General features: G+C 46.6%; 6 protein-coding genes across 6 annotated transcripts; 3 read left to right on the forward strand and 3 right to left on the reverse strand.

Moving 5' to 3' along the window:
* Positions 1-6315: 6315 nt before the first annotated feature.
* PtA15_5A854 (uncharacterized protein) lies at positions 6316-6600 on the forward strand (the record flags this gene model as incomplete). The annotated part of the gene is made up of 2 exons (XM_053169659.1): positions 6316-6385; positions 6461-6600. The coding sequence occupies 2 exons, from the start codon at positions 6316-6318 to the stop codon at positions 6598-6600; spliced, it is 210 nt and encodes a 69-aa protein (XP_053020834.1).
* Positions 6601-11762: 5162 nt separating this feature from the next.
* PtA15_5A855 (uncharacterized protein) lies at positions 11763-12587 on the reverse strand (the record flags this gene model as incomplete). The annotated part of the gene is made up of 5 exons (XM_053169660.1): positions 11763-11771; positions 11832-11981; positions 12042-12183; positions 12262-12437; positions 12486-12587. The coding sequence occupies 5 exons, from the start codon at positions 12585-12587 to the stop codon at positions 11763-11765; spliced, it is 579 nt and encodes a 192-aa protein (XP_053020835.1).
* Positions 12588-15688: 3101 nt separating this feature from the next.
* On the reverse strand, positions 15689-23757 carry PtA15_5A856 (uncharacterized protein; the record flags this gene model as incomplete). The annotated part of the gene is made up of 2 exons (XM_053169661.1): positions 15689-15922; positions 23359-23757. 2 exons carry the CDS (start codon positions 23755-23757, stop codon positions 15689-15691), a joined length of 633 nt encoding a protein of 210 aa, XP_053020836.1.
* Positions 23758-29876: 6119 nt separating this feature from the next.
* On the reverse strand, positions 29877-34863 carry PtA15_5A857 (uncharacterized protein; the record flags this gene model as incomplete). The annotated part of the gene is made up of 5 exons (XM_053169662.1): positions 29877-30177; positions 32140-32346; positions 34333-34522; positions 34644-34663; positions 34766-34863. 5 exons carry the CDS (start codon positions 34861-34863, stop codon positions 29877-29879), a joined length of 816 nt encoding a protein of 271 aa, XP_053020837.1.
* A 4366-nt stretch (positions 34864-39229) lies between these two features.
* PtA15_5A858 (uncharacterized protein) lies at positions 39230-40823 on the forward strand (the record flags this gene model as incomplete). The annotated part of the gene is made up of 2 exons (XM_053169663.1): positions 39230-39367; positions 40545-40823. The coding sequence occupies 2 exons, from the start codon at positions 39230-39232 to the stop codon at positions 40821-40823; spliced, it is 417 nt and encodes a 138-aa protein (XP_053020838.1).
* Positions 40824-43586: 2763 nt separating this feature from the next.
* On the forward strand, positions 43587-43793 carry PtA15_5A859 (uncharacterized protein; the record flags this gene model as incomplete). Its single annotated transcript, XM_053169664.1, has 1 exon — positions 43587-43793. The coding sequence occupies one exon, from the start codon at positions 43587-43589 to the stop codon at positions 43791-43793; it is 207 nt and encodes a 68-aa protein (XP_053020839.1).
* Between the last annotated feature and the right edge of the window lie 17155 nt (positions 43794-60948).

The raw sequence follows: 60948 nt of genomic DNA on the forward strand, positions 1-60948 counted from the left end.
TCCGGTCATCAAGGACCTCAATGACCTCAATGACCGGAGCTGGCCGGTCATCTGGATACCACACCTCAATGACCGTTCTCGATGACCGTCTCAATTGAACGGTCATCGAGGTGTATGCGTTGAAGACCGGTCGGCTCCAGTCATCAAGGTACCTAAATATGTACCTCAAGGGCCAGCCAGCTGGCCGGTCATCGCGGTGTATCGATGACCAGAGCTGACAGTTCATCAACGCATACACCTCGATCACCGGAGCTGACCGGTCATCGAGGTGTGGTATCCAGATGTCCAGCTGGCTCCGGTCATTGAGGTCCTTGATGACCAGAGCCAACCGGTCATCAAGGAATAAACCTCAATGACCGTCCCATTGAGACGGTCATCGAGGTGTGGTATTCAGATGACTGGCCGGCTCCGGTCATTGAGGTCCTTGATGACCGGAGCCGAACGGCCATCAAGGCATACACCTTGATGACCGTTCAATTGAGACGGTCATCGAGGTGTGGTATCCAGATGACCGGCCGGCTCCGGTAATTGAGGTCATTGAGGTCCTTGATGACCAGAGCCGACCGGTCATCAAGGACCTCAATGACCGGAGCCGGCCAGTCATCTGGTTACCACACCTCGATGACCGTTCAATTGAGATGGTCATTGAAGTATACAGATGACCAGCCGGCTCCGGTCATCGAGGTTTATGCCTTGATGATTGGTCGGCTCCAGTCTTCAAGGTACTATGTACCTCAATGACCAGCCAGCTGGCCGGTCATCAAGGTTTATGTATACCTCGATGACCATTCAGATGGTCATTGAGGTACATTTATACAACCTCAATGACCAGCCAGCTCGCCGGTCATTGAGATTTATGCTGATGACCGGTCGGCCCCATAAGGACCCCGAATGATATGCAGCTAGGGGGTCTGGGGGCCGCACGGGTTTTTGGGGGGCCGCGCGAGTTCCGCAGGAAAACCACTGGGTGTGGCTGCGGAGAAAACCACACCCGTTTGCGGGTGGTGCAATAAGCTAAAGACATGATACCAATTCTCTCTTTATTTCAATAATCTCAACCCCCTTTACAAAAAGCCCCATATCAAAAAAGTTACGTTACCAAAAAAATAAAAAATCAGGCTGGAAAAAAAGTTACTTTACTATACTTTACTGCCCAAATTTTGTAAGTTACCAAAATGGCCAATTTGGATAACTAAAAAGATGTTACGTTATCCAATTTCACTGCCGTAACGTAATGTAAGTTACCTGCCCACCGCTGCTAATTTGGTAGTTTCTTGGTGTTTCTGCCACTATATCTCAGCGCAGCATGGGAGTTCTTCCATGATATTGGTACCAAAATGATCACATGCCCCTAAAGATTCATTGTGTACCTTGGATGACCACAAAACCCCAAAATGTAGCAGCTACAATGTGATCAGTTGCCAAATATCACTAATTTGGTAGTTTCTTGGTGTTTCTGCCACTATATCTCAGCGCAGGGTTAGAGTTCTTCCATGATATTGGTACCAAAATGATCACATGCCCCTTAAGATTCATTGTGTACCTTGGATGACCACAGAACCCCCAAATGTAGCAGCTACAATGTGATCAGTTGCCAAATATCACTAATTTGGTAGTTTCTTGGTGTTTCTGCCACTATATCTCAGTGCAGGGTGGGAGTTCTTCCATGATATTGGTACCAAAATGATCCCATGCCCCTGAAGATTCATTTTGTACCTTGGATGACCACAAAACCCCAAATGTAGCAGCTACAATGTGATCAGTTGCCAAATATCACTAATTTGGTAGTTTCTTGGTGTTTCTGCCACTATATCTCAGCCCAGCATGGGAGTTCTTCCATGATATTGGTATCAAAGTAATCACATGCCCCTGAAGAATCATTGTGTACCTTGAATGACCACAAAACCCCCAAATGTAGCAGCTACAATGTGATCAGTTGCCAAATATCACTAATTTGGTAGTTTCTTGGTGTTTCTGCCAGTATATCTCAGCGCAGCATGGGAGTTCTTCCATGATATTGTTACCAAAATGATCGCATGCCCCTTATAATTTATTGTGTACCTTGGATGACCACAGAACCCCCAAATGTAGCAGCTACAATGTGATCAGTTGCCAAATATCACTAATTTGGTAGTTTCTTGGTGTTTCTGCCACCATATCTCAGCACAGCATGGGGGTTCTTCCATGATATTGGTTCCAAAATGATCTCATGCCCTCAAAGATTCATTATGTACCCTGACTGACCACAAAACCCCCAAATGTAGCAGCTACAATGTGATCAGTCGCCAAATATCACTAATTTGGTAGTTTCTTGGTGTTTCTGCCACTATATCTCAGCACAGCATGGGAGTTCTTCCATGATAAATGATCACATGCCCTCAAAGATTCATTATATACCTTGAATGACCACAAAATCCCCAAATGTAGCAGCTACAATGTGATCAGTTGCCAAATATCACTAATTTGGTAGTTTCTTGGTGTTTCTGCCCCTATATCTCTGTCCAGCATGGGAGTTCTTCCATGATATTGGTACAGAAATGATCACATGCCCTCAAAGATTCATTGTATACCTTGAATGACCACAAAACCCCCAAATGTAGCAGCCACAATGTGATCAGTTGCCAAATATCACTAATTTGGTAGTTTCTTGGTGTTTCTGCCACTATATCTCAGCGCAGGGTGGGAGTACTCCCATGATATTGGTACCAAAATGATCGCATGCCCCTGGAATTCATTGTGTACCTTGGATGACCACAGAACCCCCAAATGTAGCAGCTACAATGTGATCAGTTGCCAAATATCACTAATTTGGTAGTTTCTTGGTGTTTCTGCCACTATATCTCAGCCCAGCATGGGATTTCTTCCATGATATTGGAACCAAAATGATCAAATGCCCTCAAAGATTCATTACGTACCTTGGATGACCACAAAACCCCCAAATGTAGCAGCTACGATGTGATCAGTTGCCAAATATCACTAATTTGGTAGTTTCTTGGTGTTTCTGCCACTATATCTCAGCCCAGCATGGGAGTTCTTCCATGATATTGGTATCAAAGTAATCACATGCCCCTGAAGAATCATTGTGTACCTTGAATGACCACAAAACCCCCAAATGTAGCAGCTACAATGTGATCAGTTGCCAAATATCACTAATTTGGTAGTTTCTTGGTGTTTCTGCCAGTATATCTCAGCGCAGCATGGGAGTTCTTCCATGATATTGGTACCAAAATGATCGCATGCCCCTTATAATTTATTGTGTACCTTGGATGACCACAGAACCCCCAAATGTAGCAGCTACAATGTGATCAGTTGCCAAATATCACTAATTTGGTAGTTTCTTGGTGTTTCTGCCACTATATCTCAGCGCAGGGTGGGAGTTCTTCCATGATATTGGTACCAAAATGATCCCATGCCCCTGAAGATTCATTGTGTACCTTGGATGACCACAAAACCCCCAAATGTAGCAGCTACAATGTGATCAGTTGCCAAATATCACTAATTTGGTAGTTTCTTGGTGGTTCTGCCACTATATCTGAGCGCAGCATGGGAGTTCTTCCATGAAATTGGTACCAAATTGAAAAATGCCCCTGAATATTCATTGCGTACCTTGATCAATGACCACAAAACCCCCAAAAGTAGCAGGTACAATGTGATTAGTTACAAAATATCACTAATTTGGTCATTTATTGGTGTTTCTGCCACTATATCTCAGCGCAGCATGGGAGTTCTTCCATGATATTGGTACCGAAATGATCAAACTCCCTCAAAGATTAATGATGTACCTTGAACGACCACAAAACCCCCAAATGTAGCAGCCACAATGTGATCAGTTTTGAAATATCACTAATTTGGTATTTTCTTGGTGTTTCTGCCACTATATCTCAGCGCAGAATGGGAGTTCTTCCATGATATTGGTTCCAAAATGATCACATGCCCTCAAAGGTTCATTATGTACCTTGAATGACCACAAAACCCCCAAATGTAGCAGCTAGGATGTGATCAGTTGCCAAATATCACTAATTTGGTAGTTTCTTGGTGTTTCTGCCACTATATCTCAGCGCAGCATGGGAGTTCTTCCATGATATTGGTACCAAAATGATCCCATGCCACTGAAGATTCATTGTGTACCTTGAATGACCACAAAACTGCCAAATGTAGCAGCCACACTGTGATCAGTTGCCAAATATCACTAATTTGGTAGTTTTTTGGTGGTTCTGCCACTATATCTGAGCGCAGCATGGGAGTTCTTCCATGATATTGGTAACAAATTGAAAAATGCCCCTGAATATTCATTGCGTACCTTGAATGACCACAAAACCCCCAAAAGTAGCAGGTACAATGTGATTAGTTACAAAATATCACTAATTTGGTCATTGATTGGTGTTTCTGCCACTATATCTCAGCGCAGCATGGGAGTTCTTCCATGATATCGGTACCAAAATCATCAAACTCCCTCAAAGATTGATTGAATACCTCAAATGACCACAAAAACCCCAAGTGTAGCAGCCAAAATGTGATCAGTTGCCAAATTAGTAATATTTGGCAACCATTCACATTGTAGCTGCTTCATTTGGGTTTTTTGTGGTCATTCAAGGTACACAATTCATGTTTGAGGGCATTTAATCATTTTGGTACCAATATCATGGAAGAACTCCCACGCTGTGCTGAGATATAGTGGCAGAACCACCAAGAAACTACCAAATTAGTGATATTTGGCAACTGATCACAGTGTCGCTGCTACATTTTGGGGTATTGTGGTCATTCAATGTACACAATGAATCTTCAGGGGCATTTGATCATTTGGTACCAATATCATGGAAGAACTTCCAGGCTGCTTTGAGATATAGTGGCAGAAACACCTAGAACCTACGGAATTAGTGAGATTTGGCAACTGATCACATTGTAGCTGCTACATTTGGGGGTTTTGTGGTCATTCAAGGTACGCAATGAATATTCAGGGTCACTTGTCAATTTGGTACCAATATCATGGAAGAACTCCCATGCTGTGTTGAGATATAGTGGCAAAAAACACCAAGAAACTACCAAATTAGTGATATTTGGCAACTGATCAGGTCGTAGGGGCTACATTAAGGAGTTTCGTGGTCATTTAAGGTACACAATGAATCCTTGGGGACTATTGATCATTTTGAAACCAATATCATGGAAGAACTCCGAGATATAGTGGCAGAAACACCAAGAAACTACCAAATTAGTGATATTTGGCCACTGATCAGATTGTAGCAGCTACATTTGGGGATTTGTGGTCATTCAAGGTACACAATGAATCTATGGGGGCTTTTAAACATTTTGGTACCAATTTTATGGCAAAATTCCCAGGCTGTGTTGAGATATAGTTGCAGAAATACCAAGAAACTAACAAAGTATTGAGATTTGGCCACTGATCAGATTGTAGCTGCTGCATAATGGATGTGACCCCAAATACATTATTTCTGGGTTTTATATGCAGAAAAATTGTCCAATGAAATTTTATTTGGAAATGTTCCTCATTAATCCGTGGTTGATAACAAAAGTAGATAAAAAGAAGAACCTGACAAAAATAGGCTAAACCATGGTAAACTAATTTTAAAAAGGCCTCCTATGCATGTAGCACTTCAAGTATGATATGCAATATCTTGAGCAAGTAGAAGAATAAAAATAAAATAAAAAATTGATCAATATACGCTATATTGATCAATATACGACATCGCAAATTCATCCATCTTGGTAGTGGTATGTACACGGCGGGGGTGCTTCCTGGCCCGCCCGTTTGTGGAGACGACGGGATCACCGGCTCTGTGAAACTCCACGTGGATTTCACTGCTCCCCCCGTCGTCTCCACCCTCCCATGGAAAATGCGTGGAGACGGCGGGCTTTCCCGTCGTCTCCACCTGCCCGGGATTTCCACTTCAAGAATGAGGAGGATTCCATGGCCGCCTGCGGGATCGCGGTGGATCCCGCGAGAAAATTGATGGGAATTCCCGCTTCCTTTAACGAGGAATCCACGGCATGACGAGGCAAATGGTGAGCATTAGGGCTATTTTGGTGACAGCCGCTGCGGTTCAGAACTCCGGCCCGCCTTGTTGATGCTGATGACCCAGGGCAACAGGGGACTTGGTCCCTGAGATCCCACCGCTTCGACCATCCCATCTACAGCCAACAGCAACTCCACCTCCCATATTTGATAGCTGATGATGATGGCGACAGCTTCTCACCACTACCCTCAAACAACACCACCAGCACTTCCCTCCCGCCCGTCCAGGCCTTGCTAGCAGTCCCCTCCGCACCCTGACCAGCACATTGTCTTTGCGGAACACGATGTCTGCCCCGCTTACGCTGACTACCATCAACGGCACGCCTGGCGCCTCCAAGGCTATTGGCCCGTATTGTGAGACTCTTTCTGGGCAACAGCTGCTTGGTTGCATTATCTGATAAAGCGCTCCTCCTTGTCTGATCCTCATAGCCCAGGCTGTTGTCACCTCAAACGGCCTCATTTACTCTAGCGTCTCGATCCCGTTGGACCCGAGCACGATGAAAGTCATCCATCCAACCAATTTTGAGCTCCAGACCGTCAGTGTCCATCCCGCTCCCCCTCCCCTCTAACCGCCACCCAGGACCTGACTGCAAAAAAATGCCCCTCTCCCGATTCTCTCCTGCAGGTCGCGCGTTTGCCTTTGTTGCGGTATCCCTCCCCTCAGAGGAAGAGGTGGAGGCAACAATGCTGAGCAGAGCCCAGGAGGCCCCCGAGGACAAAGAGAAAAAGTGTCGTCGCAGACACCTTCTGAATCTGCTGGTTTTTTGATTAGTTTTATTATTATATTTATGTTTATGATTTAGCTTCGATGGCCACTTGCATGCAATGCATCATGTGGTACCACATTCTGCAATATTTTAGCTGCTGATTTGATCCGCTCCGCCCCCCCCTGGGTTACCTCCCCGGAGCACAGGACCACGGTTGGTGGTCCCCAGGGGAAGCTGAGGCACATGGTGTACACGTCATCAGCTCAAGATGGCATCCTGTGGGCTCGAACCGCCCGTGGGTATGGTAGCTTACAGGAGCGTAGCGGATGTGGGCCGGTCCATGGAGTGGCGACCAGCGAGCCCCAACATGCGCGCCTGCAGGCGACGCAGCGCAACCAGGGAGGTGTTGCGGCTGCGGGCGAAGAACCACGGCGTGGCTATCAGCGCCAAGGTCCCGGCAGCTGAACCTAGAAGATCTAGGACCCAGCGCCGAGGACTCATCGCTGGATCAGCATCTTTTCGCCGTCGCCAAACCGCAAAGAGAAAAATTTGCCCAATGGCCAACCGACTATCCAGCCTCGCGAACCTCGCCAGATCCTCGATGAACGGAAACCAACAACCACTGGAGCCAGAAGGGGGACCGACCCAAACGCAAGACGAAGACCATGAAGCCCAGCAACCACCTATCCTTCAAGAAGGCAAAGAAGCAAGGCAGGCCAAGGCCCCTAAGAAGGCCATCCCTCCAATGGACCGTGCGACGAGGTCATCCTCCAAGACACCGACGGGATTGAACACACCCCGAGACAATCATACCATCCAGGAGGAAGGTCCGTTGACCGACGGCGCCCCCCCAGTAGCAGCGCTCTACCAAGACCTGCTGGGGGATAAGTCACAGAAATCCCAGGCGAAAGGAACCGCAAAAGGTAAGCATCCAAATGGCTTAGGTCAATCCAGCGGAATAACTGAGCGCACATTGCTACCACAACCTAGCTGCCCATCTTGTCAACCACGAAGAGATCGAATTGTTGAACCCACCACAGCCCCTTACCCAGGGAGCCAAGGTGCAAGCAAAGGTTTCCCTCATGGTTGATCAAGCGCTGGCAGCGGAGGCAGCAGGGAAGGCCAAATTAGCTCTGATGTTCTTCAAGATCAGCAAGAACCTCGGGAGGGCCAAACCCAAACCAGACCGTCAACAGGCACCTCTGACCGACCCAGTCAAGCGCTTGTCAGAGAAGGTCTGCGCAATATCCAGCAGCAACAGGCCATTCACCATGATTCCCACGCTGTGGTGGCCCATTTGGTTGACAGCTAGTCAGAAGCAGTTCCCTCGCCACCAGCAAGATCAGCTCTACTCTCAAGACCCTCAAGATTTCAAGATCATCAAGACTTCATTCTTCAAGATCCTCAATATTCAACCTTCTTCAAGACTTCAAGATCTTCCCCTCCCTTCAAATTCTCTTCCCTATTCCCTTTTTCCATTCCCTCTCTCACCTATCCTTTTTCACCTTTCTTGGTCCTAACACAGCATTTGCTGTGGGTTTGTTGTTGGTTTTTTTTTCTTTGTTTTTCCTTTTATCCCCTGTTTCCTCCTTTCTTTCCTCCATTCTCACTTGTATGGTTTTTGTTGCTGCTCTGTGATCTTTCATTTCTTGGTGCTCTGTTCTTCTCTTTCATCTCTCAGTCAGGCTCAGGGTTTTTCTTCTTGTTCTTGTTTGTTCTTTTCTTGTTTTCTTCCTTCTTCTCTGTGTTGTGTGGTTTTGTTGCGCGCGCTTGCGCGCGCGGATGATGTGATGAAATGTATGTGACATGTCACCCTGAGTCCAAGTTCAGCTCGAACTTGGATGATGGGTGGCCATGGCATTCTGATCCGCCATCAAGAGTCTATTGATCATCACGAGTCCGGCATTCCGACGAATCCAACCTTCATCAAGAATCCCCAGAATCCCTCAAACAAACCGCCGTCGAGAATCAAACCCTCGACAAAACCACTCAAAACCACTTCCAACGCTATCACCTTGAATCCCTTTGACTCATCTTTTTGGACCGATCCACGAGGGCAGCCACCAGGCATCCATCCCCTCCCAGCGCTGTCGCCGGCCTAGCACCGGTCGAAGCTCCATAACGCCCAATCCACGGACACCTAAACACACTACCAAGATGGATGAATTTGCGATGTTGTATATTGATCAATATAGTGTATATTGATCAAGTTATATTGGTCTTTTTTTTTATTCCTCTTGATACCTTTGTCTGTGTTCCATGTCTCCTTAATAATCTTTTATAATCTCTCTCCTTCCCCCTGTGTTAGCTTCAAGCCACAGGATTTTTTTTTTGCCTGATAACATTCATAAATTTCTACATAAACCATTCAATTCTTCATGAAAAAAAGACATTGCAAGCTTTAGGATTAATCCAGGGTGGCTGAGGGGGCTCAATTTTTTTTTCTTTTTTTTTTACTTCAACAATTGATGTTATCAGAAGTCTCCAAATCTACTTTTTTTCAAAAAAGGAAAAACATTGACTCCTGACCTCTCTCATGATACCATCCTGCACACATTTTTAATTTGGTTGGTTGAAATTCCTGAAGATATTGCACATCATACTTGAAGTGCTACACGCAAAGAAGGCCTTTTTGAAATTAGTTTACCATGGTTTAGCATATTTTTTGTCAGGTTCTTTTTTTTATCTACTTTTGTTATCAGCCACAGATTAATGAGGAATATTGCCACATAAAATTTCACCGAACAGTTGTTCTGCGTATAAAACCCAGAAATATTGTGTTTGGGGTCACATCCATTATGCAGCAGCTACAATCTGATCAGTTGCCAAATATCACTACTTTGGTAGTTTCTTGGTGTTTCTGCCACTATATCTCATCCCAGTGTGGCAATTCTTCTGTGATATCATTACCAAAATGTTGGAAAGACACCAAAGTTTCATTATGTACCTTTACTGACCACAAAACCCCCAAATGTAGCAGCTACAGTCTGATCAGTTTCCAAATATCACTACTTTGGTATCTTCTTGGTGTTTCTGCCACTATATCTCATCCCAGCGTGGGAATCCTTCTTCCATATGGTTACCAAAATGTTTAACAGCCCCCAAAGTTTCATTATTTACCTTTACTGACCACAAAACCCCCAAATGCAGCAGCTACAGTCTGATCAGTTTCCAAATATCACTACTTTAGTATCTTCTTGGTGTTTCTGCCACTATATCTCATCCCAGCGTGGGAATCCTTCTGCCGTATGGTTACCAAAATTTTGACAAGCCCCCAAAGTTTCATTATGTACCTTTAATGACCACAAAACCCCCAAATGTAGCAGCTACAGTCTGATCGGTTCCCAAATATCACTACTTGGGTAGCTTCTTGGTGTTTCTGCCACTATATCTCATCCCAGCGTGGGAATCCTTCTTCCATATGGTTACCAAAATGTTGAACAGCCCCCAAATTTTCATTATTTACCTTTACTGACCACAAAACCCCAAATGTAGCAGCTACAGTCTGATCAGTTCCCAAATATCACTATTTTGGTAGTTTCTTGGTATTTCTGCCAGTATATCTCATCCCAGCATGGGAATCCTTCTGCCATGTGGTTACCAAAATGCTTACAGGCCACCAAAGTTTTATTATGTACCTTTACTGACCACAAAACCCCCAAATGTAGCAGGTACAGTCTGATCAGTTCCCAAATATCACTACTTTGGTAGTTTCTTGGTGTTTTTTCCACAATATCTCATCCCAGTGTGGGAATACTTCTGCGATATGGTTAACGAAATGTTTAAAAGCCCCCAAAGTTTCATCATGTACCTTTACTGACCACAAAACCCCCAAATGTAGCAGCTACAGTCTGATCAGTTCCCAAATATCCCTACTTTGACAGTTTCTTGGTGTTTCTGCCACTATATCTGTCAGCCTTAGAGTCATCTCAGCTGACCTTCAGTCTGCCTTTTTCTACTTTTTACACATGAACTACTTCATATCTTTTTCATCTTAAGAGATAACCTTGTTTTGACTTCATATTCTGTTTCCTCATGCAATTTTAACCCTAGTTACAATTTACCAATTCCGTGTAACTATACTCCTTCCCTGAGTTATTCAGTTGTGACGCGCATGAGCAGTTGTGACGTGTCAGCGCTACCAGGCACGCCAAACCACATGTACGTATGTAAATTACATAAGCAAACTGTGAAACTTTTTGGAGTCAGTATCCCCCTTGCCTGAGGCGGATCTACAGACTTCAGCACCCCAGAACCACACCCCAGATAACCCCAGGATCACCACCAAAGAGTTTACAACACTCCCAGCATACCTACCAAGGGTGGGCAGTTACGTTACGGAGGACTAATTGGATACCATAACTTTTTTTTAGTTATCCAAATTAGCCATTTGGGTAACGTAACATTTTTTTGAGTAACGTAACGTAAAGTAACTTTTTTTATTTTTGAGTTTTGGAGGTTTTGGATAGCGTAAATTTTTTGGGGTGGAAATTTTTTGTTCAATATTTTCCAAAAAATTGCTCATTTGAATAATGAACTAGAGGCCAAGGCGGCTGCGCCGCTGCAGAGTCCAAAGAACACGGTAAATGTAAAAGTGTTCCCCATTTGAATAAAATTAAGAATGCAAATGCAACACCCATAACACAAATAACTGAAGGTCGAATTATTAAGAATTCAAATAAGCAGATTGAGTTGTAACCTTCCAGGTCATTCGAGCCCACTATCCCGTTGACATTCCCCAACAAAGACAAAACCGCTCCGAGCGGGGGATTCACACCTCCGCAGCCGTTTCACGGCGCGGAGCTAGACGCTGCTGGGGAGGCCACCCCCCCTGACCGCTAGCGGATTGCACTGCACGGTACCAACAAAACAATGGAAACTTCGTCATCCCCAATCAGCTATACACAAGTAGTCGTGAATTCCAATTCAGAAAGACAAGTGAAACAAATCAACAAAAAAGATCAAATGGTGATGAGTTGAATGCCAAGACCGCCCACTCATCCCAACCGCAAGCACCAAACATCTCACCACGCCTAACAAATCAATGTGTCAGCATTATAACCTCCATGTTCACACTGAACATTCAGGCTCACCTTGACTTTGATTAGTCCACCGTCGCCGGACCCCTCTATATGTGTCCCCGCAAAGGAAACACGAGATCCTGGTATGAAAGACTCAACAATATCCGCTGGCAAGTCTTCTTGCTTCACAACAACCCCCACGTCGAGCCGAAATCCATATTCCTATGTGGAGGTTGTTGGTATCAACATTTGATTGATTGATTGGTGAGAAGATGTACTCACGTCGACATGATGTGTAACTACCACTTCGTGGTGTACAATAGTATCCGTCTCGTCGTCCCAGATATTCTCCACGGATTTTAGTCCGCCGCAGCCCGTCACAATTAACGGCTTCGGCGAGAACGACAATTGTAATTGACCGGTCCTTTGCGCAAGAAGAGGGTTGAAAACCCATTCAGTATCACCGTTGAAACCCCGTCCTATTTTTCCCCTGATAAAATACCAGTCCCCCGAATTCAAATCATGCCCCAAAGCCGATAAATTCGGTGCTTTGATAACGACGGGGGTCCCGTCTGACCTTGCGTTGAAGAGTGCTTCATTGCCGATACCCAAACGCCGCTTGTTCCCCGGAAGGATATAATGGTTGAACACCGCGCCGTCATCGTCTGTGCATTCGAACTGAGTTGGAAGTCAGCAAACGGCAAGAGAAGAACTATCGGAACCTACTTTTTTGCCGAGTTTAACTCCCACGTCAAATTGAAGGTTATCACATCCTTCTGGAGTAGCGACGCCGAAACCGTAGCCTTTTGTCTCTTGAGCAAAGTTCATAGTTTCAGTTGGTAAGTGATCTGGAGGAAAACGGGATAATCTGCTCCCATCAATCGAACTATCCCACCCCGTTTTATGGGGGACCCAACAAGACCGCGATCCATCGTCAGGCAAAGCCCACACTTGGAACTATTAAGTTGACCGGCCCGGTTACGCTTCGTGGGCCCTGAACGAAAGAACTCACCAAATGACAAGTGTAACTGCCTTGCTACATGATTGAGCTTGACCGGCCTGTGCCTTGCAAGAGTGGCGCCGCGCGGGGCTGTCAAGCGTCAGTTGCGACCATTGACACAATTGATCAACTCAAGCCTTCCCCAACACCACCCCCAACCATCCACCAGTTTAGGCGGCCCAACATGACAGTATTCTAATGCTCCAGAAACCCAATTGACCGCACATGAAAGCTTATATATTATAAAAGCGTGAAATTTATTTATTTTCTACTCGACTTGTGAGTGTTGAACCTCAGCAAAGGTTGTTGCCGGAAAAGTCAAAAGATGTGGTTTGGCAATGTGTACAAAAAAATCTTACCCAAGTGGAAGCATATGAGCATTGAGTGTGGCCATTAACGCTAATCTCCACGATTACTCAACACGGGCTGTGCTTTGAGCAATGCCGATGGTTCTCCATTGTAATGCATTGTTTAATCAAGGAACAATCTCGTACTTGGAGGAGCACCCATTCGAAACACCCGTTCGACTTTTGATTCTTGTTGCCCACAACAAGACATGCGGGTAGTCGACGAGTAACTCTTTTCCGTTAGCCAACAGGAAGCGGATGTTTACCGAGCTAAATAAAAGTTCGGCAAACAAGGAATGTCAGTTATAGATTCGCCGGAAGATGTTGGTTGGTCATATTCACGGCCAAATAGTTATATCCGCAAGTGAAAACTTCCCCTCCCCCTCGCCCGCCAGGAACAACCTTCTAGCTCCTCCATTCAGACCAGATAAATGACCTTCCATGCAACTATAGCAGTCCTTGATCTTTTGCATCAGGTGAGCCTCCAATGGAGGACACTTTTCTTTTGCATAACCTAGCGAGCGTCATATTCAATTATGCTGATCCATTCATGCACCCGTCTCTCGAAACAAACAGTACTTACGACAGATATCAATTAACTCGTGAGTCATGGTGACCAATTCGGCGTTACCCCACTCCATCCATTGGTACATATCTGATAGTTCAAGGGGGCCCTCAAATTGGAAAACAGAACCGCGGTCAACATGTTGACACAAGTACTGTCAGGCACATTGTCAGTAATTTAATTTGATCTGCCATTATTATAAGATGCTTAGTTGTAGCCTCACAATCAATATAGCTCCGCTATCCATAACGGTGAATGGAAATGACCTGGTGTTGATGGCGTCGAAGTTGTTGTCAAGGAGGACGGGTATCTTTCCTAAGACGGAAGACATCAGATATGTTAAGGGTAATAATACTGAGTTGCAAAGAAACACACCATTGATGTTTAATTGCAAAAATTTGTCCCTTTTTTGAATTCCTGATCTCACATCGCAGTATTCAACCAAACAGGTAAAGTCGTACTTGAGCTTGAGTTCTTCGACTAATATTTGAACGCCTTGGCATGCTGGCGTATTCATCGTGATGAGCCTCAAGGGGCGTCGACTTTGTGGCTCCATCAAGACTGGTGATTGGTCATAGGCTGTGATACAAAAAAATTGGGTTCCCGTATCAACATGACATTGCTTTGCCTGTTTGTTCGTTCGGGGTCTCGGGTTTGCCCCGGTTTCCAGTAAGGTCGTGCAGCACAAAATGCTTACTCAACCACTGGATATGTCGCAACTTGATTAATGTTTCGTGAATCGTCCACTCGTCATTTCCCCATGTTCTATGATACAATTTCAACATGTCTTGTATATCTGGGGACATGTTAAATCAAGGTGTCAACGCGTGAGGCGTGGTTTAAATCAAGCTGATGGTGTGCACAGTCACATTAGGGGCAGGCTAAATGCACTACCATATTTTACTACATGTACTCCAAAACATTGGAGTGAACATCAGTCTACTCCAAAGAATTTGGAGTAGACTGATGTTCACTCCAATAAATTTGGAGTAAACCAATGTCTACTCCAAAAACAAGGTTTTTTTGGAGTAGCCCATCCGTGTACTCCAACAATTTGGAGTGCATAACTTGTGCACTCCAATTTCTTTGGAGTGCACAAAGCATGCACTCCAAAGTTGATTCTGTGCACTCCAAGTGTGGAGTTCACAACTGTGCACTACAAAATCTTTGGAGTACAAAACTGTGCACTCCAATATATTTGGAGTGCACCACTTTGCACCTCAAGAAATTGGATTTCATCAAGTGAGAGCCTGAAAATCATGTGAATAAATTTCTTAGCCAACAAAACCAAGAACTGAAACAAGAAAATAAACAGAAAAAGTTTTTATAGGTATAAGGAAACCAAGTGGGCAAATGAGAAAAAAAACATGCAATCAAGAGATTTGAGACTCCAAATCCTTATAGAGAGCCATGCCCTTTTGAAACAAGTTCAACCAACCCTTAACGGTCTTGGAAGTTGACTTTGAACCCAGTATAGGTGGGATTGGCATGACCCCATCCATCCCCCCCACATTTGCCAAGACCCAGTGATTACCATTAATGTGGAGCAGATAAACTGGGTCAGGGAAACTGGAGATCGGGGGGTTTGGAATTGTAGGAAGATAGGAATGACAGCCTGAGATTGAAAGGAAAACTACCGGCCTCGCATAAGTGTTTGAGATAATTTGTCCATGGGACAATTTGTTGAGCCACTTCGACGGAGTGGCCTTAATTCTTTTGTTCAGCTTGAGGCCATTGATGATCTTTGTGATTTCTGAATCGCCGCCCTGTAATTTTGAATAAGAAGACCTGTTTTTCAAGGTCTCTTCAACCATCTCGTTACGGACCCGCCACCACCCAGTCCCTTCTTCTGGGTAGCCAAGTGATTTTGCCAGGCAATGAAACCCGCAATTCCCATCTGCGCGTGGATCCCAAAGTCCTCGGACCGCGTCTTCCAGGTGTGTTGGAATCTGGGAAAGATATTTGAGCTAAACAGGAAAGTCAGATTGGCTCCTATGACACCATGAATGGAACATCTTCATACCTTCATAGCTTCCTGACTTGGAGACGGATCCGAGCTTGGGCTAGCTTCATTTTCTTTGAAAGCCGCAGTGTCCTCGATAGCCGGGGCATCCTCGATAGCTGGGGCATCCTCGATAGCCGGGGAATCCTCGATAGCCGGGGCATCCTCGATAGCCGGGGCGTCGTCCTCACAATCTGAGGCGTCCTCACTAGCTGGGGCGTCCTCAATATCCGGGGCGTCCTTGGACTCCTAAATACCGAGAATATTACTTTCAAGCAAACCATCCAAAAAATCGTCATCTGATTGTTTGGACTTGATGTAGTTGTTGCGGTGATAAACTGGAACAGCAGAATGTGATGATGATGTTCGTGGAAGGATAATCATTGCATGAGAAAAGGAAAACAAGGAGAGAGAAGAGAGAAAAGAAAAGACAAAGAGACACTCACCTGGAACAGCAGAATGTGATGATGATGTTCGTGGAAGGATGAGGAAAGGTCCTTCCACGTCTGCTGCTCCAGGTGACTACAAAGGTGAAATGTCACGAGCTGTGATATGTACACGAAAGGATTGAAGCACAAGAACTTGAGAAAAAGGAAAGAAATGACTACACAACCTCAACACCCCCCCTTGCTGAAAACCTGAGAGAAAAGAAAAAGGAAAGAAAGAGAAAGGAACAACAATGATAGTGAGAGAAAGAAAAGAATTAGAGAACTCCAAAGCGCGCACGATGTTCTTCCAGTAGGGTACGACCAAGAGGCTTAGTGAGCATGTCGGCGAGCATATCCTTCGTGGAGACATGCAGGACCGAAATTTTTCCCAGTTTGACACATTCGCGGGAGAAATGATAACGTGCATCGATGTGTTTGGTGCGCGCGTGATGTTCAGGGTTCTTGGCGAGAGCTTCAGCACCAGCGTTGTCGACGTGTAATGGGATCGCAGTCTTTGGTCGGAGTTTGAGTTCAGTCAGAACGTAGCGGAGCCAAAGACCCTCTTTGCAGGAGTCAGAAAGAGCCTTATACTCCGCTTTGGTGCTCGACAGTGACACTGTTGCCTGCTTTCGAGATTTCCAGGATATCGCCCCGTCGCCTAGTCGAAATGTGTATGCGGAGGTGGAGCGTCTGTCGTGGCGATCTTCAGCCCAATCAGAATCCGAGTAGCCAGAACAAGTTAAGGAGCCTCCCAGACGGAGGCGGAGGTGTTTAGTGGAGATGAGATAGTTGAGAACGCGGACGGCAGCTCTCCAGTGAGATTCGGAAGGATCACGGAGAAATTGAGACAATCGATTCACCGCAAATGCAATATCCGGGCGGGTACATTGGGACGCCCAGAGAAGTGCGCCAATGAGCTGCGGGTAAGGACCGGAGGAAGTTTGTTCTGTCTGTTTCCGTGGCACAAGATCCTTGAATAACAGATCGGTGGGCGTTTTTACCGAGACGTGAGAGTTACCGAGGAACCGTTGTTGTATATCATCTATGTAGTGAGGTTGAGATAGGTGGATGGTATTGTCTTCCAGGTTCCTATCTATTTTCATGGACAGGAAATGATGGAGGTCTTCATCCGCACCAATTTTGAAACGTTTCCCGAGATTCTCAATGAGCGGGTCCACAAAAGTCGGTTCGCCAACTATTGCCAAGTCGTCTACATGCACAGTTACCGCTCCGACTAGAGATTGATTCCTGATTTCGAAATACAAGGTAGGGTCATATTTTGATTGTGTAAGGCCTGCTTGCAAGAGACCGTTATGCAATTCAAGATTCCATTCGCGTGGGGATTGCTTTAAGCCGTAAATCGACCGGTGAACCTCGCAGACCCAATCTGGATGGTTGGGATCCTCGAACCCTGGAGGTTGTTCCATGTACACAGGCTCTTTGAGGTGTCCGTTGAGGAAAGCTGTTTTGAAATCCACCTGTCTACCCTTCCATTTCTTGATGGCCAAGAGACTTAGAATCAGTCGGAGAGTCTCTAGTCGGAGGGTGGGCGCAAAGACTTCCTCGTAGTCAACACCCTGCACCTGAGTATATCCCATTGCCACAAGCCTGGCCTTGAGTTTTTGTATGGACTTGTTGGGTCGTCGTTTGACCTTGAAGACCCACTTGGATTTGATGATTTTCCGTTTGAGAGGTCGGGGAACCAGGCGCCACGTTTCCATGCCGAGGAGAGATAAAAATTCTTCTTCTGCCGATTTAAGCCAGCGAGCCTTGTGTGGCGACCGGAGAAGTTGTTTCCAGGTCTTAGGTGTGTTGACTTCGTCGTCGGGGGAGGTAGACTTGGCCCAAGTGCCGTAGCGTTCGGGAGCACGCCGCTGACGACCGGAGCGTCGAGCTGGTGGGGATGAAGGTCGAGGCGGCGGTGGTGGCTGAGAAGCAGAAACGGGTGACGGGGAAGGTGGGGAGGGAAAAGGAGGTGGCGAGAGGGGGGCGGGGGGAGGAGGAAGATTTTTCTGGGGACTTGGGGAGGGAGGAGAAGAAGGAGGGGGATTTTGCGGAGAAGCTGGGGAAGGAGGGGAAGCATTGAGAGAGGTAGGAGAAGATGGAGGGGGGGAATCTGATACGTCCCTGGGAGCGTGTATGGATGCAACAAGGCGCCGATCAAATTGAGGTTTGAGTGGGATATTAAGTGGTGGGGAATCTAGAATTGATGGAGATATAGCCGGCGCCGGTGGAGCTGAGGACTTCGTCGAGGTGGGAGAAGGGGAAAGGTGCGCCGGCCACGGAACGTCAACAAATAATGGAGAAGGCTGGCGTTTTAGCTCGGCTCCGTAGGGAAATGAATCGTCGTCGAATAGGACATCCCGGGACTTTATTACTGACTTCTTTTCCATGTCCCAGAGTCGATAGCCGTTCCCATCGCCGAGATAGGAGAGAAGAAGAGCTGGACGGCCTTTTGCGTCGAGTTTCTGTCGATTGGCTTCTGGTACCTTGTACCACACCAGGCAGCCGAAAGGGTGAAGAGTTGAGAGATTAGCCAGTGGTTGTCGGAGAAGTTCGTTTGGCGCCTTGAAGCCTGCGGGAGTGTAACATGGAATGGAGTTTAGCGTGAAGGAGATATGACGCATCGCGTCTGCCCAGAAGAGTTTTGGAAGACCAGCACTCTGGAGGGAGCAGCGGATAAGATTGCCAAGTGTGCGATTGGTCCGCTTGGCAACACCATTTAATTCAGGAGAGTGAGGGGGGCCCGGTTCATGGGAAATTCCAGCAAGGTCGAGATAAGAGGTAAACTCAGAGGAGATATACTCCCCGCCGTTGTCCGATCGCAATGCCAGGATCCTGTGAGAGCCATCCTTCTCAAAATGGGCGCGAAAAATCTTAAAGCAGGAGAAAACATTTGATTTGGATTTCATGGGAAAAAGGGAAACAGCTTTTGAGAAGTCGTCGACAAAAGTAACAAAGTATTTGTATCCTTCTCTGGATACCACCTCAAACGAACCGACATCCGAATGGATAAGCTTCCCGGGGGCGTCCGACCGATAATTCAAACGAGACTTGAACGAGGATTGATGCATCTTTGATTGTACACAGATCGTACACTTTTGAACGTCCACTTCGTTCATGACGCTCGGTTTGACGTTTAGGATTTTGAGTAGGCGTTTTAGAGGCCGGAGGCCTATGTGAGAAAGGCGCCGATGGTAACCCATGAGAGTGCTGTCAACAGAGGACAGACTGTGGGTCGAGGTGGAAAGCGACTTTACCTCATTGGATGGAAGGTAGTACAAACCCCCTTTGCGGTAGCCGTGTCCGACAATCTCACCATCCACGGCGAGGGAGTTGGATTTGACGATGTCGCACCCATCCTTTTGGAAGATACAGGTGAGGCCAGCATCACACATCGCCGCGATTGATAGGAGCGGTTCGTGTAGATCGGGAACCACCAGAGTCGGGACGGATACAGTCGTGGCAAGGGGAAGATCGGCAGTCCCGTGATGAGAGGCCTTCACGGTTGAGTTGTCGGCCAGGCGAATGGGAGTGGAGTCGGGTTTGATGTTTTTGACATCCGCACGGTAAGGGGTCATACAATTTGAGCACCCGGAGTCAAGATTTGCATCCTTGCGGGAGACTGCGGCAGAATTCGCAGCGTGGTCAGCAAGAGCTACAGCGTTACCTGCTTTAGCTGAAGGATGGGCTGAGCTGTCGACGTCCGAGCCTGAGTAATCGGAGTCATCTTCATCTCCGTCACCACCGAGGTCCACGACGGTTGTTTGGCCTGCTTTTGCAGGAGGTTTTTGACGGAAACAATTTCCTGACGACTTGCCTGTGCGACCCCCGGCTTCAGAACGGCGGGAAGAGGAGTTTCGACGGTCATGTTCCGCAAGTACCCTCGCGGCGTTCTCGCAGATTTCGAGATTGTGGCCGGATCTCTTACAGAAAGAGCAGAAAAGAGAGTGATCGGCTGGTGGTCTAGAGGATCGGGGCGGGGCCTGGCGAGAGAGTGAGGCCTTCGCGACGGACTCCACGAGAGCTTGATCTTCGTTCCTGGTCTTTCTACGAAGTTCTTCCGCTTTCAGGGCATCCAGGATTTTGACGGGAGGAACTCTGGGGTCGTTCATCATTGCGGAGACGCAAGACAGCCAGTCAGATGGCAGAGAGGTGAGAATCAACGACGAGTAGATGTCGTCCAGAGTGAGTGGGGCATCAGCGGTGATGAGAGCTGAGAGGCTCTCGAACGTTTTGGCCATCTTGTCCAAGTGAGCGGTCAGGTCATCGCCCGTCATTCGGGCGGTCGTGAGTTTGCGAAGAAAATAGGTAATGCCCCCAGCAGATGAGTCCTGATGGGCCTCCTTGAGGGCTGTCCAGAGAGCACGAGCGTCCGTGGTGATGTGACGAACCTTTCGGACATGCGCTGCGTGGATCGTGCTGGAGATAGCTCCGAAAGCGGCTTTGTTGTCGCGAGCCCAGTGTGGATTTACTCTGGCCTTCGCGATATCATTGTCGATAACGTACATGACATCGGTGGTGTTGAGATGGGCCCGCATAAACCAGGTCCACTCGTTGTAGTTGGAGCCTGGTCCGGGGGGCTTGAGCCGCTCGATGGTGGTGGTTTTGAGAGCTGGATGAGTCCAGGTTTCTTGGTCGGGTTTAGAAGACATAGTCGGAATTGGTCGACTAGTGGACGAGTTTGTCGAAGACTTGGGTTCGGGTTCAGATTTCGGTGGTGATGGTGTCATGAACCGGAAGCTTTATCGAGAAGCGTACGGATCCTCCACGCTGATAGAGATGTTGCGGCTTTAGCAGCAAATGGCGCTCATAACCTGTTGCGGTGATAAACTGGAACAGCAGAATGTGATGATGATGTTCGTGGAAGGATAATCATTGCATGAGAAAAGGAAAACAAGGAGAGAGAAGAGAGAAAAGAAAAGACAAAGAGACACTCACCTGGAACAGCAGAATGTGATGATGATTTTCGTGGAAGGATGAGGAAAGGTCCTTCCACGTCTGCTGCTCCAGGTGACTACAAAGGTGAAATGTCACGAGCTGTGATATGTACACAAAAGGATTGAAGCACAAGAACTTGAGAAAAAGGAAAGAAATGACTACACAACCTCAACAGTAGTTTCTTTTGATCTTCTTTGATTTTCGAGCTGGTTGTCCTCTGCTTTTGGCTGTTTGCTTCTTGGAGGACTTCTCCTTCTTCAGACTGGCTTCGACCATCTCAAAGGCTGAGGCATTTCGCTTAGTAGACTTGGTGTGTGACTTCTTCAGGGATGGCCGACCTTTTGGATTGGTCTTGACATCGGGGGCCTGTATAGCGACTGCAGTATGTGTACCAGCAACAATCTGATGAATTTGATCGATGATAGTGGCGAGCCGTTTGGGTTCTTCATGGCTGAGAGACAGTGTGATTTTCTTCATTTCGGCGTCCAAATCCAGTTCATGTTCATCAGGTTTCTGCATGTAATGTCGGTAACATCAGCTTCTCATCAAACAAGAAATTTTGGGCTTGGAATAATGTTTCAAGTGAAAAAGAACGTACCGCAAACTCAGGATTGTACCTCAGGAGCCATTGGGAATGGAAATCCTCGGGGGTCAAATGAGACCCATCTTCCAATAGCTCCGAAATTTTGTGAGCACATGGGATTCCAATCCCCTTGGTGAGAGTCTGAGAGCAAGGTTCAGTTGGATCAAGGTTCGGGATTCGTTTGAACTGATCGATTGCCTGTTTGATAGCAAACGAGGATACCTTGCCAAGCAGAGGGATGAAAGACTTCGGGACACTGACGAGTGTCTTGACCGTATCACTCCCAATAGACTCATGGACCTGGTTCAATTGCGCATCGACCGCAAGTGCTAATGATTGGAATACGGACAGTAAATCACCAGTTGCATTTTTGACAAACGTCTTGAGGTACGCATGTCCAGATTCGACTCGCGAGGTGTTCAGGTTTCGTAGATGAGGGTGTTGGCAAGCCCATGCGACGACAAATAGCTCTTTATGTGGAATAATCCACTTTTCCAAGTATTCGAGCACAGCAGGGCGAGATGACAGATAATCTTTCAATGTAGAGAAGCGCTCTTCGTACAAGTCGACCGTTTTCGAGTAGGTGACTTGCTTCCAGAGACCCATGAAAATCTTCCAGTTGTTTCTTGTTTCTTTCGCTTTTTGTTTGATCAATTCTTCTGAACTTTCTTCCTCGTCTGAATCATCTGGTTCTTCACTCAAAAAATATTTTTTACAGTTTGTTGTTATGTTTTTGTTGATATGCCACGTACACAAGTTTGCTTGAGAGTCCGGAAACACTCGTTTCAAAGCATTTTGGAGAGCAGTATCGCGATCGGTTATGAATACTTGGGGGGTTCTTTCAGGACGCCAAATGTGCTTTTGGAGACAATTGATGGCCCATAAGTAGTTGTCGTCGTCCTCAAAAGTCAAAAAGCAGAATGCCACAGAGAACGAACGGTTTGAAGCCGCCTGGCCAACGATGTGGAGAAGTGGCAACTTATAGCGGTTAGTCTTGTATGTGGCATCGAGGAGAGCCACATGATGGTTGATCCAAGCGAGATGGATGGATCCTGGATGAGCAAAGAACAGATTGAGAAGCTTTCCGTTGTTGTTGACCTTGACATCCCAGGTCCAATTAGATTCCTGGAGAATCGACATCAGAGCTTCTGCTGGCTTCCGACCAGCTAAATCTTCGCGACGGATATTTTGAAGGGCATTTGTGACGGTCTTGTTGGTTGCATAGGTCTCGTTGTTGGATGTTCGAAGCTGGAGCAAAATCTGAGCGGCTTTGAGGTTTGATTTCGAAAGCTTTTGAATCTCCTCAATCTGCTCTGGAATCAGTTGTCGGTGAGCCGCATGAGATCTGGGTCCAGGGGATGCTTCATGATTATGCTCGCCGTTTCGGATCTGAAACGTCCAAGTTTTGTCGACAATCTTCTTGCTGGTGGGTACAGAGCCATAAATTACGAAGGGGCAGCCGATCTTTGTTGTAGAAGTTGTTCGTCCGTCTTTCTTCACTCCTGAGCCGCGATAATGCCCAGATCGATCACATCGAATATAAACATTTTTACCCGGCACCGAGTTGGACTTGAAGACCGCATATCCATGATTCTTGGCCCACATTTGACAGAACTGAACTAGAGTATCCATTGATCTAAAGGCTGCACAACGAGGAGGGTCCAATGATTCTGAGAAAACATGTCAGTAAAAATCTGAGAGTAAAACAATGCTGATGGCCACTTACCACCAACGCTAAAGTCATAGCTTTTTAGATCTGAAATCACAAGGAGGTCTTGATCTTTCTTGCTGGAGGGGCTTTGAGCAACTTGCGTGTCGATGATGGGGGTTGATTGCTTGTTTGGAGGTGCTGTAGATTCCTTCTTTTTGTTTTTGAAGCCACTATCGTCCAAAGCGCTTTTGTCATCTGATTCCTGCTGATTGGATTCTTGAGACCCCGAGTTGCAATATAAATTGGATGGGCTCGTGATTTGAGAGGGTTGATTTGACGCTTTGGCTGAAGTTTGTTGATCCAAAGAAGCCGGAGCTGGAGCTGATTTGGCTGTTTGGAAGAGGGCAAGCATTGATTGCATCTGCTGCCACATCTCCGGGGTGACCATAATGCCGTTGGTTGGGTTGGTTGAGTTGTTCATCTTTGTTTCAGGAGAGGATATGTTGCCGGGGAGGATGGATAGTCTGGCCGTGTAGCTAGCAGAGTGGGCTGTCTTGCCAAAATAAGAGAGTTGTTGGGGCAGCAGGGGGGAAGATGGACTTGGAGGAAAATGAGTTTGACTTGGTTGAACTTGGAGTGCATATTCATGATAAGGTGGATGTGTACTCCAATGAATATTGGAGTGCACGGTGTTGCACTCCACTTCCCGGGGCAAAAAATATTGAAAAAGGAGTGCACAACATCACACTCCAAATTATTGGTAGTTTACGGGTTGTGCACTCCAATAATTGAACAATTTTTGGGGTAGCCAAATTTTCACTCCAGGTATTCATGGAGTGGACTGAATTCCACTCCAATAATTTTGGAGTACACAGGTGTGCACTCCATTTTTGGAGTACATGTAGTAAAAGATGGTAGTGCATTTAGCCTGCCCCTCACATTATGTGCATTCATTCCGCCGAGCGCTCCATTCTAATCATTGAAGCGCAGGAGCCTACCGCAATGGGTCACTAATTTCAGCGTGTGGCTCACGATTCGCGAGGAAATGAGTGGTACACGCATTGGCCATTGAATGAGGCTCAATTCCAAAGAACCCTCATGAGTGAGGGTATCAGTGAATAAGTCAAAATAAGAAGGCCAATTACCCATAGAGGGAACCTTAAAATGTTATTCTTTAAGTATCCAATTGTTAAGTTCGCAATAACATCACATACAGCGACAGAAAGAAAATCTAACAGTAACAATACTTGTCCGTCAAGGCCTTTGATTGGTGGGGGGTTAGATAACAATGACAGTCCAAATCACAGTCGTTCGGATGGGTGAGGCTCGTGAGCCTGTCAATACCACAAGATATTATGTTAAGGGTCACTTGCAGTTGTAGTGTTAGCGCTGGAATAATTGATGACTCACCGCAATACCAAAAATTTGACGGTGGACAACATTTACCACACCAGATCTCTCATGAGGCTTTGCAATGAGAAGATCTTTGACATTCGACACGCAAGAGAGACCAACATAGAGTTGTCCATGCGAAAAAACGTCGGTACTCAAGAAGATACCAACCCTCCCAAATGTTTGGCCTTGCGCCTTATTGATAGACATAGCGTATGCGGGGGAGATGGGGAACTGATACCGGAAAAAACTGAGACCCGACCGTGCTGAGCCCTTGTTGTGCAACTTGACTCGCGGCAACATGATACACCTCCCTCTGAAAGGGCCTGTCATCAGCTGACCCTGGATGTAAACGTGAGAGAAACCAACAATGAGCATCCGAGTTCCGTTGCATATGCCCCCGTTAATGTTCATGTTTCGAGTGACTACGACCGGCATGCCAATCTTCAATGAAATCGAATGTTCTGGAAAGCCAGAAACAGAAATTTTATTCAGGCACTCCTCGGGAAGACTGTCACATCCATTGGGGTCGGGCGTGTCAATTGATTTTAATTCTATCGCGTCACCTGGCAAAGTGTTCATGATGTCTTCGTTAATTTGTTTGACGTCTTGGTTCAAGGGAGCCAGTATGCAACGCTCATTCAAATAATCAACGACTTCTCCGGTGTTCCTGCGTTTGATAGTGTTGAGGTTGTGGTAAACAAAATCCATGAGACGAGCGCTCATTTCGCGGGTGTTGGTTTACGATTTGATATTCATTCCGTCAAGTGGCACAATCCCGAAGTCATTTGGTTGGTCTTTACCTTCGCCTAAGCGAAGAAGAGCTCTTGCAAATAGTCGGTTGTTTTGCATCGCTGCGCCGCGTAAAGCCGCTGCAAGCCTCATATTTTCATGAAGCTTGAATTCGGTAACCTTGGTCCAAATTGGGGATGATTTGATAGTGGCGGCATACGACGGCGGAAACTCGTTGTATTTAACCACAGGTAGTATTTGCCTGAAATCCCCGGAGAAGATGACGGTTTTGCCGCCAAAAGGGTGACTGGAATTGCTCAATTGTTGGAGTGTGCGATCAACAGCATCAATGCAATTCTTGTGAACTGTCACGACTTCATCCCAAATAATCAGACGCGCTGCGATCAATTTCTGGGCGAATGTGGAATCAGTTTCGACGGGGCATTCAGCATTCCTCTCTACGTCAATTGGAACCTTGAACGCGGAGTGAGCGGTTTGTCCCGACCTGAGCAGGAGTGCGGCAACGCCCGATGATGCCATGATGATTTTTGCGATGTGCTTTGTTTCAGCGAAATCGATGATAGAGTTTAAAATGAAAGTTTTGCCAGTCCCTCCTGGACCATCGAGATAAAAGACACGAGGTTTCTTTTTCATCAATGATTTCTTGACACTGTTGAAAAAAACCAATTGAGCAGCGTTGAACTTAGCCCTATTTGAACGGAGGCAAGAGTATATCACAGGAAAATCTTCATTCCCAAGGCGTTCGTGTTCGAGACGAGCTAATGACCGCTTATCGGCCCTGCTGATAGTAATCCCACAAGCTTCCAAATTGCTCCCCATTTCGTCGAGGATGCCTGCCATTCGGAAAAGGGCCAACACTCGCCTTTCCTCAGGCCGAAGTAAGCGGCTTGAGCGATTGCGCATGTCAATGCGAGGGGTGTCGTAGGTAAAAGATTCAAAGTGTTTTTCGAAAAGCTTCTTAGGATCCGAGGGGGGCGAATGAATGCACATCATTATTAAAATTGACAATACTAAGATGTATTACTTGTCAGAGCTGCGGTCAATCTGACAATCTCAGAGACGTAGAAAAAGAAAATAAACAAGATATGTACCTAAGAGCGGAACTGGAGGCAGACTCTGGTACTGGAGATATATCTGATAAAAAGATTTTGGGCCGCTGTGCGGCCTGGACCAAGAGGTCGAGAGATTGGGACACTTGTGTCTAAGGGGGACAGCTGCGTAAGTTCGTCAGCGCCTAGTCTTCCTACAAGGAAGCTAACTATAGAGATCTTGTCTCTTACTTTTCCACTTGTCCGGTCTGAGCACCTTACTGCTCACCGATACGAGTTGCGAGTGCGCCCTTGCTGCTTTGGTCTGCTGAATGGCAAGACCATGAGTCAGCTTTGTGCTGCACCTGTGGGGCTCTGCATCAACGGACTTACCACTTGGTTTGGTGGAGATCCTGTCGATGAGGCTGGGACCAAGTCGGTCTGGTTCGGCTTCGGGGTTGTGCTTGCTGTATACAGAAGAGTTCTTCTTTTTATCAGCCGCGCACCCTTCCGCTATTGACGAACCCAAAGCTCACTGCTTACCTGTTCGGTGCGTTGTTTCGCTTGGGTCGCTTAGGCTCTTCGTCAGTTGTCGACGTGGCTGCTAGGAGAGGAACACAGTTTCAGCTTCCGCTTACTCCTAGTGTCTGGGAGTCACATGCATATGCATGGACCTGAAGGGGATAGCGCGGACTCACCGTTCCCCCTTGCAGGGTTATGGTTACGCTCCTTGCGCTTCCTGTGCTCTGGGGTTAGCCCTGAGTCTTGACAATCATCGCGTACATTTCTGCGAGTTGATAGCCCGTTTGAACTGTGGCGGATTCGTGGATTGTTTGATCGTACAAATACTCATCGACGAGCAGCCGAAGCCAATTACAAGCAATCTGGTAAGTGTTCGCGCGGCGGCCGTCGACGGTACGAAGCTCCTTATGAGATCGAGCACCTTTTCGATGGAGGAGGAGGACGCGCAAGTAGAATTTTACCCCTGCCAGAAAAGATACAGAGTACATTCTGCCGACAGCTTCCGATTTTGTTTTCCGCGGGAGCCAGACCTTTTTACCTTTGTCCCACCAGAAGAAAAATGGGATTTCTTCATACAACAGTGTTCGTGCTGGGCGACCTTCAGCCCCGACGCTATTCTTCTGGTTGAGCTTGAAGTAACCAATCAAATTCGTCTGGGAGGCCTTGCCTGACTTGATTTGGCCTTCGGCTCCTTTGTTCGAGTCAAAATACACGAGGTGTTCACCGGCGTCATGGATTGCCAGTCGTGTGACAGCTGGAGACCGATCTGACATTGGAAATTTGAACAGTCTCCAACACGCTGCAAAAAGTGTCAGCTTAGCATCGCATGAGATCAATTGTGGTAATTGACTAACCTTCTGGGGGACTGATGTATTGTGCGTCAATGTATGCCTGAACTTCATTAGCAACATCGACAGCCATATACGATCTGTCATGACCTTTTGTAATGTACTTGTAGAGGTACTTGATTGCTGTAGTGTTGACCGGGATTTCGATGTTAATGTGAGTTTCAAACATGAGGGTGAGAAACTTATTATAGGGCACGACGTGGCCGTTGGTGAATGTGGTTGTGTGTTTTGTGAATGTAGCACCGTTATCGCGCCTCAAGTATGCGGGATAAGCTCCATCGATAATAACAGTTCAAGGGGTGAAGGGCTTGGGGTAACCAGATTTGCAGTACTCGCCGGTCCAGCACGATTGGCCGACGCAAGGTCCATGGAGCATGAATTGAGTCACCAGTTCGTGGAGTTGTGGTTCGTAGAACTCGTCGGGAATTTTGGCAGATACAAGCCTATCAACTTCTTCTGGAGTGTAGGGCCGGTCGCTTGGATCAAGAGTGATCATCAGGTGAAGGTGAGGGAGCCCCCTCTTCTGGAACTCGATTACCGAGACATATGCGACAACCTTGCCCAAACGGCCCATCCTGACGAGTTGGAACATTAACGCCTTGACCTTGAGGTGAAATACCCGTGAGACTATTGTCGGGTGGTCGACAGCAGACTCGTGGGGGGTGATTATGGCGACTATCTCTGGCCAGTTGAGGTTGGCTGTCATGGTAATGAAAAGAGAAGGAGGACCGTACTTCCTCACAATCGCCATTGAATCGTGGTAAAGTTCAGACATGCCTCGGGGGCTCCCAATGAAAGTTGAGGGGAGTATGATTCGACGACCAACAATGACGCTCCCGTTTTCCAATCCTTTGACAAGGGTGTTGTATTTGTCGGCGTGAAGTTTGTTCTGGTTTGACTCTATGAACGATGTTCGAGATCGCTCAACGCATATGTACATATCACATACGAGTTCCTGCAATAGCGCACGCCCGGCAAGAATTGCGGAGAAGTGGTCGGGTCGTTCGAACAAAAGGAATGAGAACCATTCCAGTGGGCCAACAACTCGCCCTTGGACTTTGAGTGTGTCAGTATTTGCAGGCATCGAATTGACGAATCCACTCACCCCGCGCGGTTACTGCCTGGTATAAATTGTCCCACTGTTGTTCTCCGAAGGGAAAAAAGAGAGGATAGCGGAGGGGGAAATACGACGAGTGAGTATCAGATATTGCTTGCAACTGGCCATCTGCTCGGTGGAGTAAGATTTGTCGCTCCTCGATTATATCACCGGCACCCCTAACGATCACGGCAACTTCGTCGGTTGTGGGTTGATTGTAACGTTTTGGGTCACAGCCAGGGCGAGGGACACCTTGCAGTTTGAAAGTGAGAGCACCAGTTTGGCGTAGAACTTCCCGCGCGTTCATGTAGACGATGGCGTATGGGTTGTGGTGGTATAGGAAGTCCATCAGCTTCTGTACCGTGGATAGTTGGAGCCCTTGCCCGCGACCTTCATTGCCTCCCCTCCCTTGCGCCTTCTCAATGCGGAGCTTTGCCTCTTTTGTTCCTCGGTCCCCGACAACAAATATTTGGGAAAACCCAGGATTGTTGTTGTCCAGAGGTTCTACGCTTGAAATGAGATGGACGAGTCCGCCCGACATACGGAAGACGTTGATTCCAAATGGCCCTTGGACTGACGAGTCAATATTTGCGCCAAGCGAGGTGAACAATAGAGCGTTGTTGTACATGCAAATGAGCTCGACAAAATTACCTGAATCTGGGTCCGAGTGTTAGTTTGTGCGCGCTAAACTTAATATCATTCGTACCTGGGCTTGTACCGTTAAATAACTCCTTAAGTTCTAGAGGGAATGGTGGTGCTGATGAATGGAAAGAGGGGAGGGTGACCTTGTTTTTCTGGCAGCACGTCGAGAAACTGATTGTGGTCTTGGAAGCATCGACGATGGCGGCTTCCTTGTGGAAATGTAATGCACGGCAGTGAATACACTTGACATTACATGGGCCAAGGCAATGTGGCGTGCTGAACAGAATAGAATCACGTATGCGATGCTCTGTATTCAAAGCTATGGTGGTGACGACCTTGCCAGGGGTGTTGATGATGCCGAGGGGCATGTTTGAATGATTGAAGGATGAGCGCTTCGCAGGTAGGGATAATCGTTTGGTTTGCGGCTCTGGGGAGAATACTGGGCGGCATTTGAGGGCGAGCAGGAATGTGGGTGGCACGGTTCAGTGAGAAGCTGGGGGGGAATATTGTTGATGAGTGAAGCGTGGAGCTGTGGCCGGGGCGACAAGCTGAGCTGAGTCGGGGTGAAGGTGTGTGCGGAGAAAGAATGGATTATGTCACTGACCCAAGTCCCCGTGTCTCTGGACGGGTAATGAAGAAGGCAATATCAACGTGGTGTTGAGTAGGATCAAACGTTTGACCTGCTTGTCAACGTCGAGGGGTGCCGTCTGGGAGACACCAATTGTACCTGGTTGATTCGAACTTGGCAATTATCTCCCTCAGCTAGTTGAAATCTGGCATTGCTATGTTACAAAATGAGACAATAATCATGCCATTAATGGCCTTTTTATTTGCAAGATGACGAGGAGGTTGTGGGGCGGCATACAGAGTGAAAATTTGAGTTGAATGGAATGTTGGTGGTTGGTGGTGGGAAGGGGAAAAAGTGAGGAAAAACATCCGAGTGAGATGAGGGGTCATACATGAGATAAAATACAAATGGATGGAGAGTCCGTCCGTCTCACGAGCGCTTCATACGCTTAGCGGCGTCCTTCAAAATGTCCTTGCGAGGACGACCTCGTCGCTTCGGGATGACCTCTTCCTCGCTCTCTTCGTCAAACTCTTCTTCGGAGGCTGTTTGGCCGTCTTCAGAGTGGTCAGGTGAGGGATTATGGGCCTTCCCTTTGCCTTTCGAGGATTTTGAGGCAAGTGTGGAAGGTGAAGTTGTGGCCTTGTGCGACGGGCCCGGGGTTGGGGATTTGTTGGGAGCAGTAGTCCGGGGCGTGAATTTGGTCCTGGTCGAGTGATAGGCGTTAGAAAAATTAGGGCTTTGACCAAAATATATGGTGGAAATGTGCCTACGGAGAACGCCCCGACTTCGTAGTCGGCAAGTTTGTACCACTCGATGAGGGAAGAGATGAACTCATCCCAATCTGGTGTCCGGAAGCGAAAGCCACGTGAGAGACCTGAACAAACGTATCAGCTTTGAGCTTAAAGTCGGAGGGGGAGGAGCTTACCACGACGACAGCCATGTGCGTGTCCATTTCGAAGTCCACCAAACGCCCGGCTATTTTCACCTCCCAGCCAACGATGAAGAGGTTGAAGGTTTTGACCTGGAGCTTCGATCCGGGCACGATGTACTTGATGGAAAACCGTTTGTGGGCACGCTCCTGAGAAGAGGTCAGCGTTGTGCTGCGTATGGGAGATATGAAGACTTACCTGTGGATCCCAATCGCTGTGGGACACAATGACCTCCAATTGTGCGGTCCCGTCGCCGCTGGTGGTAACAACTTCTTGACGGGAAGTGACGAGACCGAGAGAGTTGACAGCCGCACGATTGGTGAAGTTGAGGGTATTGTTAGCCACGGGCATCACGGGTGCAACGGTTTCCTGGACATATGTGAGTTTAGGGGTGGAGCCGTTGTTGAGTGGGATGAACTTCCCAGTCAAATAATAGATGTATGAGGGGTCGAGAACATTGTTGAGGGCCGTGTTAGTACTTAATTTGATTTCGCAGTCTTCTACTTTGGTATTTGCTGCGCCGCCACATTGCAAGAAGCTCAAGGTGGTGACATTGCCGTACTGGTTTGCCCTAATGGCTTCCGGGATGGACTGAAACAATATGTCAGTGGTGTCAAAGTTGGGTTGATGAGAAATCAGGCTCACTTCGCCGAGGGGTTCAAAAAGACCCTTCATGGAAGCGGGGTGGTTCGGGGTGCGGTTGATGGACATAGTTGAGCGGCTTGGGTATATGGGATGTATGTGGAAGAAAGGCCTGGAGAGAGATGGAGGTGAGTGGGAGATAAAGGTGGTATCTCAGACGGCGGTTTTTATAGGCCTCTAACAAATGGAAGGCAATTGTCTGAGGGCCAGTCGCAGATCGAAGCGCTACCAAGCAGTGAAGGGCTTTCGTGGATGGCTAGGCCGGTCGGAAATACAACTACTACAAATGAACGGTGAACGGATTGGTAGTTTAGTCATTTGTGGGTCTGTCTGCCGGTCAGAGGGGCGGGTTTGCAGCACGGTAGTTTCGGTTGGGGAAAAAGGCAATTGTAAAGTGGGCGAGGTGAGTGGCAGGGCACGGACAACAAGAAATGGAAGCTTACCGGGGTGAATGGGCAGGTGGTGAGGCGTTGGGCCCGACATTGTCGCGGTCGAGCATTCCCTTTGGACTGGCCTGGATGGTGGACTGGGCCGGAGCAACCGGTGCGGTTGTTGCGTTAAAGCAAGGTTGGTCAGGGTACTCGTGAGCTGAATCTATGCCCTGCAGTTGAGTTGATCCAGAGCGGAGAGGCGTTGCCCAATTGATGCGCCTGTAAACGGAAAAACAGTCAATGGAGATGGGGGTCCAATAAGAGAGGGTCCCTGCACTGAATATAGACAGGCAGAGCAGGCCAGGCATGATTACCTGTTACTGTGGCGGGCGGAACGAAATGGTAATATTGCGTGCGTGGTGGTGAAAAATGGTGGCTAGTTTGAGAATGAGTGTGTTGCAATGATTGCGGTGAGGCGCAGGGTTGGCATCAATTGTGGTGACTGCGTCGACGTGGTCCTGGTGAAGGTAGCTAGGCTATGGGTGATGGCTTGAATTTTTGCGGCGCGGCAAGTGGGTGTCAGTGGCGAGTGTGGACTGTTGAGTGTGCCTATTTATATGAGAGGAGATCGTGTCAATTTGTCCCCCCAGGGGATCTAGTTCCGTCCTACCCCCTCCCTGGAAGCCCCCTGATTGCTTGATTAGGCCCTTCCTTGAAAAACTTAACAACCGGCCCTCTTTTGCTCGTTGCTTTGGCACAGCTGGAGGGTCATCCATAGGGCCTTTGGGTCTTCGGGGATATTCAACGTTCCAAGTGAGATTGAGGGGCAAGTTTTGCCCCTTTTTGTGAGAAAAAAACACCCCAAAACTTAGATCTACAGATCTAGAATTCTGTGGATTTAAGAAAGTGGGATATGCATTATAATTATAGATAAAATCAAACATTTCAAACAAAAACATTAAGCTAAATGAGGTGGCATCTTATGAGTGTCAGTGCAAGGGGAAGTGTGTTTAGCAGGGCCTTTGGCAATGCCTTCAATGGTAGTTTCAATGTATTCAAAAATTGATGTGATATTGCATCTGAATTTGTTTTCTTGGAACCTTATTGGTTCACTAGAGGCCAAGGCGGCTTCGCTGCTGTGGGGCCCAGAGGCCGCACAGACCAATGTTTGCCTAACAATCTACTTGAAATATATGTATGGCTAAATTTTTATACTATTCATCACATTCCTGATGTTAAATACATAATTGATCCTCAACATTCATGTTAATGTCTATTCAAGTTTTTTTTACAACAGGCATGAATTTAAGCCCAAATTTTTGAGTTTAAGTAGCTGGCAGACTGCTGTTTCTCCTTAACCAAGATCTTAGCAAAGAGTGAGTGATTTGATGTCTTGGATGCCCATGCTTATGACACATCAATTCATATTCAACTGTTAAGGTCTCAGTCACATAATTAAAAATGCCACTGTCAAATTCAAAGTCAAATGACACACAACTCTGGGTCCATGTTTTTAAATTTTGGGTGTACATGGATGACACAATAGTTCAAGAGACATGCGCAGCGCGCCGCTTTACGTAAAAATCAATCAAAATCAGATCAATTCATGCGGAGAGGATTCTTCAATCTGCACAGTTTGTTTTCAGTGGCTGAAACAAATGTGTGTATGTATGTACTCAAATCAGGTTGAGAATAAATAGTGAACCCCAGACAAATACTTTGCAAAAACCCAAGAGGCATGAGGGTACATGTCAGTCAAATAAAATGGTTTGAGATTTTAGAGAACATATCTTGGAGACAATTTTTTTTCTCACACGGATGATGAGGTTAAAGGGTGATTGGGAGAGTTTTGCGTTGACAGTTACCTGAAAAGTGTGTGCTGGGTGAGGAGGCGGCGCCGGGAAAGGGTTGGTGATGCTCACACTTGGGGGACAGATGGGCGGCGACTGCAGGGGCCGCGACGAGGAGGGTGCCAACAAGACGGTAGGCTCGGTCCGCGACACCAGCCCCACAATCTATGCATGAAATCCATGTTTGTCAAAACTGGTTTCATTCCTGCGTAGAGAAAGAGAGATACGTATGTAGCCTCCTAGCGGCTGATCGCAGGGATGCTTCGCCGTGCTGGCCCACCTTGAGTCTACAGATGACTCTTCCTCGCTCGCGCGGTCAAGCTAGAAGGGGAGGTTCTCAAAGTAGAAGTTTGCAAAGTCGTTGGAGGGTCTGGCGCTCCGACGAGCTCACCATCAGAAAGTACTCGAGACCGACGTGAAGAGCGGCCAGGATACCGCAGGGCACATCACGTTGGGCGCTCCAGGGGACAGCGGGTCAAGTGGGTCGGAAGGAGCTGGCTTGAGTTGTTGGGTTGTTGCTGGGGTTGTCGATTGTGTGGTGAGTGGTGAGCCCGCTGTTGTGCCATTTGGACATCGAGCACGCCAGATGAGCTTGGTGACAAAGCCTAAGGGCGCCCAACAGCTTGACGGCCACTGTCAGCACAAACAACCCAAAACAGGATCCAAACGTGGCCCCGCCGGTGGACGGCGTTCAGCCGTCAAACCACAGGGGTACAGTGGGTGTACCGGCTACGAAAACCGTGTTCCTGTAACCATTGATTTATCCGTTAGTAAATGAGCCTATCGTGACACTATCAAGGCTTCACGCATGTGCGAGCGGGACGAAAGGGAAAGAAAATGCTGCTTACATCATCATTCCCATGCCACTATGTTCTGGTTTAGGTCGGGACATTGGCTCCATCAAAATTCCGGACATGCCATTGTGGTCCATTGGGGGTGCGGTCATGTCGGCATACTACTGTGATCCATGAGTACGGAGCCTTAGGAAACGGGGGTGTGATTGGGGGTGCTTGGCGGCGGCAAGTTTTCAGATGGGTGGACGGTTGGAGGTGCGAACCGGCTGGGGGTCGGAAGAGTTGCAAAGCTGACGCAGGGGCGAGCCAAGGTTTAAGAGTCGAGGTTGCTGTGGGTGAAAATCAAGAAGAAGGTGGGAGAAAGGCTGGTCGGCAAGAAGGGCCGCGAGAAGGCAGCGGTATAACACCCATATTGAGGAGCTGGCTGTATTCAATTTGTTGACCGTGATAGAGCAACGGGGCAGGGGGGCATGATGGGGGGAGAGTGTGGTCGGGCCAGTTGAGTTAGGGATAATGGTGGCGGCTGGTTGTACCAAGGCGTGATGATGAAAAAGGAGAAGGGTCCAGGCGCGGTAGTGACAACGGATGCAAAGGGCGATGCCACTAAATTGAGTAAAGAGAAGTTTAGCGGTGAGCTGCTGGCGAGCTGAAACAGGATTAAATTCTGAGTAGCCCAGCAACTGAGGTGAGTTATTCTCACCGTGAATTGGAATAGCTGTCTGCCATGAAGGTTGCTAGATGATGTATCCTCGGGGGGAACGGACGCACCTCGCGGATGGGATAGGCAGCCTAATTGGAATGGGACCCAAGCAAAGAAGGCGATTGCCGAGTTGCAAGGGCCAAGCGGGCAAAACAAGGGTCGACCGGCGGTTACTGTGACAACGGGGCGTGGCGAGCGCATATGGAGTTCAAGGGTGATTTGACGGGAGGCGTGGGTCGACGGTCAATTGCTTAAAAGGCACCCGTTGTTTTTCGATGTCCCCCAGGGCGATTGGAGATGCTGCACTTCCAGCTATCCATCTCCCTCAACCCTTCCGCTGCTGCAAGTGCGCAGTTTGAAGGGCAAAGAGTGGGCCCCCCACTGGTCTCCAGCCTTTGCTGAGGGCCGGGGGCCTTCACGTCCAGTCCTTTTGACCCGTGCGCTTGACGCGGGCTGGGGGCTGAGCCTGTGGCACAGCACTTTTGCTGATGTTGGAAGGCTATTTGAGTTAATAGTTGCGGTTGTTGCTTTCTCTGTTTATAATTTGGGGGAACCCATGATTTTTTTTTTCTCACTTTTTTAAAGTTGTAGGGGGAACCCATGATTTTTTTTTTTGAAATTCAGGCAAATCTGTGTCTTTAATAAACTTGGATTATTTAATTTAGAATTGGCTATAGAGGAAATCCAAACTTACTAGTGTAAGCTATAGTTTTTCAGATTATGAGCAAATAAATGGAGTATTGGGTGTTGAGTCAAACATTTAATTTCCTGGTTCACCTTGGTGGCTTTAACTCTATTTTTATCAGATTTTATCATAAATTTTGGACAAATTTTTCAAAAATCAGAAAAAGTGGTTTCATTATAAGAATCTGACCAACTTGAAATAAATTTCTTGATCAATTGGATAAAAGTGGCATTGAAAATCCAATGTGAACCGGGCTAATATACTATATTTTTGCCTAATTTTCTAATAATCAAATTGATTGGTTAGTTGCCTGATCAAATGGCCACATCACAAAAATTACAATTGTTACAACTTCCATTGATGTAAAAAATGAAATGAACATATAAAACAGTAACTTTACTGAAAAAAATTCTATTACATACATCTGATAAAATTAATAATTGATGAACCAAGTGCTGAATTGTTGATCAATCACTACAGAAACTAACGTGTCCGAGAAGTTGTCGCACCCATTTGGTCCAACAAGTTCAGCAATTTACTGGGCCTGGCCGGCTGCTGAACTCGTTGGGCAAAGTCTGTCCAACAACTTGTCAGACATACTTGTCCAACCGGATAGCTGATGCAGTGAATGTAAATTAGATTTTTTGAATATCATAATTATTGAAATCAATGGTCAATATCAAATTCCAAGTGAAATTTTCTTTTCAATTCGAGCGCGGTTTCCTGATTTTTGTGCAGAGGGAAGGGTTGCAGAATTTCCCGTTGGAAAGGGACAACATAAATAATTTTCAACTGAATTTCTACACTTTTATTTGACAAGACTTCTCACTCAAGCTCACAATCCTCAATATCCCACTGCCCAACTTAACCATCTAAAATGCGTGGACCTGGCTCTGCTGCTCCTGCTACCACCGATGCCCCAGAAGATGCCTCAGGATATTTCACCGATCAAAGTCAGAGTGGGCCTTGTTGCTCCAGCCGTGTGACAACCCCGTTGCAGTCAAGAACACTTGTCGCAACACCAAACGATTCCCGACAAAGCTTAGCAGCCAATCCGAGCGCAAGTGCAAACAAGCGACGAAGGCAAGCTTCCGGTTCTTCTGCAGGTTCTGTGGTTGTAAACTCTCAGTCAAACGCCAAGGCACATGTACCAAGAAAACATCCAGCACTCAACAATCAAACCATATCCCCAACAAGGCCGCGCAAAGTACCCAAGCGAATGATATTCAAGCCCCCAAGTGCAACTGCAAAAAGAAGCTCCCAGCCTCCCAGCTCCGCACAGGTATGTATTCCACTATTATACTGAGTTTTGCATCACACTCTCATGATATTCCTTTTGGTTAATCTAACCCTAAGGAAAAAGACAACACCTACGACTACAACCAAGACTCAGAGGCTGAGATCTCAGAGATCAAATCCAAATCACGCCACATAGCACAAGATGAGGACGATGACAACTTCTCATATGTTGAGGATTTTTTTGAACCTCCATATAGAAAAACAAACGTTAGTAGACACAATTTGAACTCTTTGTCACATTACTTGGTGCAGGATAAGCTAATAAAACGCTTTCTGTTGGAACAGGATTGCAGGCACACTGCTGAATTATAAATGCAAATGGTGCCATGCTGTCTATCGGATTCATGGATCTTCTTGTGCAAACTTGAAAACTCACCGCGATGGCTCTGGTCAAGTCTGCAAGAACACGAAAGGATGCAAAATGCGCTCGAAGGCCAAAAACGCAGGACATTGATTACCTGAATCCGTTGCAGAGCGTCTTGCGAGGGAGGCCAAGGAAAAAGGAGACAGCAACCAGACGACACTGAAGGGATTCCTAACCACTAGGAAGTTTGATTGTCGTTTACTCAACCAGCTGATTGTCCTGTGGCAATTAAGACAAGCTCTTCCTTGGTCCCGAATTGAAGACGCATACCTCCGAGCTGCCTTCCTCTATGCCAACAAGGACGCTAAACTCTTTTCGCGCAGGTGGTCAGCGGATGAGGCAAAGCAAATATATGTTGTGCTTTGAAAGCGTGTTTTTGAGGAGTTGAATGTGAGCCCCTCTCTCATTGTATTCCTTGTACTTGACATTTTTTGGCATTGAATCTCCCTTTTGAATTGTCTATCACACAGAAACTTGACACAACATTTACACTCATCCACGATGTTTGGACGACTAAGAGAAATCGTTTTGCGTTCATTGGTGCAGCCGTCACATATATCAACACTGACTGGCTGTTTGTTGTGAGACATCTTACACTCAAGATGATCCCGTGGAAGCACAAAGGAGATCTCTTGGCGCGACCGATCTCAAACCTCCTCTTAAAAAATGACTAGAGGCCAAGGCGGCTTTGCCGCTGCAAGTATAATTATCAGTTGCATCATCTCCCATGCTGCATAATATCTTACTCCCTAAGTTTAGCCACACTTTATTTCCCCTGGCTTGCCCAAATTATTTGATCAATATTCACCTAGATCCTTGGGACCAGTCAGAAATGAAAACAACTGGTTTGCTTGACCACCATAGAATGCAAGAAACATGCTAGGATTGATCCCATTTGAAAGTCTTCAGAAACAGGAAAATTTCAAACCAGCAGAGCATTTGAGGTTTCAACTTACAATCTCAAGCCAATTTGGCTGGCAAATTGATGAATTTCTGAAACCAGCAAGCATCACTATGTGAGCAAACAGCAGCAGTCACGGTCAAATGTGCACTGACCTAATAATTTGAAGGGTGTGATCAATGATTTTTCACAATTTTGCCAGTGGTTTGATCAAGGAGAGGGGCGTGAGTTAGACCTTCAAGATTCACCAAGGGAACAACTTGATTCTCAAAGGATAATGTTGGTCAAATCAAATAGTGTTGATTCTATGATGCTCAAGGAGAGCCAATCTGACATCCGCTTTTTTCTTTTTGGGAAAATCAAACAGGTACTTGATGGCAGAGCAGCAAAGGAACTACTTGATCAAGATTGTGGATGGCAAATTAGTTTGGGCCAAAGGAACAAGCAGTTCTCTTGTGCACTCTGGCCAACGGGGGATCACTGAGCTGTCTTTCAGTGTGTGTTGTGCTTGTCCTCAAAAGTCCAGTGCTGTGGCTAAACTCAAGTCACATGTTGATCCCAAAGCAATCATGGACAACTTGCTCCAAAAGACTCTCAATGCCACCACTTGGATCTTTGCGTCTGATCAGAGTGGAAACATGTCCGTCGGGATCAAGCAAACTGGTAAATTTCAGCACAGTAGCTTCCTCGCTGGAGGCTTGGTGAAAGTTGATCAGGATCAATTGACTTCGTTGAGTCATCTCAGCAGACACTATCTGATCAGTTCAAGATTTTTGTCAAGATATTAGAGCATAAGTCTGGATGCGACATTTCGAGGTGAGTTGAGAGATCTCAAAGCCTATATAAAAGCGGCGGTGCTGATTGTCTCAAACTGATGAAATTGTTCATTGGTTGAAAAGGGTCTCAATTTCGAAAGCCTTATTTATGATTGGAGTGCTTGAAAAAATGCGCACTTCAAGAAGCAGTAGGCGGAGATCAAGGCAATGATGAAGAAGCTATGGAAGAAGCACAACAATCAAGATCCGGAAGCGCTGGCAGAGAAGGAGAAGAATGCAGACCGGCCGGCTCAAGTAGCAGCAGAGCACGCTTCCCACCAGGAAAACGATCCGCAGGGGATTCGGTTTTGTCCGCCCCCTCCCTGGGAGCCCCCTAACTGCTTGGTTAGGCCCTCCCTGGACAGCTTACCAACCGGCCCACTTTTGCTTGTTGCTCCGGCACAGCTGGAGGGTCATCCATAGGGCCTTTGGGTCTTTGGGGATATTCAACGTGCCAAGTGAGATTAAGGGGCAAGTTTTGCCCCATTTTGTGAGAAAAAAACACCCCAAAACTTAGATCTACAGATCTAGAATTCTGTGGATTTAAGAAAGTGGGATTTGTTGTTTTTATAGGGGAAACTCTTGCATTTTTTTTTTGATGTATTGATATATGGGAAACCCTTGTATTTTTTTTTTTGTAATTTGTTGTATTTATAGGGGAAACCCTTGAATTTTTTTTTGATGGTCTGAGTTTTCTGTGTCTTTAATAAACTTGGATTTAAACCAAAAGATTAGTATTTCTGTTTCCGGGCAATGTTGCTGATTTACCGAGTAAATTTAACTAATTTTAATGATCTATATTCACTTGCTAGCCCAAACCACAGATTCTGGATCCAACAATAACACAATGGCGAGATCGATGCATGAATTGTTTGAGATGGACAGCCATTCGAGCTGGAATCCTTCCACGATGCATATTAAATGCTTTTGTCACAAGATTGCCTTGATTGTCAACTCTGGTCTCGCTGCCTTATTGCTAAAGACTGTGCCTCCAGCAAGAACGAAAGAATCAGTTTTGGGATATTTTCCAGTTCTTGGCAAGACTGCTGAAGTCAAAGAAGAAGATGAGAATGCGGAAAATCACCCCAACATTCAACCTGCGGACAAACCTCAAGATATCGTAATCCTGGAGACCATTGATGAAGCCAAAGAAGCCTCTGGAAGCAAATATGGCAATGCCAATGATGAAGCCCCGTACGATGAGTGGGAATCAGAAGATGATTTGGATGACAATAGTAGTACTGCGCCTGAAATACGTCAGCAATCGGAAACTCAAGGACAAAAGACTCAGTCTAAGCACAGCAGGGCTTTGAAGCTGCGGGATTCAACCGATAGGGTGAGCATATAAGGTCTCTTGATTCTTTTTTTAACTATTATCTAAGTATATTAAATCCACGCTTTCGTGGAAATTGGGATCAAGGGTTCCCCCTGCATTTTTCTGAAAAGGGGCTTAAAATTGTCCCCCTGGCAAATGATCTATAATTGCCACTTGTCTCCCACCTCTCATTTCCTCAGGTATCAATACCGTCAGAAAATTAAATTATAGTCCCCGAACATAAATGCCTCGGACTGGCCCCCCAATCCCTGAAGCAGGAATGAAAAGGGGCCGGGTTCAACCCCCTCGTGCCAGTTGCAATTGCAAGGGCAGGAGAGGGGCAAAAAACTGTGAATTAATTAAATAAGGTCCTCGGGTCACTCGCAAGTGCAAAGTGACGGAGGGGGGCTAAAATATAACTGCGCAAATGCAGCAGGTTTATGAAAGGTTATGGTTAACCCCTCGGACCTATCACAAGTGTGATGGCGGAGGGACCAGGGCGAGCTTGCTCTACCCGTGCAAGCGCAACGGGGGAACTCAAGCCGCCAGCGGAAAACCACTCAATGATCAACCCATTATATGGTCAAAGGGCTTCTTGCCTGTTTCTCCTTACCGGTATTTTTCACAGGTTTTTCACAGGGATGTTTCATCGAGAATCTTCATTGGGAAACTGATATTCCCGTTTAGATAATGTTTCGTCGCTTCCGGATCAGGGCTGACCTTTCAGCTTGCGGTTTCAATACGATCACGCAACCGTAACCACTCGTAGAGGACTACACCTCCCGGAAAGGCATATACATACATACTCCTAATGTAAGTCATCCTCCGAGTGAACTCTTAGCTGGCCGTTTTTTTTCCGATTTACAACTCTTGCTTTCCCCCCCACGTTTGATTCCCAAGGGCCCGTGAATCATAGAGTGCAGGAAGCCTTGTATTTTACCCCTCGGCAGGGATCTTTGCTGCCTAGCGAAGAAGAAGGCTAATATTATACTGGATACTTGATGTTTTCTATTCATGATTTGATGTACAGGTCACACGTCGGGTCGCTTCGCAACTCAGCTAACCATTGACGAGGTCTTTGATCAATCAGGGTCTTTTCACAGGGGCGTTAGTTCACATTAATCTGGTCCAGCACCTGGTTGCAGATTCTCAGGCTCCACTACCCATGAGTGCATCTGCGAATTCCGCCGGCAGTGCCTTGTCACTTGTCCTGAAAGGTTGCAGTCATCGGACCCTCGAGTCAAGTTTCAATTGGTACCCTGATTGGCGCCACACAGGGACCGGGCCTCAAACGCTTGTGGTAAGAAACTGTTGCTTGGTTCAATTTTACTTCCCTTGGCGCTAACAACTACCTCATGCATAGTGTTCTCCCTGACTGGGCAAATACCTTTAAAAGAGAGGCTTTTGCCACACTGATTCTTACTTCACTCGGCATCAACTCACCTACTACGCTCCCGTTTTGTCTCATTGCCGCCTTCTCCTCAAAACCCTGCTGAGCTTGCTCCGCTGCTGTTGTTTTTTCCTCAAAGCAATCACTCGCTGTTCCTTTACACTCGTCTTCGCCGACCCCTCAAGCAGAACTCGAAACTCCCGCTCCGCCCTCTCCCTGTAGGTCTCAATTCGAGTGTTTAAATCAAAAACTTTAGTACAATTGATCTCATTATTATCCACATTGTTAACAATTTACCTTCTAATTATTTTATATTGGTTTCCACCTTAGCCTTCACCAAGACAGCGCCAGAACTCGACCGTAACGCGCACCACCGATCCTCACCAGCACATCTAACATTATAGATTAGGAATGGCTATGAACAGGAACCCAAACCACCCCGTTCACATGACGAGCATGTACGAACCTCTCGCGGATGTACGTTGCCCCCATGCGTCATACGTGTGACGTTTTTGCTAAAGGTCCCCACAGTCTGTTCCAGAAAACATACGCGCAAACCAGTACGGTAACGTGACAACGCAATCATTCTTGCAATGCGCCGGTGTCGACGGGGCTGCCCAAAGAGACTTTGAGATCACTCTCACTACAAACACCGCCCTTGCCAACGTCCTGGCTGCGAATGTTGTCTACTTCATGGCTGGGAAGTTAATTGCAACGAACGACGGCAAGACGCCAATTTTGACGTACAATCAACATTCAGTCTCGCGCGTCAGGGAAATTGGCGAGGAGGGGTTCGATTTCGCCAATAAGGCAAGTGTAATCGGCCTCGGAATTGTCATCAAAGGAGAAGAAGTCACTGCCGGGAATGACAGAGCCCTTGAAGTCACAATGGAGCATAGTGATTGGGATTCTCAAGTAAGCCATCCAGTCTTTCAATCTTGCGCAGAAACTGAGCTGTTACTGCTAGGAACGACGTCACAAATCCTTCAAGGTCAAATATGTTGTCCCCGGGTCAAAAAACTTTATCAAGACTCACGCGCTCTACGTCATTGGGCGGGAATGTGAAATCAGCGGGGTTTTAGTCGACTTTGACCTTGATCAAAAAATGGCTGTCATTTTGGTAAGGACTTATCATTTTTTCCCTCACAGCTTGCTGACCGGATAACAATTACAGGTCAACGACTGCAGTATAACCAGCGGGCACCAACCCAGCCGAGCAAGTGGCTCAGGCTCACCTGCGAAGTTGGGTCCTCATGGCAAAGGAAGAAACATGTGCGTGGCCCGGAGACTAGGCAGCAATTAGCCACTGACTGAAAGTGATTTATAGATTGAAGCTTGGATCGGAAGACCCGACCTCTCCATTAACTACACCGAGCGCTTCCCCCTGCAAAAGGATCTTCACGAAGATGTCGCCGGACCCCGTTCCCTCTGGCTCTAAGGGCAAGGCGAAGGCGGTCATTGAAGAAGAATCTGCCAGTGAAGAAGACGATGAGGTGGAAGTCGAGCCTGAGGCAGAGGAAGACGATGAAGAGGAGGTGGCAGTTAAACCAACCCGAGGTCGACCGCGCAAGGCTATCCTCTTGGATGCCGCCAAACGCCTCAAGAAGTTGTGAGGTTTACAGGTTGGTGCGTAATCTCCCGTGCCGTAGTAGGCGAATAGGCCATTCTGACGGGAATGTATCCACTCAGACACCCTAGGTGGAGCGGTTTTTTTCCAAACTCCTCGCACATAAGTCAGTTTTATCAGCGACATAGTATCGGCCGAGTGTCAGGCGCGGCGGCTCTACAAGGCGCTTGTCGACTTAATATCAAACAAAGCGTTGCCAAACCAATCTTACAGAAAGTCTGTAATTTCCTCTAATCTGAAGCGTCTGTTTTCCTTCTCCCTTCGTCCTACAGTTTGAGGATCATTTTTTGTCCGGAATTCAAGGTCCTTTGAAGCAACTATGAGCAAGTTCCAAAAATTTTTTGTCAACTGGAATGTAAAACATACAGTGATCAAGTGAGATGTGACAAATTGGAAGCGAAGGGGTGTGGTACTATCAAGTCGCAGGGAAATGGTGTCTGTTGTCTTAAGTTCGCGTGAAAACATTTGAACGAGAGAGATCTTCTTACAGGGGCGATGCTACGGCGAACGCAAATATGTGCCTACTCCACGCTGGAGTTCATAAATGAAGACTCGCCGCATTAATTGGGTGATCTGACCCGAGTATCGTTGAGCCGCTTAGCTGAAATGACAATGCCCCCCAAATCCCCGATGACCTGATTGACTAAAACTGAAGGGAAGGGGGGAGTCTCATAGTGCGGTGAGCGCCCTGTAACTGAATTGGCCAAAGGCATACAGTTGATTCTGATGGGAAGCACCACTTAATATTTCAGCCACCAACGCTAATGGTCTCAAGATTAATGACTTGGCACGGACGATTGCGCAAGAGAGAAGAACGCGAAAACCAGCCCGGGCGAACGGCCCGAGAAGGTCAGCGCAACGCTCAAGCCTCGCATGATGAGCACAGACTGTATAGCGGCAGACATATCTTGATCAGAACCGGCTAAATTTTTGTATGGACCAAACTGGTCCAGGTTTTGATAGAAATATAGAGACTCGACAAACGAAGGAGAAATTTTGAATGACAAATAGTGAGGCAATGATGAGGCACTAAGAATAAATTTGAGTAGAAAAGAACCATCAGCCGACACCGCAGGCAGCCGCAAACTCCAATCACCGGTGAAGACTCAAGCGCCAACCACTTTTACTGTACCCTCCAAACCAGTCTCCGCTCTCAAGTAATTCAGCAAGGTGAAGTCACTGCCGTCGCGAAACGTAGGTCGCGCATTTCTGTTGGCTATGTAATTGATTCAATATCCAAGTTGAAATACTGACTCATTCGTCTTTGTGCTCGAACGAATTGACTTGATGTTTGCGCTCTTAGAAACCTGACGGGATGGTAGAATCAAAGGGAAAAGTCATCGCTCAAGCCTCGCATGATGAGCACAGACTGTATAGCGGCAGACATATCTTGATCAGAACCGGCTAAATTTTTGTATGGACCAAACTGGTCCAGGTTTTGATAGAAATATAGAGACTCGACAAACGAAGGAGAAATTTTGAATGACAAATAGTGAGGCAATGATGAGGCACTAAGAATAAATTTGAGTAGAAAAGAACCATCAGCCGACACCGCAGGTAGCCGCAAACTCCAATCACCGGTGAAGACTCAAGCGCCAACCACTTTTACTGTACCCTCCAAACCAGTCTCCGCTCTCAAGTAATTCAGCAAGGTGAAGTCACCGCCGTCGCGAAACGTAGGTCGCGCATTTCTGTTGGCTATGTAATTGATTCAATATCCAAGTTGAAATACTGACTCATTCGTCTTTGTGCTCGAACGAATTGACTTGATGTTTGCGCTCTTAGAAACCTGACGGGATGGTAGAATCAAATTGCACTGGGCTGGTGAATGTGCGGTCAGCGATAAGAACAAGGCGGCAATAGACTATACAATGTGCTGTGGGAAGAACAAAGTAAGGCTGCCTATATTTGACGAAGAGGCAAAGTGCTACCCAAAAGTTCTCGAGAAGCTGTTCACACTGAAGACTCCTTGTGAGTACCTCATTTAAGGACGTTATCCAACAATCCAACAACTAATGTGTGCTTTCCAGCTGCGCTTAACTTCCAGAATCTGACGCGGATGTACAACAACGCCGTGTCATTTACGTCACTGCGCACCAACATTGACTACTCGGTGCAGGGGCCGGCTGGTGTTAATGTTTTTCGGATGAGCGGCGGCCTTACTCACCTGATTTCTAGCATTGAGCCTTTAAGACCGGCTGACCCGGGGTTTGCCCAAATTTTCGTCGTCGGCAATCATGGAACAAACGAGGCAGAACTTCGGGTTCGGAAGGCACAAGGATTGGGAATCATCAACGGGGGAGTTTCAAGGCTGCAACCTTCGACCGTTTCAACAATCATGGCCTATATGTATAAGCATAACCCTTATGCAAAGTTGTTCAAATCGGCACGTCAGGTCCTCAAAGAGTCGAACGCGAAAACGCTGAAGCTTAAAGGGATCTCAAGACCCGGCGCAGACCCAAAGCGGTACAATGAGCCTACCCTCAGCGAAGTGGCCGCGGTGGTGGCGGGCGACGGGGAAATCCTGCAGGAAAGAGATATTTTACTCCACCGCAAGGATGATAAGTTGATTTCAATTTCAGACACGCATTCTTCTTATTTTCCTCTACGATACCCGCTCTTTTTTCCGAGGGGCGAACAGCAATGGCACTTGCATTACCGTTGTTCAACTGAAAGGGGTTTGCCAGTCCCGCTTACTGGAAATTAGATCAATGAGCTGACGCTGCCTTCAGTCAAGAACAGGAAAGTGGGATCACTCGAATGGTACGCGCATCTCCTTTTCAACCGACCTGGAAGGTTCTCCCCAATTCTTCGCGGCAAATCACTCCTCCAAGAATTTGTTGTCGATATGTACGTTTGCGTTGAACGCCAACGATTGCAGTACATAAGGGATAATCAGGAAGCTATGAAGGCGAGTCAATATAGTGCACTGATAAAGGGTCTCGAGAACCAGAAATCTTATTCAGCTAGGCGTGTCGTGTTGCCTGCCACTTTTATTGGAAGTCCCCGCGGAATGAGCCAACTTTACTACGATTCAATGGCAATTTGCAACAAGTTCGGCCCGCCGTCCCTTTTTATAACCATGACCGCAAATCCAGATTGGATTGCGATAGCGTCGATGATTCCAAAGGGCGAAAAGGCCTTCGACCATCCCACGATCGTCGCGCGAGTCTTTCGTCTCAAGATTAAAGGATTAATACATGAACTTGTGAAAATGGGTTGTCTTGGAAAGGTGGTTGCATACGTATACACCATTGAGTTTCAAAAGCGCGGTTTGCCGCACGCCCACCTGATGGTCACGCTCGACGAAAAGGACAAGCCGACTACGCCGGAAAAAATTGATCTCCTTGTGTCAGCAGAAATCCCCGACAAAGTTGAAGAGCCGCAACTGCACGCCCTTGTCACCCGGTTTATGCTACACGGCCCATGCGAGGGCAGGTCTTGTTTTCGGGAGAAGGGTTGCAAGCTAGGATTCCCGAAACCCTTCTCGCCACGCACAGTCACTGTAGATGGAGCATATCCTGTGTATTTGCAACGCAATGACGGACATTTTGTCCAGAAACAAGCCACACGGTTTGACAACGGTTCAGTTGTGCCTTTCAACAAATTCCTCACGTTAATGTTCCAGTGCCACATAAACGTTGAGATTCCGGTACATAGCACAGCAATCAAATACTTGTATAAGTATATAACAAAGGGGCATGACCGGAGTTACATGGCATTGGAAGTCGAAGATGAGACTAAGGCTTATATTGACGCCTGGTATATATCACCGCCTGAAGGTTAGTAGAAGTTTTGGTTCTCCTGATTAACTACTTTTGGAGCTAACACATCAACTGCAGCTGCTTGGCGTCTTTTTAAGTTTCCCCTTTCAGATAGATCACCGGCGGTAACTCGCCTTACCATTCACGAAGAAAACGAAAACGTTGTCTATTTCAATGAGAACGAGGGGGCTGAAGGTCAGATAAAAAGCGGGAAAGCAGCACGAACAACGCTTACAGGCTATCTACAACTGAATCAGACGGACGCAGTTGGTGCAGATGGCCGGCGAGCGAGAACGTTACTATATGGGGACATTCCCGTCTTTTTCTGGTGGCATAAGGGCGAAAAGGAGTGGAAACCTCGAAAAACTAAAGCAGAATGCGTTGGCAGGATTTACACGGTGTCTTATCTTGCTGGGGAAAAATTTTACCTTTGAGTATTGCTGCTCCACATAAAGGGGGCACAATCCTTTGAAGATTTCCGGAAATTCAATGGCAAACTCTATGCTTCCTACCAGGATGCTTGCAACGCTCGCGGATTACTCGCGAATGATTCTCTCTATGACTTAGCTTTGGCGGAGGCGGGGTTAGTTCAGTCGGGCTACCAACTCACCCAAATGTACGCTATCATCTGCGTCCACTCTCCGCCTTCAGACCCAAAGGCACTGTTTGATGCGCATCTCGAGGCTCTTACCGACGACTTAATCCGAGTGGACATGACGGTACGGAATAGCCGCCAACTACGGTTGGAAGAGCGCCGTGTCCTCGGCATTTTCCGCCTCGAGGCGATGATGGAAAGCATGGCTAGCTCGCTGGCGAGTTGCGGAATCGCTGTTTCCTCCGAAGAAAGAGGTATCCTTGATGAGATGCGACGAGAAAGGTTGACGCCTCACCAAACAACCGACATATGCTCACGACTTGAACGTCACCAGGCGCAGTTCAACCATGGCCAACGGACGATATTCAAGAAGGTCGTAAGCTCGTTGGGTTCGGCGAAAGGGAGAATGTACTATATTGATGGGCCGGGAGGAACGGGGAAGACCTTCCTCCTCAATTCAATCATTGATGCATCCGAGGTTCGAGGTCACCGGAATATCGTAGTCGCCTCGTCAGGGGTTGCCGCGCTCCTGCTCCGCGGCGGCCAAACTGCACATTCCGCTTTCAGCATTCCCATCGATCCAGTTGAGGGAGCCGAGTGCACCGTGGAGGCCGACACGATTTTGGGCAAAAAGCTGATCAATTCAAACCTCATCATCTGGGATGAGATCGTCACGATTCACCGCTTTGCAATTGAGGCGGTGAGTATCACTTTACAGCGGCTCTGTGGTTCCAATCAACCCTTCGGCGGGAAGACTGTCGTATTCGCTGGCGACTTCAGACAAATTCTTCCTGTCGTGAAATACGACGAATTTCCTAAGTCCTTTAATGCAACATTGAAATCGTCGGTACTTTGGGAGGCACTCACGCAGTTAAAGCTGAAGGAAAACATGCGGCTTGCCAGGGCACTGGCGGAAGATGAGGCAGTCGACAACGTCAATTTTGCGGAGTCCCTGTTAGCCCTTGGCGAAGGGGTTAACCAGTTGAACGACTTCGAGGTTATCAATCTAAATAACATAAACATTATTGATTTTGATTCGGATGTCACAAGTAGCATCGCATTGATTGATTTTGTGTACAAGGATATATCCGAACAAAACAGAAAACCGATTGGAGAAAAAGTCAAGTACCTGAATGAGCGATGCATATTGGCCCCATTGAACAGAGACGTCAAGAATATCAATGAGGAAGTGATGAGGATGCTTCCGGGTCAGGCTACTGTTTTGAGGTCAATTGATACTCCGGATCCCGATGCATTTGACAGTTTACCGGAAGAGTGCTTGAATAAGCTTTCTCCACAGGGACTGCCGGATCATATTTTAACCCTAAAAGTTGGGATGCCAGTTGTGGTGACCCGTAACTTGAGGATTGGAAATGGTATTTGCAACGGGACTCGGGTCCTTCTAACTCAAGTTGCGCAAGGTTTTTTATGTGGCGTGATAATGGGTGGGCCATTTGGTGGCGAAGAAGTTACTTTGCCTAGGATAAAGCTACAGACTAAGGCGAATAAGGGATCGGGCCAGTCGTTTTTCAGATTTCAGTTTCCAGTCAAGCCGGCGTAAGCCATGTCCATCAACAAAAGCCAAGGAAAAACCCTTGCGCGGGTCGGGGTGTTTCTGCAGACAGACATATTCGCTCATGGTCAACTTTACGTTGCGTTATCGCGGGTCTCAAATGTGAAGGATTTACTTGTTGCAAAGCCAAAGAATCGGGATGGGGTAATCAACGTAGTCCATAAATCAATTTTCAACCCGTCCCGGAATAAGAGTGCGTTGAAAACTTCTGGCTCATCAGCTTGTGACTGACGCTTTCCCGTTCCAGGTTGAATTCAAGACCATTGGCTTTCGAGGAAGGTTCAAATGGAGGATGTATGCTATGTGCGATTTTCGTGGGGCGGGTTGTAACCTGACAACGGCACGGTGAACATTTACTTTATCTCGCGTCTCTCGCGCTTAATGTATTTTCGTCATTGGAGAAGTTCCCATGTTGATGATCAAAGGTGATGAACCTCTGCAGGAAAATAACGTCGAATTGTTTTGCTGTTGAATTATACATTTCGCGCGTAATGAAAAGCTCTTGTATGGCCTTAACGATGAGTTCTCTCGCGGATGTGGTAGAGAAATCTTGTGGCCTTGACGACCCATGCTTTGCATGCCTCAGGGCCTTAACAGCAACAGAGCCTAGGTTGACAGGGCATTGGTTACAACCGACATCATCGGAGGAGAGGTGCTGAGACGGGAGCAGGTTTCGGGATGTCCCGCAGGTGTGAGGCCGGGATGGATTCACCTGGGCCATTGTAACTCGTTGGGCGCGATGGGCATGGTTCGCTTGGCAGATGTATAATGATACGTTGTTTTCGGCATCCCTTCAAAGGTACAAGACGAATCTGGCTGTTTGCCACGGACGCCGTGGCATTCACGGGTGCAACACGCCTCGGGGAGAGCTGTGGCGTAGGACGCGGTGTCGTGGCGGGCAGCGGATTATTGGGCGCTCAGTTGAAGTGGCAAATTTGCCTTAAAAGCTGTTGCCCTGGACTGACGAACTTTTTGTCAATCTAATCCAACGCCTCTCAGCTTCGGACAATCTCTTTCAAACTAACTGGAATTTCATTTAAATTGCTTGAAGCCATCCAACATGCTCCAAAAGGCGAAGATCACTTTGGCCACTGGCGATTCATTTATAGATGGCGAGGATCGTTTGCGCTTTGTTGGAAAGTTCATTCCAGTTGGAGAAGTGAGTTGGTCTTGATATTTAAGCTTCGAAAAGAGACTCATGGCCCCTCTCAGGCACACCAATTTGTCAGGCATCCAAGTGGCGATACTCCCCGCGCGAGTAAGAGTTACGCGGCTTCGTCAGGGACGTGGACTCGCGGGAAGACAATTTTCCAAGTAAACTTAATGACGGCGGACAACTCAGATACACCGCTCGTAGCAGGCCAACTTTATGCGATTGAGGGAGAGATAAAAGGAGTAAACTTTATGCGTGTTCCTAAGCTGACTTGGACGCCTGGTGATCAGAGGAACTCGAACCTCGAGCGACATCACACGGAATGGAGACGCGTCCAGGTTTCCGGTGTTGGGACTGTCGTTAAAATTAAGAGCAAGCCTTCCTGGCCAGACACGAGTGTCATTCTGGCGGATATTACCGTGGAGCATACAGGCGAGGTGCGGCGTCTGCTCTTTCTCTTTTGTAATTGTGCTGACGATTTCCAAAGCTGTCAAACAATGGAGTTTTCCGTGTGCGTTGTATATTAGGCTTGGCATCGGATGACTTCCCAAAAGGATTGAATTTATTCAACGGGAGTAAGATCGCGTATAAGGGGTCACTGGAGGGTTTTGGGAACAGGTCGTGTCGAATGATTGTTGAGGTGAATGACTATGATGGAATCTTTGGCAAAGTATTGCTGCATTGGGCTGACGCTTTCATGCTTTTCAGGTTACCCAGGTGACCGTTTCATCAGAGGATCTGCTGGATAATGATTCTGATGGGACGTCCAGCTTGCTGAATGTTGACTTTTGAAAATGTTTGTTTTCCTCGGAGGGTGTGGGTTGATTTGCTACTTGTAAAGTAGAAACCTTTTCTGCAGTGCGTTTTGCTGGGGGAATAAGTCATACTCCTGAGTCTTGTATTTCCAAAACACCTGTTGGTAATATGTTTAGCGCGCTCCCTCAGTCTTCTTTCTGTAACCATATCTTGTGGAGGAACTTAGCATTGATAAATTTGTAGTTAAGGTGTGTTACTTGCTGGGTGCGCCTTGGTCCTAAATGAGCCCCTCCTGCTTGACTTTTGAACATTTTTGGATGTTTCTCGCCTGGGCCAACGGTTGTCAGTCGGAATTTTAACTGCTTGTGATTGTCTTCAAGGCAAGATCTACAGGGTTAGAAAGTCAGTTGCGCGGCGGCCTTCTCCTTGGTGTCAGCAGGGCTGACGGTGCGGGGTTTCCTGGTGTCGCCGCTGTTTCACTTTCTCCAACAACCCTCTGGGTGCGGCGGCGTAGCCGCCTTGGACTCTAGTGCATGTTAATGTTGTATTACTTGTAGCTTGATCATGTGATAAAAGTGATTACTTGCTCGGCAGCCACACGGGGTCAATTCCAACAAACTGCCGAGAAGATGGGACTGGTAGTATTGCCTCTGATTGCTGGTTATGGGATACGGTGGAACATTAAGTATGAGAGCCACAAGAGGGCAATCCTAGCCCAAGAGGTGAGATTTCAACAAAATGCCATTGTTTTATTTCGGATTTTAAGCTTTATTATCTATCTAGGTCATTGACAGAATCCTGAAAGAAGATCAGGAACTTATGGAGAAGTCAAGACGTAAATCAAAGAAGGGAAACACCACCGGTGCCATTAATACCAGCATGTTCAATGACATATCGTTCACCCCGAATGACTGGCAGGACATTAAGGAACTTAATGCAGAGCTTGAGGTGAATGTTTCCAACATTGTGATTAATCTGAGCAAAATATCTGACTGTTGTGATTCTGCCCCAGGTTTTTGTGAAGCTGACAAAAGCAATGGAAGGCGACTATCCTTCTGGTGCTCATGTCATTCCGAAATACTTGGAGCTGAAAGAGGAACTCGAAGAGAAATTGAATGGGTCTCATGAGAGTGACGCACTCTACCCCATGTTCTATGCAATGTCAAAACGTGTCGACAAGTATCTCGATGAAGCCATGGCCTGTGACTCGCTCGTTCTGGCAACACTTCTTCATCCGTGCTTCCGGCTCACCCTTTTCGCTCTTGTTTTTGGTCAAGAGAGTCATGAGGTCAATCAATGTAACAATCTAATCCAAACAGAGTTCACAAAGTATAAGGCCAAGCTTGCCACGCAAGCTTCTTCCATCACGACTCCAAACCCTAAAGAAAACCAGTCAACCAGTTCTGATTCGAAAGGATTATTAGCACGGCTTGCTTCGCTCAACAAAAAGAAACCATCAGCTCAAGAAGAAGAACTTCATTCGTTTTTGACTGCCGATCTCACATTCAAGCCCAAGGAAATGGCCGATCAAGAGTTGCCTCTGCGGTGGTGGAAGGTACACTTACTAAATTTTCCAAAGAAGTTGAAAAGATAATTAACTAGAGTTTTTTTGACAGAAAAACTCAAGCCTTTATCCTACAATTGCCATGATGGCACGAAGCTACCTAGCCACCTCAGCAAGCTCGTGCACTGTTGAGAGACTCTTCTCTGCTGCCGCAGACGTTTGTAGTAACAGCCGTGGGAGTTTGCTTCCTGCTACCATGTCACACAATGTGAGCTGCCTCATGTGGCTCCGCAATAATGTTCCTCTCTCCGATGCATTTGAAGATGCTGGTAAACTTTTAACAGAGTTAATCCCTGATCCTAAAAAAAAATGATAGCTCGACTTGTCCTTGATTTTGTCTTTATCTTTATTTTCCATCCAACACATTGTGTCTTTACCGTTATCAACTCGTTATCTGCTGTCATATCAGATAACTTAACTTTTCTGAAAAAAAAGAAAAAAAGCTGCCTGGATAACGTAGCTTGATGAAGATGAAAAAATTAAAAAAGGTCCCTAACGCAACTAGTAAAAGTTAGAGAAAACTTCAACAATAACGTCCTATTTTTAGTTACGTTAACGTTACTTTGCCTTATCTATAACGTAACCTCCCAGTGTTGGCAGAAGAATTTCCACGCTGGGATGAGATACAGTGGCAGAAACACCCAGAAACTACCAAAGTAGTGATATTCAGAAAGTGATCAGACTGTAGCTGCTACATTTGGGGGTTTTGTGGGAAACCAAGGTACGTAATGAAACTTTGAGGGCTCGTAAACATTTTGGTAACCATATGGCAGAAGAATACCCACGCTAAGATGAGATATAGTGGCAGAAACACCCAGAAACTGCCAAAGTAGGGATATTTGGAAACTGATCAGACTGTAGTTGCTACATTTGGGGTTTTGTGGTGAAAAAAGGTACATAATGAAACTTTGGCCGCTTGTAAACATTTTGGTAACCATATGGCAGAAGAATTCCCACACTGGGAAGAGATATAGTGGCAGAAACACACAGAAACTGCCAAAGTAGGGATATTTGGAAACTAATCAGACTGTAGCTGCTACATTTGGGGGTTTTGTGGTGAACAAAGGAACATAATGAAATTTTGGGCGCTTGTAAACATTTTGGTAACCATATGGCAGAAGAAAACCCAAGCTGGTATGAGATATAGTGGCAGAAACACCCAGAAACTGCCAAAGTAGTGATATTTGGAAACTGATCAGACTGTAGCTGCTACATTTGGGGGTTTTGTGGTGAACAAAGGTGCATAATGAAACTTTGGCCGCTTGTAAACATTTTGGTAATCATACGGCAGAAGAAAACCCACGCTGGGATGAGATATAGCGGCAGAAACACCCAGAAACTGCCAAAGTAGTGATATTTGGAAACTGATCAGACTGTAGTTGCTACATTTGGGGGTTTTGTGGTGAACAAAGGTACGTAATGAAATTTTGGCCGCTTGTAAACATTTTTTCAACCATATGCCAGAAGAATTCCCACGCTGGGATGAGATATAGTGGCAGAAACACCCAGAAACTGCCAAAGTAGTGATATTTGGAAACTGATCAGACTGTAGCTGCTACATTTGGGGGTTTTGTGGTCAGCAAAGGTACATAATGAAACTTTGGGGGCTTGTAAACATTTTGGTAACGATATGGCAGAAGAAAACCCACACTGGGATGAGATATAGTGGCAGAAACACCCAGAAACTACCAAAGTCGTGATATTTCAAAACTGATCAGACTGTAGCTGCTACATTTGGGGCTTTTGTGGTGAACAAAGGTACATAATGAAATTTTGGACGCTTGTAAACACTTTGGTGACCATATGGCAGAAGAATACTCACACTGGGATGAGATATAGTGGCAGAAACACCCAGAAACTGCCAAAGTGGTGATATTTGGAACCTGATCAGACTGTAGCTGCTACATTTGGGGCTTTTGTGGTGAACAAAGGTACGTAATGAAATTTTGGACGCTTGTAAACACTTTGGTAATCATATGGCAGAAGAATACTCACACTGGGATGAGATATAGTGGCAGAAACACCCAGAAACTGCCAAAGTAGTGATATTTAGAACCTGATCAGACTGTAGCTGCTACATTTGGGGGTTTTGTGGTCAGCAAATGTACATAATGAAACTTTGGGGGCTTGTAGTCATTTTGGTAACCATATGGCAGAAGAAAACCCACGCTGGGATGAGATATAGTGGCAGAAACACCCAGAAACTGCCAAAGTAGTGATATTTGGAAACTGATCAGACTGTAGTTGCTACATTTGGGGGTTTTGTGGTGAACAAAGGTGCATAATGAAACCTTGGCCGCTTGTAAACATTTTGGTAATAATACGGCAGAAGAAAACCCACGCTGGGATGAGATATAGCGGCAGAAACACCCAGAAACTGCCAAAGTAGTGATATTTGGAAACTGATCAGACTGTAGTTGCTACATTTGGGGGTTTTGTGGTGAACAAAGGTACATGATGAAACTTTGGCCGCTTGTAAACATTTTGGTAACCATATGGCATAAGAAAACCCACGCTGGGATGAGATATAGTGGCAGAAACACCCAGAAACTGCCAAAGTAGTGATATTTGGAAACTGATCAGACCGTAGTTGCTACATTTCGGGGTTTTGTGGTGATCATTAAAGGTACATAAGGAAATTTTGGCCAATTGAAAACATTTTGGTAACCATATGGTTGAAGAATACCCACGCTGGGATGAGATATAGTGGCAGAAACACCCAGAAACTGCCTAAGTAGTGATATTTGGAAACTGATCAGACTGTAGCTGCTACATTTGGGGGTTTTGTGGTGAACAAAGGGACGTAATGAAACTTTGGGGGCTTTTTAATATTTTGGTAACCATATGGCAGAAGAATACTCACGCTGGGATGAGATATAGTGGCAGTAACACCCAGAAACTGCCAAAGTAGTGATATTTGGAAACTGATCAGACTGTAGTTGCTACATTTGGGGGTTTTGTGGTGAACAAAGGTACATAATGAAACTTTGGGGGCTTTTAAACATTTTTCAACCATATGGCAGAAGAATACCCAAGCTGGGATGAGATATAGTGGCAGAAACACCCAGAAACTGCCAAAGTAGTGATATTTGGAAACTGATCAGACTGTACCTGCTACATGTGGGGGTTTTGTGGTGAACAAAGGTACATAATCAAACTTTGTGTGCTTGTAAAAATTTTGGTACCAATATTTTGGAAGAATTACCAGGCTGGGATGAGATATAGTCGCAGAAAACCAAGAAACGACCAAAGTAGTGCTATTTGGCAACTGATCAGATTATAGCTGCTGCATAAGGGATGTGACCCCAAACGTAATATTTCTGGGTTTCTTATGCAGAAAAATTTCCCAACGAAATTTTCTGAGGAAATATTCCTCATCAATCTGTGGTTGAAAACAAAAGTAGATAAAAAAAAGAACTTGACAAAAACATGCTAAACCATGGTAAACTAATTTCAAAAAGGCCTTCCACGCATGTAGTACTCAAAGTATGATATGCAATATCTTCAGGAAGTTCAACCAACCAAGTTAAGAATGAGTGCAGGATGGTATCATGAGAGAGGTCAGGGGTCAAGGTTTTTCCTTTTTTGGAAAAAAGTCGATTTGGAGACTTCTGATAACATCAATTGTTGATGTCAAAAAAAGAAGGAAAACTTGAGACCCCTCAGCTACCCTGGATTAATCATAAAGCTTGCATTTTCAGGAAGAATTGAATGGTGTATGTAGAAATTCATGAATTTTATCACGCAAAAAAAAAAAAGATTCCTGTGGCTTGAAGCTAACACAGGGGGAAGGAGAGAGATTATAGAAGAGTATTAAGGAGACATGGAACACAGACAAAGGTATCAACAGGAATAATAATAAAAAAAAAAATTGATCAATATAAATTGATCAATATACGCTATATTGATCAATATACGACATCGCAAATTCATTCATCTTGGTAGTGTCAAGCCGTTACAATATTGCCGCTGATATGAAGACCATATTGCCGCGGTATCGAGATTTTTTTGGCTCTTTTAGCCTTTTTTTTGCTCTAATACTGCCGTTACCACGTTATCTGTGTTACCATGATGGTAACGGTATGGTAACGCAGATAACGTTTTGATACGCGCAGTGCGCAAAAAAACTTGTTACTGCTAACAGTAACGGTCCAATTAGGTAACGGGGATTGATTCAATACGAAATTTGGCCCAACATTGTTTCGAATTGTATCGACCAAGTGTTGGCACTATCAACGAAGGGTAGTTACGCTACGCGTAACGTGTAGATAACGGTAATGTAACGAAATTTTTGTCGTTATCTACGCGTTACGCGTAACGGCAGTGCAATTACGTTATCGCAACACGTTGAGCCGATTATTTTTATGCTTGTTGCGTTATCCGGGCGCGCGGAGCCCTTGAGAACGGGAAAAAAATGAGGCTAAAAAGCCTTAAATGGTCCGTTATCGCGTTATCCGGGGGATAACGCGCTAACGGGCCTCAGAAATGAGGCCCGTTACGTTACGCGCGGGGCCTGAAATGACCCCGTTACTAGTAAAGTAACGGGGGGGCCCCGATAACGGGGGTAGTTACGTTACCAAAATTGCGCGGATAACGCAACGTAACGTAACTACCCTTCGTTGGCACTATGTACTTGATTTAGAAGCGTTTATGGGCCCGCTCATGAATAGCGGTGAGTACATGGATGATTTTTGGTGAAAAATGGAGTAATAATATGACTTACTTGCGGGTCCCAGTTGCTGTGGGCGACAATGACTTCCAAGTTAGCGGTCCCATCCCCGCTAGCGGAGACGGCTTCTTGACAAGAGGTGACCAAGCCAAGCGAGTTGACTGCTGCTCTATTTGAGAAGTTGAGTGCGTTGTCAGCAATAGGCATCACGGGCAAAGCCATCTCCTGAACGTATGTGAGCTTGGGTGTGGAACCATTGTTGAGCGGCAGAAACTTCCCAGTCAAGTAATGGATGAATGTGGGGTCAAGCAGATTATTGAGGGCTGTGTTGGTGGTCAATTTGATTTTGAAGTCCTTGCTCTTGTTGTTCAGTGCACCAGCACACTGAAGGTAACTCGGTGTAGTCACATTCCTGTACTGGTTGGCCCTGACAGCTTTGGGAATGGACTGGAATGAATAGTAAGCGGGGGGTAGGTCAATTGAGGGAACAGGAGGGCTCACCTCGCCAAGGGGTTCAAATAAACCTGTCATGCTGGCAGGGTGGTTGGGGGTACGGTTAATAGACATTCTGGAACGGGTATAGGAATGGTTGGTATTTGGAGTATGAAAGGAGGTGGTGAGTACAGAGTGGAAGTGCACATGAGAGTGCTTTATATAGTGAGGAGGTGTGTGACGGATTCGAGTGGTTTGTATGCCAAACACCATGACGTGGCAATGAATGAATGGGCCCGCTCGCAACGTTGAATATAGGTTGGCCGGCGGCACAAACCAGGCCAGTTGGATTTGATACAAAAGGTGATTGAGTTTGCCCAGAGGTGTTTGTCCATTGGTTGGTAGTGCCGCGCAGGACCTGTTGTGATAAGTGCGGATACAGTTAGTGGCCACCACTGTGAGGGTTGTCTGGGCCAGATGTGGTGGCAATACCTGCGGTGATGGGTGTACCTTTTTCGGATGCATTGGGCCTGTTGTTAGTGTGGTGGGGAGGGTGGTGGTAAGTGGTACCAAGCGGACAGTGGAAACGCGCTTTGGGGGCGGCGGCGTGGGGTGTGTGCAGTTAGGGCGGGGCATTGGAGACAGACGGTGGATGTGTTGGAATATATGCTTCAAGTCCCATTTGAGTGGTCAAGCTATATGATCTAATATCCAAAAATCACCAGTAAGACCAACTGTGTGTTTACACCACCTCTTGATTCTCAACTTTGAGTTGCGTTGGCGCGCCTGCGGGGTCAATGGATTGTCAGGTTTGACCTGCCTGCCGCAAATTTTACTGCAGAGGCAGGTCAACGCCAGGGACGGGTCAGACCCACGTTGGTTTGACCCATCCGACCCAGCTGTTATGCCAATGCTGTGGAACTACTCTTGGGATGAATAGAGCTGGAGAGGGAATGGTGCTTTAATGGGCTGCCTCTCTGGGAACAAGAAAAAGATATAAGAGTGTGGACTCTTATGGAAAGGTGTGGCTATAGAGGATTCTTGAGATATGTCTTGAGGGTTACTTTTCTACTAATCTAATATTTTGTACACAGATAACAAGCTTGTACAATCTAATTTATTGGCATAAGCAAGGCTAATGATAGGTGACCAGTGATCTGAATTACTTTGACAGGATCTGATGGGGAACAAATGAAGAGGAAAACAACCCAGTTTATATACACAAGAAAGAGGAGCCATGAGGAAACAAAGATAACCTGAAGGGAAGCATAGAACATTCTACTTCTATAGGATGAAACAGCCATGTGGTCAGAGTAGTGGGTCAAGGAGTCACATTATGGTGTAATAGTGGGTGGGGATGATGCCATCTTCTGGGGGCTATGGTGCAATCTTCCTAGTTGGAGGAGGGGATATGTGAGACATAACAGGGGTAGAATATTCTATGATCTAAGATAGGAGGAGTTATGAGTTTCAGGAAGTGTTTCAGGAAGTAATAATCTATGTGGGGTTTGGGGCTATGTCTAGTATAATTTGTATCATGTTGGGTTCGGAGGGTGAAGGGTTTCAAGGGTGCTTATACATATTTGAGCACATGGTTCCAAGGAAAAACTAGAAGAAGGGGGTAACATGTGATCTGGGTAGATGTTTGAGACTAGGGAGAGGGTTTATCCAAGAGAGGGGGAATGTGGGAAGAGGGAATACTATTATCCAGGGTATGACCATTGAGTGGGGATGTTGAGGGCCTTGGGCTTTGCTGACAAGGGGGCCAGAGGTATGGGATTTAGTCTTGAGGTGTGACAGCCTTGTGATTGATGGTTGCTGGCTTTCTGGGTAGATCAGGATTGGCTTACCACAACGCGACCAGCCCATTCTGTTGGCATGAAAGCGGGGTCAGAATAGTACCATGGCATAACCCAGCCAACCATGTTTGGCCCTGCTGAGCAGGCCAACGGTACGGCGGGGTTGGGTCAACTTGTTGGCCCTGTTGGCATGACTGTACGTCAAACAAGGGTCCAACACGGCAGACAGCCAACAAAGGCTTGCCAGCAGCAACAAGCCAACGCCGTTGGCTGGTTGGGCCTACGTCAAGCATTGGTCATGATTGGCTCCCTGTCCGGGTTGGCAAGCAATCATCGGATTGGTTTTTTTTTTTCTTTTCTTTTGAGCAAGTGTCCTGTATATGCTTTTGCTTTAGGAGAAAGGTAATGAGAGTTCCATTTTTCAAAAAAAAAAAAAAAAAAAAAAAAAAAGAGAACATGTCAAAAAAGGCTGTCAGCAGGAATACTGAACAAAAGAACGTGGGCCTTAGTATAGCACACTGGGTGATGTGCTAAAAGGTCTTTAGTCTAGCAGTGGAAGGGGGACCCTGGTTGCCGGACCAGATAATGTCTGATAGCTCGGGGTTCAAGCCCGGGGTTGAGGCAATTTTTGCACCAGCCAAGCAAATGCAAATACTACGCAGGCATTGCGTACTGCAATTCACATTGCGCAGGCCCGGCGCGATGCATTTTGTGTTGCGCTGGGCTTGTGTCAAGGATGTGCCGATGCACTTCCATCACGCAGGCCTTGCGTCAAGGATGTGCCGACGGCGGACTTGGACGCAAGGCCTGCATTGGAAGAAATGCCGACTGCGGCG

Source organism: Puccinia triticina, chromosome 5A, assembly GCF_026914185.1.
Source record: "Puccinia triticina chromosome 5A, complete sequence".
NCBI lineage: Eukaryota > Fungi > Basidiomycota > Pucciniomycetes > Pucciniales > Pucciniaceae > Puccinia > Puccinia triticina.